The sequence below is a fragment of the Lissotriton vulgaris genome, chromosome 2_1 (assembly GCF_964263255.1).
Source record: "Lissotriton vulgaris chromosome 2_1, aLisVul1.2, whole genome shotgun sequence".
Taxonomy (NCBI): Eukaryota; Metazoa; Chordata; class Amphibia; order Caudata; family Salamandridae; genus Lissotriton; species Lissotriton vulgaris.
In genome coordinates this window covers 677,806,873-677,878,961 of record NC_141687.1, presented here as the reverse complement: position 1 = coordinate 677,878,961, position 72,089 = coordinate 677,806,873, and positions in this window count along the sequence as shown.

Here is a 72,089-nt window from a genome sequence, read left to right as displayed (position 1 = left end):
CACCTTGATGAGTGGCAGCCACAGGGTCGCTGTTTACCAGAGTGCTGGAAGTAAGGACGCAGGAGGTGCTACAGTGCCCTAAAGGAGGAGGGGGATAATGAGCAATAAAGATGCTTTTACATATTGAGTTTCTCATGTTGGATTTTTCTGTGCGTTCGAAGACAGACGTTAAAATTTCGGCAAAGTCTTCTGAGTCATTGTTGCATATTCTTTTCACATGGAAATCTGGGTTTACATTTCTTTGCTCTAAATGTAAAGTGAGGGAAAGTTCTTACGCGAGCAAAGCAAAAAACTTGCTGGATGGAGTACAGTGAGCGTGAAAGGAGAAACGGTTGGATGGAAAAGGTTTTTTAGTATGCAACAAAACATAAAAAGAGGCATTTTGTGATTATTTGTAATTTTGAAGTGTGATGGAAACAAAGCATTTCATAAAATCAAAAGAGATCAAGACACTTTATTTGCGTGATGCACAAATCTCAAATATGCGGTGAAACCTGTCTTCCACACTTTGTTTGTGCACCATATATTCTCTGCACTAAACCTCATGTGTGACATTGAGTTAACGGTTATTTCAAGAGGCCATTTCAGTTGGAATTTTGACCTTTGTAAATGGCACTACTCTATCACACCACTGTTTAATCATATGTTCAGGATGTGCCCCAAAATGCACTTCCGGCCACATACTGATCCCCTACCACTCTCATGCTGAATGGGCAGGGATGATTTGCTGCACTTGTTCTTTGTGTAATACAGATTTTCCACTATCCCTATGAATTGAGTGATGTAACATTTATGGTAGAATGCCCCACTTTGAAAATTGTTATAGGACCATTGCTGTAGGCAAGGACAGCCCTGCTCTAGCCACTTGAAGAGTGCAATAGGCAGTGCATTTTGCCATCCTGCCCAGAGAGCTCCAAAATTGGGAGACAAAAGTCAGGATCTTCACAGTGTGATGTAGCTGTAGGAAGTGGTAAAGTCCTCTGTTGATCATCTAGTCTGTCCGTGCTTTGGTGCGCCTTTTCTTCTGGGGGCAAATCTGTGCTCAATGAATCTGGAGTAGTGACACCTTCTCTCAAGGACACGTCCTACACCAGGTCCAGACTGGATGTAATGTGCATCGGGAATTAGCCTGAGAGGCTGGAAGGGTGGGGGCTGGTTTTGGAGTGGTGCGGGTGTGGTATTGGGTTCTCCAGGCCTACATATTCCGCAAAACCCGCTACACCATAAAACAGACGTTGGCACGGAAACTGGAAAATGCAAAAGACAAGTTTATTAAGACCCCATGGGATGGTGGTACATTCCTACAGCACCCTTCGGCAATGCAAGAAGTATCACACCGAACATCGGTGCGAGACATCTTTTATACAGTTTTACAGTAATAAAAAGAGTAGGCGGAACACATTTGCTCAGTTTAGGTACATATAAGGTCATTTTTGGAACACAGCCAACTCATGGGAGGAGTTATACCACTACTGGTCAGTTTGGAGAACATTCCTAAGTGGTGACTGTCCACTAATACAGAGAGTTTAACTACGCATGTGCGAGCTTGACCAGTACTAAAAATAGCCTGTTGCTGGGCAAGTTAGGTGGTCAGTGGTACAGAGAAAGGACGAAAAGGGCATGCTGACCACAAGGCAGCGTGTTCATATAAAATGGACGCCAGTGTTCTCAAAATGGCCTCCGAACACTGTAGTCAAGATAAGGGGAAATTCGTGTAGCAAAGCTTAACGCTAACCTGATCACCGTCAAATTACGACACGGGGCAGTTTTGTTACTGGGAGTCGGTTTTGTACCAATGCTGAAATATCAGTCCTCAGTAACAAAAGCAGCAGTGCTGGGGGCCGGTTTTGTTAAGCAGCAGTGCTTCAATCCTGGCTTCCCCCACCGGTCAAACAAAAGTGCCAGGGCTGCTTTGGATCCCCAGTCCAGGTCTGTCCTACACTGTTATTGCACAGGCTGCTAGGTTGAACTGCCCTCCTATGCTCTCCAGACATGATACACTATATTACCAGTGCTACAACTTGGCAGAGGTGGGACTTGTGGGGGCTCATAGGCCTACTCTAGCTCTGATTGCTCACAACCCGAGTATTTCCATAAGGCATTATTTTATGCTCTTTTCAGCTAGTCCCATCCCTAAAAGTGAGTGTTGTCAACCCTGACTCACTAGACTGGACCCAGGGGAGATCTGCCAGATAGGCAGTGGAGCCAGGACAAGGGCCTCAGAGCAAAGCATAGGCTGTTCTACAGCCACGTTGCTTCCATTTGGACTCATGCTTCATTGCAAAAATGAGTATTGGAAGAGTCCTCAGGTTCTGACATGAAGATAGTAAAGCTTTAAGACTCAAATGCACTTGTTGATGGTTCTTGGGAAGGAGGCACAAGAGCATACAGTTTTGGAAACAGAGACTGATACCCTTCATTGGACCCCAGTGACATTGCTATCTGACCTGCAATGTGTACTCCTCATAAATGCTGCTTAGCAATCATATTTTAATTTTTTTCTTTCCTTTTGCCAGATCATGCCTGTGCTGTTCACTCTGAGCATTGCATTAGATTGTTTGAAATGCATCCCATTAATTTAATTTTCCTGATGTTTGCAACCTAGCTGCTTAAGGGATTGTTTTGTGTCTCTCTGACCTACTGTGCTCACTGAGACTGTGTCCCTCTTACCTACTGTGCTCACTGAGATATGTAAAATATCCGCAATGGCGCTACAGTGTAACACTGAAATTCATAGCCTTTAGTTCCCTTTCTGCTCTATTTTTTGCACTTGTCACTTTCCCCTATCTGCTAAAAACTTGTTTCTACCTTCAACTGCAGGTTGAAGAATATTTGTGTAAGCACTCTGCACACACCAGCTGCTATTGCCTTTTGTATTCTCGGCCTTGTAGTCACATCTATTCTCACTTCTTCTCATGGGGTGAGCCTTAACCTTTGACTACTGAGTGTTGACAACCATCTACTCTCCCGGTGACAAGACTCAAGGCCATCTGCCACTGCAGGACACATCATTCATATCAGTGTTCCTACAATCTGTGGTGTCCCAGCTCTATTTAGATGAAAGATACAGTGACTGCTCAATGATCTAAGAAGATGCGCTCATCACCACATTATGGCACTTCTGCTCAAATCATCTAGGCTAGAGTCACATCTTGATAAGAAGAAGCAGAAATGACTGTATCTACTTAAAGTGACCTCTGATCTTTTGGTTTCTTTGAAGAATTGTGACATTTTATGCGTGCTGAAATCATGCAGTAACTGGGCACCAGCAAGTTGGATCTCTTTAATCAATTGTAAACCTTGTGCCTTCCATCAAAATTTGGGCTGAGTGGCCTAAAGTTTTTTCAGTAGAACAGAACCTTCACCAGGCTTGTGGATATGTGACACAATTTCCTATTGAACAGATAGGAGGAGAACAAGATCTACTCCAGAAGAAAAAACTGTTGGATTATGTTTGGTCCTTTAGAGGTTTAAATTATGTCAAGACCCTCTTTACTGAAGTTACGGGAGGACCTACAACTCCTGAAGTTGAATAAGAACATGCGCCTCAGTCTTCTCTGACGTCCTGATTAAGAAAATTGCCACTGTTTATGATCGTATAAGCCCCCACCACTTTAATATCAAAGAAGATGGCTTGGTATTAGATTGGGACTTTTGCCTACTCTAAATGGGTATCTTGCTGGTACAAAACAACAACTAAAGAGTGTAGCCCAAGCAAAAATGAGCAAGCAAGAGGAGTCACTCTTGTTCAGAAGGACCCACAATCACCAACCTAGTTGGTGACATGCTTCATCATAGGGTCCCCACCAGACAGGCTGAGTTCTTCTCCCGTGTGCTACAACGCCTGGTTACAGCAGAGAGGGTTTTTTCTTGTGTATGACGTGAATACAATGGTGCAAGTGAAGAAATGTGATTTTAAAAGATTCCTGAGTTTTAGCCAAAAATCTTTAATGGTGGAAAACTAGGCAACAGTAAAAACAGGTGCGTCGGTGTTAGATTTGGGGGTCTCTAGTTGGCACAGGTAGGTACTTGTGACAAATAGGAACCCTTGCATCTAGTCAGGATAAGTGGATTACACTCCTAAAATAACCCCTGCTCACCCCCTTGGTAGCTTGGCACGAGCAGACAGGCTTATCTGAGAGGCAGTGTGTTGAGCATTTGTGACCACATACAGTAACACAGTGACAACACTACAGATGGACACCACACAAGGTTTTCTATAAAAAATAAGTATACTTTATATAGATTTACCACAAGACCATAAACGACAAAAATACACAATACTGTTACTTTAAGATGGTAGATTTAGCTTAGTTCAGTTCAGTTCTTAAGATGCAACACTTTGCGTCAATATAACTTAGGTTGCATTGCTCTTCCACAACAAGCAATGTCGCAGCGAGGGAAATGCAGCAAAGTTCAGGTGCAAAGAAAGAAAGACGTGAAGATCTTCCAGATGCGGCACGCTTCTCCGGGGATGCGAGAAGTTCTCGGTTCGATGCGTGGACTGCATCGGCGACACCCTTATTCAGCGATGCAACGGCAACAGCTCCAACTGCGACACTCTTCTCCCACGATACATGAAGCTTCCATGCAATGCGGCAACTACAGCGGCGACGTCCACAATGCGACGGCAGCAGCTACGATGCGGCGCACTTTTCAGGTATGCAAGGCGCTTTTCTTCGATGCGGTGCAGTGCGACAGTTCCAGTTGCGACACCATCCTTCGGAGTTGCGACGGCAGGTACAGCGACGGTGACACGCTCTGGCCTCGTTGCAAGACTCTTCTCTTGATGCGGTGCAATGCGACAGCTACAGCGGCAACACCCTCCTTCGGAGTTAGGACGGCAGCAGCAGCGACCGGCAACACGCTTCCTCTTCATTGCGATAAGCTTCTCTTGATGCGGTGCAGTGAGACAGTTCCAGCAGCGACACCCTCCTTCGGAGTTGCGACGGCAGGCACAGCGAAGGCGACATGCTTCTTCTTGGATGAGTCATGCTTCCAGCTCCTTGCGACACGCAGTCCCTCAGAAGGCTAAAAACAGCAGCAGGCACTTCAAAAGAACTCTGGGGAGCTGGGGGTTGAAGTCTGTTGTCCGTGCGACTTCAGCAGGAGGTAAGCTCTTTTCCAAGCCCTTGGTGATCCTTCACAAGTTGGAAGCAAAGTACACAAAGTTCCTTTCTCCTTCATTTGGAAGTGAGGCAACCACTGCAGGCCAATCTCCCAAGTAGCACTTCAGCTTGGGAATAATCTCTCCTCAGTTTCTTCAGGTTCCTCTCCTCAGTAAAAGTTTCTTCTTGTAGTCCAAAAGTAATCTAATTTCATGGGATCAGGGTCCCAATATTTATACCCCAAAATCCTTTGTTCTCTGAGGGAAGAGGGGCCTTTGCCCAGTCCAAACCAGTTCTGAAGCACTCTGTTTACCAGACTTCTCCTTTTTCCTTTCACAGTGCAGGGCAGGCACATCAGACGCCCCACAGAAGGTGGAGCCAACATTGTGGAAGGTAAGTACAGTCCTGAGCACTTTGTTTACAGGACTCCTTCTCTTCTTTCAGTGTGCAGGGCAGAGACATCAGCCGCTCCCCAGAAGGAGGAGCCGCAGTGTGGAAGGCAGGCACAGCCCTATTCAAGGTTCAGGTGCAACTCCTTCCTCCCATCTAGATGCAGATCTCTCTATTCACCACTGGGCTGACTCATCCTGTCTCTTGGAATCCCCCAGCCCTGTCACTCACAAAACCAGACAAAGGAATACACAACCTAGCAGAGGCAGGCTTGAAAGGTTAGGCAAGCAAATACCTACTTTCTAAAAGTGGTATTTGCAAACACAGAATGTTAAAACCAACTTCACTAAAAGATGCATTTTAGCATTCTGAGTCCAGGCATACCATGTTCTCTGAATCAGCTAGGATTATAAAATGTAATAATTCTAAAAAACGACAATGGCTGTAATTCACTATTAGGACATGCTGCACACATCAGGGCTTGTCCTACCTTATACTTACAATACACCCTGCCCTTGGGCCTACCATAGTGGTGACTGGTATGAAGAAAAAGGGAAGGTTTAGGGACTGGCAAGTGGGTGCACTTACCCAGTCAGCATGACAGTACCAGACTGCATGCAGGCTCTGCAATGGCAGACCTTAGACACATTTTACAAGGCTGCTTTTGTGGGTGGCACAACCAGTGCTGCAAGCCCACCAGCAGCATTTGGATTTACACGCCCTGGGCACATTCCGTGCACTAGACTAGGGTCTGACAAGTAAACCAAATAGCCAAACATGGAACCACTGATTAATACATCAATTTACAATAGGGAGCACTAGCACTGTGGCACTGGACAGCAGTGGCACAGTGCCCAAAGCATCTAACACCAGCAAATATACATGAGGCAACAGCAAAAATGGAAGGGAGACCCACGCCAATGGTGCCATGTCTAACAGTTGGATGTTTGATAACTTGCTAAATTGACCAGGCACATCCTATTGTGTGAAGAATCAAAAATAGTCGACATGTTTCTGCTTCAAAATGTAATTAGCAAAGCATTCATCAGGACCAACTCACCACAGTGGTATGCGCACGCTAAGGCGCACCCTGACCATTGGTGGAGTGAACCTAAAACTCAGGGTTTTTTAGTTGAACCTTCAGGACTTCTGAAAGTTGATAATGTATGTTGAAATACACAGACAAACATTCAAAACAAGTCACATGGCATAATAGTAATTCATAGCTCGAATGCTTATCCATGATGCCAAAGTGTCTCGACTCGTGCTGCAGTTTAGTGCTTATTGGAGTGCAGCCATATGGCTAGCAAATTCATGTGATGCATCCGTGTCAGTGACAAGTGAATTAGCACTAACATGTTATGCTATACATGTGTTTACGAGACGTGCTCTGTTATTGTATTGCATTAAAACATTAAATGGAGGAGGCGCACTAACTTTTATGCACACTTTACGTAGAAATTACCGGTAAATATTTAGGTTTAAGAGGACACCTGACTATCCTGCTGTTGCAAAAGTGATTGCAGGACTCAGGCTGACAGCAGACGTGGCAGTTTATTAAGCATGGGTTTTAAAATTCGTGGTCACAAGATTAAAGTTGAAGGTAGGGCTTACGTAAGGAAATTATTGACCTCACGAAATGGGTCCCGGTGAGGGGTGGTGACTCGTAGTCCCACACTGCAGGGATTAAGAAAAGCAGTAATCCTGCATTAAATAATCAATCACCACTTGGTTACCTTTAGTCGTGGTAGAGCTCTCAAATCCACTTACTTCGTCTTGCTAGTACACCTGATGCCTCTCATTCAAATTCCCTATACTCATCACATTGCAAACTTATCACTGACATTGTCCTGACTGCAAAAACTAAATTTACTTTAATAAACAAGATGCAATTACGAATACGGTAAATAATCTTACAGATGAGGTGACATACCCAAATTGCTATACATTTCACTTATAGGGGTTCTTATTTATTGTTACAAATATTGTGAGGTCACAAGGATTGCATTTGATGTGACAGTTTTTATTTACATGGCTGTTAGTTATAGATCGCAACTTACAAATTTCACTAGTTTTCATGTTTAAAATTCTAACCACAGCTGCACTTTTACTTTGGCTTTTTCAGTGCATTTGTGAGTTTTTATTAAACATATATTGAGGAGTCATAATTAGGATTGGGTGAAACATGGGACCAATGAGAAAAACAGAACACAGGAGTCTGTTTTTTGCGGTCCTTTTATTTCTTTGTGCAATTGTTCTCATGAAAAGCATCCTAGAATGCAAAGTCGAATGCGAGGACACATTTCACGCTAAAATAAAGCACCAAATCTCAGTTTTGATTTTCGAACTTATGTGCAATTTGGCATACTTTTTCCGAAATTACAAGACTCGCATACCACTAGTTATAGCCAATGATAAATTCATTTGAACTTTTTTTCATTTATTTTTGGGATGTTTTTAATAGTGTGGTACATCCAAGAGTTCTTGAGGCCCAACCCTCCGCAGGAGACCTTGGATTGGCAGCGCCCTCAATCAAAAGCCAATTCCATCTGCACAAAGCCTTCTGCCTTGTGCAACATGGGAATGGCTGCAGTGCGTTGCCTTTGGCCGGGCTCTGTGCACAACCCTATGTGACCCACCACCCTCTACTGTGCATGGCCAAAGAGCAGTTGGGTGCATGGCCTGGGCTCCCAACACGTGGTCAACTTGCATGTGTGACCATCGGTCAAGGGCAGCAGTATTGCACTTACTTTATTTTCCCATATTTTTATATGTGTGCACCAAATGCAAGATTCACAAATCTTTAGGTCTGGGAGGCAGGATCTGTGGACAAAACAGGATTCAGAAATACAGAAAAGTTTTGTGCATTCTGTAATCAACATCATTTTTGTTGAATTATTTTATTCATTGAAGAGTTTCTATTGGTCCAAAAAAATCACCTTCGGGTCAAGGTATGACAGCCTGGTCCCTCATTCTCTTTTTCCTATTCTTTTTACCAACACGGTGCTTGATTCCCCATGATGAAAAATGGTGGCCAAAACAGAAAGTTTTCAGTAACAGCCAGCGAATCAGAGGGCTGCAGATTCCCAATCCACAATGGAAGTCTTCAGAAAAAGCTTCCTCATCCAATGTGCTCCCTATTTGCAATTGTATTCAAGACTCTTCAATGGATTCATGAATCCTTGGTGAATCTGCAAATTACCTGTTCAGATATGTAAAATGTAAACTATTCTTGTCCAGACCAGAGCACTTATCGAATGCAAATTTTTGATTTACACCAAACCAAGCAGAGGGAGTTACTTAAAGTTCAATTTTACATGTGAAGTTTGTTGTAATCTGGTTTTACTATATTTTATGTTTCGAAGAGCAATGAATCCAATAAGACTTAAAATGGGAAGTTATACTTCTGCCCCTTCCACCCAGTTATCAGGTCTGCATTTGACAGATCAACACAAACATTACCATGAAGAAGCCAAAGTGGGTGCACTTTTTTGTAACATTTTATGTAGATTTGGGCTGATTTATTGAGCAACGCAAATTTTATTATGAGAGCAAAAAATGCCTTTTCAATGTAACTGCTATTGTTACCACCATTATCGATGTATGTAAAAATATACTCTGAGAAAAAACATAGGTTAATGACATCACTGATGACATCTCACGTGGCATCATTGATAGCATCACACATTCATTGCGACACCATCCTCTAGGGTTTGTGGTCTTAAAGTAATTCAACACACCACACCTGTGGATATTTTTCCATTCACCTTAATAAGATTAACCGCTTAAGGATTTCACATGACCCACAATTTCCTGGTATACATTTGCCACTGAAATATATCATACCCTATGGATAAACCTCTATAATTTAATAAAATAAACTACACACATTCCGGAGATAGACACAATGGCATACAACCTTAGAACTTACAACACCAGTATGAGATAAGCAATCCCTAAGTGGACACTCAACAATTTGCAATGCCTCAAAATCTTCTGTAAAGTTCTGGAAATAAACCTACATACCTTATTAATATCCTTGCCACATACAATTTGTCTATACCACTGAATTACAACTATTTAATAGGGTCACTTGTCAAGATATCGACTTGTGGATAATTTATTGTCAACAGCGGGTATGGCATTTCCAACAGATTTTTTGGAACAGACTTTAAGTTTAGCCTGAACCTACTTTCAAACATCTTTCAAACTAGTGCTGTCACTAAAAGGGTTAACCACCTCTTTCCAGCAAATGTTGGTTTACAATCCTACCCATGTGGGCTCATGAAAAATAAGACACGTCTATTTTCTGTAAAATTCTTCTATAGTGAAACGTATTTCTGTACAAGTTTTTCATGTGTAATAGAACTAAAATGTCTTCACTCTTATGGGATCTAATAGATTCCTTTGTGTTTTTTTACTATGATGTAATGTCTACAAAGGAGACAAAACATCTCTTAAATACATATACTGTGCAAAACCTATTTTAAAATGCTGTAAGGCGTATCACAAAAAGGGTGTATCAGAAAAAACACATATTCCTTCAATTCTTGTATGTGTTCATTCATTTCTTTTTGAATATTTGAACTGTGTGAGAATTTGATTTCCAAGTAAATGTGAAATGTAGACTCCAGGCATTTGAGGACTGGTTCTCTATTCCCCCTCTGTTGCTTAACAAAGCTTTGTCGAATGCAGAGTATGTAACTTGCTCTCTACTGTCCCCATGCATTTCACTGTAATGTCTAGAAGTGGGATAATGTTTATCACTGTATTTAATCGCCATCATATGTTTTAAAATGTGTTTCCGTAAAGGTGGGTTGGCCTTTCAATATACTTCTTGTAGCATAGAAAGATCAGCATGTATTGCACACCATCTAAGCTACAGGTAATACATGTATTGATGGTTCTCTTTATGCTAGTGTGTAGTACTTTATAGGTGTCAGTGATTTCCCTGAATTTACAAGCTTTACATTTCACAACCAAAAAAGCTTTTAATTTCGCTTTTTTTTAAAGAAACTAAGAAGTGTTTTTCTCTCACAGGCAAACCTTTTCTATACGTAATCTTGGTATACATACTCCAATTTTATAGTCATTGTATATGATTTAATAATCTCCCAATTACTCAAAATAATTTTTTATGATCTGCTTCTCATACTTGATCTATGCTGTAATTATTCTGATATATCCAAAGCTGTTTGATCAGTTTCCTTGATTGAAAATGAGATCTTCCCTAGATTTCCTCCTGATTAGTTTGACAGCTTTTTTCTGTACCACGAGGATATCTGGCTCCTTGAATCTAAGCAACATGGTTTTGGTGCTTCTCAAAAATCTATACAATTAATGCAATACATTTTAGCTTGAAGTAATTTCTCTTAGGAGATACTCCATTTTGATATTAGGTGACTATTGGTACCATGGTGCAAAATGCAGTCCGCAGTTGATTTGTGAAAAAAGTAAGTTGTTAGTTTTCATTCTTTGTTAGCTAGTCTTATGTTAAGACATTTGGAACTGATTTTACTGATGTTTGCCTTGAATTGTATATAGAGTATATTTCTGTTTAAGCTCTTTAGTGCTGATGCCCAGACTACCTCCTGAGAGACATAAATATGGTTTACCTCATTTTGGCCCCCTGGGGAGCAGAAAGCCCACAAGACACCAGCAATTTCAAAATGGTGTCAAACAAGATGGGGTCAGTTCACTTTGGCACTTCACCCTAAAAGGAGCAATACCATGTTTCTGTCCCCCCCGGGTCAGATAGGTTTAAAACAATTTGGGATTAGCCCTTAATGTTAATAGAAAGCCCACTGGGCACCAGAGAACAAACTGTCTAAATATAGAAGGTTTGGGTACCGCATGCCCAGGCATCAGGCTGTACCCCCACCTGAGAATAAACCCAGCATTCTTTCCCTGGTGCCTTTTTTAGGTAGAAAGCATATTTTATTGTCTGGCAGTTTATTCCCAGTTTTCCCAATAAAAACTAAAGGGACCGATATTTTGGCTATTTTCTTTGTTGCCCTCCAGGGGAATCCTCAATCCATTGGCACCTTTAAAATCCCCAGCATGTTGTAAAATAGTTCTTGAAGTTTGTTTTTGAGGATGCCCAACCCTTGCTCTCCTAATAATGGGTTTTATTTTAAAAATTGTAAAAGTACTCCCATTCATTACGGTGAACAAGATTCCTGTTGGAACTGATATGCGTTGATGTTTTTGGATACCTGTATAACAATGAAGAACTTTGGCAGAGGAGTGCAAGTTTAACTTTTCATTCCGTCAGAAGAGTTGGCCTAAATATGATAAAAAATTAAGTAGAAATTCACTGAAAAAACAAAGGTTAAAGTGACATATTTACTTTTGGTGCTAAGATCTTCCTTAACGTTAAAAACCCCCAGTAGGGGCACCTTTCAGATAACATGGTAAATTTTCCATAGATGCAATACAAATGTCATAAAGTGTGACCTGTTTGCAAATTAGAGAATGACAATTTTATATTTGTTTCCACTGAGAACTACTTCAGTTTCTCCATTCCAACATCTACAATCAAAAGCCAGGATCCATGCCTCATGTGTGCATCCATGCCTCATGTGTACAAGCCTCGTATCTGCCTACTTGAAAATGTTTCAAACATGATGTGAAATGAAATGTAGAAATTGGCAGTGAAATAAACCTGTGTATTAACCATTTGACAGATGGTGTTTCGGCTACTGTAATGTAAATGGCAATTTCTCTAAATGCTCTACATTTAATATTTTGAAAATTGCATCCTCCTTCACCATTATTTTTTGTGAGTATGTTAAATTATAATGCAAATATAAGTCAGTCACATTTGGCTATTTCTAAGGCACATATAAATGTCCAACTTAATCACATAATTAGTCTAAACTGACTTTGCCCGTGTTGTAAGGGGAACATGTCACTTTGTATGATGTCAATTGCTGAGGACACAATTATTCAGAGAATACATCTTAGTTGATAAGGTGGTCATGTTGTTATCGGCAAAAGCCAATGCCTTTTCCAAATTAGCCTGGTCAATTTCTCAGAGGAGCTCAGCAGGTTCCTGCTGAGAAACTTTACAAAGCTCGTTATATATGGAATACTAAAAGCGTTTAGGACGTGGTGCTCCAAGACCTAACAAAAATCCTGTAAATCCATGTCATTAGAAAGGAGAGTCAAGTTTTCTTTCACCTTATCTAAAGTTGTGTTGTGTCTGCACATGACATGGGCCTGGGCTATTTGTTTTGAAACCATTTGCGTTGTTTAAAAAACGTGCAGGAAAACCATAAGTATTTAATGGCCACACTAACCACCCACCTGAGCTGGAATGTGAAGAATTGTATGTGACACTCTGTATCATGTTGTTGAGCTGTTCTACACTGTTATTTGTAAACTGTTGGCAAGTATCCAAATATGCAAATGCAGAAGTGTTTGGTGTATTTATTCCATTACTTTAGCCTAGCCTAGGCCTGATATTTGCTGTTCTGTTTGTTTTTCTCAGAAAAGTCATTGGTCTTGGTATCAGACAAGCTTTAAACAAAGCCTCATTGATATGGACTTGCCGGTCTTTGTTCTTCAAACTGATTTTAAATAAATATTGCCTTTCCAATAATAGTACTAGGCCTCGGCGTAGTTCACAGAGTTTTGCTATGCGGAACTCTGGGAAGTTACAAAAAAACCTCTGCGAAGTTCCATTAATGGCGGAGTGCAGTGCGAACTGCAGTTTGTGCTGGTATTCATGTCGCTCGGGTAAAAATTCTACCCGAACGGCAGCTCATGCTCGTGAACTTACAGTTTGCAAACTTACTGTTAGCATGCAGGGATAAAACTCCGCAGCACATCGCAAAGCGGAGTTTTCTGCATTCCGCGAGCTCCGCAGAGTGCGGAGTGCAGGAACCTCTGCAAACTCTGCAAATGGAGCAAAGTTCACTGCCCAGGCCTACGTAGTACCCCAGATGGACAAATGAGAAATAAAGGAAGCCAAAGAATATAATTTAGTTTCAGTCAGCATATTTTGTTTTTCTTTGCAGAGGATTGGGAAGGATGGAAATAATAAGTCACTGGGTCTTCGGAATAGTTGCTAGAAATATATGCAAACTTTTGCAGGTATGTTTTTGAGCTACTCTCTGGTTCCATTGTATTTGATTAAAAATGCATGTGGAGTGCTAGCACTGTGTCCATAATGGTGTGCAGAGTGATGCCAACAGAACATTTCACCATAATTAGTTATTTCACTATATATATTGCAGCATCTGCCCCATCCTCGGTACATGTAAATAATTACACCACACACAGCGCTTGGTTTTACATGTCTTTATTTCTGAGCGTATAACTGTGATGTCAACATTCTAAATCATTAATTCTATTAGCCACAACTGAACACTTACGTCACACTTCTATGTTGTCTGTCAGAAACCAAAAGGTTCTCGTCATTCCTAACTCACACGACACTACACACATCTTTACGTTTCTAACACAGTATCATGTACTAGCTCACAAAGCATAGAAATTACATTATTTATATCCCAATTATCAGATGAGCTGCCAGGAGTTATAATACCACTGAATGGAATTTTAAAACCATAAGGTATCTGTAAAGTCTCTGTAGGACCAAAAATATCAAATGGGACCTTATCCCAAACAATGCAATCCAGTACAGGAACTGCAAACATTTTCACAAAAGGCAGATCTCTTCACACTATATGTAATGAATAATGAGGCTTCAATATCTTAGTTAGAAGTTCAACAGCAGAGTATTCTGGAAGATAATATCCATTTAGGAGCTGAAACGAAACTGTCACAAATCCAATCCAATCCAAATAGAAAGGAAAAGCAATGAAATGGCAATCCATATATAAATCCAAGATTGAACAAGGTAAATCCGTTTTAGCCAAAATTTAAATGTGCAAAACCCATGCAATAGTGTATCTGACAAATCTGAGGAAAGTCATCAACATCCGCAAAACAGCCAGAGGCACTCTGTTAGAAACAAGGATCTCAGAGTGCAGTATAGATCTGGTAGACACCTCTAAAGGTGGATCATAATAACCAACTTGGATGCTTGGAGTGGCAATCATAGACTATGAATTCACATAAGGTGTGTATATTGTGTTGGCAGTTGTAAATAGAAGTAATACAACTTTAGTGCCTGATATCCCCCACCAGATAGTAAATATTTCTGTATTATTCATTGATTGTTAAGGACTTTCCTGTACGTAGGTGAGAGGAGATAGGTAACAACCCAGGAGCCCTCATGGCTTACTTTGTAGGACTTGGCACATGGTGTGGTTTATAAGATGTAGGAAGACAAATCGCTTGTCTTTACAACCAGCAAGGGGTGACAAAAGTACTACTCTGGTACCTTAAACTGCTAGGACTGGCACTGGTGCTCTGTAGGATGGTCCAAATTCCTTCCTGTGACAATCTTCTCTTGAACTAGATTCCTAATAATTGGAATCCTGACAAGAGTTGCTGATTACTACTTCACTTCCTCAGTGGCAGAATGTTTTATGTTTTCATTCGAGCAGTCATCTTGTTATGGGCGTGGCCAAGACACAGACCAAGATGGCCACATGGCTCTGAAGCTCCATCAGGCTGCCCCGGTTAACAGCATCTGTCTCCCCAAAAATTGACTGCTATGGCATCTTAGTTTGCCCTACTGAATCCTCATGCAATGGTGCAGCCGTGATGCTTTTCTGATTCTCCGTAGCAACCCGAAGTAATCGGCTCTGTGCCGGTGACCCAACATGCCTGGAAATGGTCTCTCCAGCCAGAGTCTGAATCTTCGTCATCTCGAAAGAGGTAGCGGAACCAATTTTGACCACCCCTCTGCGGTGAGTGCCTTACCCCCTTCCCTTTTGGACCCAATATTGATATTGCCGTTGCCACACATCCTCCTCCCTGGTTTCACTTGGGGCACACGCATAACACCATTAATTCTCCTGTAGGCCCTGAGGTGAGAGGGTCCTCGGGAGAGCCTGGGAGCAGCCACCCAGTTGCGCTTTTGGGTCTCATGGGTATGGGATGTGGTCTTTGCGCTGGGCAATTATCATGTCATTACGCCCGGATTCGTCGGCCAGCTATCCAAGACAAGCCTCACTTCGCATCACCTGGCTCCTTGGTGACGCAGGTGGCCCACACATGGGAAGCTCACGAAGTACTCCGTCCCTGATACATAGACGCCCACGTTATAATCATTCCCTAGGACTATTGCACAGATTGGCACCTGGTGACTTCATTAGGCCAGTTGAGCACCTACAGTTCTTCCCTGTTGCCTGCCCCCACGCTGCGACCCCACAATGCCCTCGCTGGGACACACGTAGCACTTTACCTTTGCTCTGCCTGTCTGCTCTGGGTAATTCTACAGTCGCAAGCTGCATACCTCCTCAGCTGCCCACATGCAATGCAGTATGTGCAAAAAAATAACAAATCAGAGGGTATTACCATTTAGCAAAGCAGCGGATAAGGTTCAGTAATCCAGTAGCACCATGGCAGAGGGAGGCCGGGAGGCGACCAACAATACGGACTCAGATGCCACCCAGGCTGCCTTGTTGGTGGAGTTGAGAACTGGCTTTAAGTCTCTGGATAGTAGGTTTGACACATTAGGCAAATGTTTAGATTCTATGGGGGCAAAACCGGACATAAACGATCGAAGTCTGGACACAGTGGAAGTAAGCATGGGCGGAAAATCCGTTTCGCTCGCGGATTTTGCGGATTTTCCGTAAATTCGCAATCCGCGAGATTCGCGAATCTCCCGCAAAATCCGCAAATCCGCGAGCAGCGGATTTTATGGCTTGCTCGCACTGTTCGCGTGAGTTCGCGGCTTCCCAGTACAACTTCGCCCCCCGGGAATAAGCGCTAAATTGCAGAAATACAATCTTAGCAAAACTGAAACTACTTACCAGGTTCAAAACTTCAGGCTCATCATTAGTAGCCATTTCCTGTAGTGCTTCCTGAGGGGCCCCTCCAGAGTTCAGTTGCCTACTTGCAACTATTATGTGACCCTGCTCTGAACCTCAGAATAGTTACACATATGCCACAAAGGTCCTGAATTACAGCTAAGGGAGACAAGCAGGAGCCAGGCAGGAAGTTCAAATCTATTAATCAGCCCCTAATTCATTATTGTCAGTTGGGGCAGGGCAGGTGTTGTAACTAATTTTGCAACAATGAAAGCACTTAGCAAGTGCAAAAGATCACTAATCAGGAAGCACTAAGGAAGCAGGTGCCAGCTAAAAAAATATTCTGTGACACATTAATCAGCCCCAAATTAATTCAGGTCACTTGAGGCAGGGAAGGTGTGCTTTGCTTTGCCACAATAATGTACACTAACTGGAAAACCAGAGGGTGCTGTGATGAAACAGAGGGTGGCATGGGTGGGCCAGAGGGTGGCATGAGTAGTCAGAAAGTGGCAGTGGTGACAGAGAGTGGCAGTGATGAAGAAGAGTGTCCCAAACAGGCTGGACACGTAGAAACAACAAGTTCGCAAAACTTGCGACCCGACAGGTAAGTTCGCGTTTGCGAAATTGTACAAAACCCTCGCGAACTGGCAGAAACCCGCGCGAACACAAAAAAAAATCCGCAAATTCGCGAGAATTCGTGGATTTTGTGAATTGCGAGTTCGCAAATCCGCAAAATTCGCGAACGCGAGATTCGCAAAATTCACCCATGCTTAAGTGGAAGGTTGAATTTCTGATCACGAAGATGGGGCAGCTCAGTCCACCAAACGTCTGGAACGCATGGATAAAATCCTGAAAAATGTCACAATAAAGAACAAGGATTTAAAAGCACGCAGTTGGCGCAATAACCTTCGAATCCTTGTGGTCCTGGAGTCTACGAATGCGGGAAGGATGGATCTTTTTGTGAAATCAATGCTTACTGACATTTTTGGGAAGGAGGCCTTCACCCCCGGCTTTGTAGTCAAAGTGCTCATCGGTCATTGGGCCACCGCCCTAACCCAGGTTGCCCGCCAAGACCCATCATTGCGCGTATAATTAACTTTTGGGACAGAGACACTGCATTCTGCCTAGCCAGGGAGTGTGGAACACTTACATTGCAGGACTCCACAGTTGGACTATTTCCTGACTTTACTATGATGGTTCCGAAAGCGAGACGTAAATATTCAGGCGTTAAATATACTCTACGCAATCTTGGTCTGCGATATGGCATGTTGTATCCTGCTACACTACGAGTAGACATAAATGGGCGTTCCCGCATTTTTGACTCTCCCACCGCAGTCCAGGAATTCTGCAGATCCTACAAAACTTGAGCAGCCAGCCAAACGATGCTGGTTCTGGATCCCCACCCCTCCTACCACAGCAGATCCGTTGCCAGTGTGGACATTTTTTCACGGCAATACTGATTCATAAGAAACTCCCTTTCTCACTGCACAAAAGCCACTCAGATGGCGAAGGCCGATACACTATAGTAGTGGGTACTTTGATGGGACATGCTGTGACACTTGTCTGTCTGTACGCCCCCAATGTCGACTGCCCTGACTTTTTTCAGGATCTACATGCCAAGATTTTATGCGTGGGCACTGACAGTATTCTAATGGGGGGTACTTCAACCTACTCCTAAACCGGACACCTCACCGGACACCAAACCTCACTCACGGCGGGCACTGCTGTCCTTGTGCGAATCACTGCATTTCTCTGACAAGGTGCAAACCCAAAGCCTCAGGGTACACTCAATATTCGGCTCAACATGACATGTGGATGAGATTTCATTATTGGTTAATCGCCCCACAACCAACTACATGGTACAAGACTACTATGACGCTTCCTTGAACATACTCAGACAACTCCCCAATGATACTTAAACTATCTATACTCAGGCCGAAATGTCACGAGCGCCAGTGGAGGTTCCCTGACAGGGCGCTGGAGGACACCTTCTTCCACTCAGAACTCAGGAAAGCAATCGAAGAGTATTTCAAACTGAACACGGGTTCTGTGGACACCTGGGCGGTTCTAGCATGAGAGGAACTGAAAACAACCGTATGCTGCAGAAGTGTGGAGACCCAGTCCTAATAGTTTGTCCACCACCTGGTTAGATTCAAGAGTCCATCGGCCCACCCTTACTGGCGGAACATCGTCATCTGGAACTCACGGAGATACAGGTCTAGGACCACATCCCTGAGCCATCTTGCCCTGCTGGGTACCTGGCCTCATGCTCCTAAACGACTCATGCCAAGGTGAATGTTCAAACCGTATGTACTCTGGTGCGGTGCAGTGCTTAAAGTGTGTGAAGATTAAAAATAGCTACTTGGACAAAAAAATATTTATTAAGGATTATCCAAGTGCCATATTTAAAATAACCTGATAGTATGAGAAATAATCACTATCTCCTGGCTACAAACTAATGCGGTCGACATGTTTCAGCCGTCATGGTCAAACTGACCTGGCTTTCTTGAGGACCTAGATATTTAAGTGATATCAGCTACTGCAGGAAACAATTTATGACAAGTGCAAAAAGGTGTAAGAAACAAAAATATTAAGGTAAAATTGTGGCCCTCGCCACCCTACCCGACATGCAAATTGTATTTTGCTGATAAGAGCACCGCACCAGAGTACCTACGGTTTGAACATTCACCTTGGCATGAGTCGTTTAGGAGCATGAGGCCAGGTACCCAGCAGGGCAAGATGGCTCAGGGCTGTGGTCCTAGACCTGTATCTCCGTGAGTTCCAGATGACGATGTTCCGCCAGTAAGGGTGGGCCGATGGACTCTTGAATCTAACCAGGTGGTGGACAAACTATTAGGACTGGGTCTCCGCACTTCTGCAGCATTCGATTGTTTTCAGTTCCTCTCATGCTAGACTGGGCATCTCCTCATTAGTTGTGTTAACTGTGATTGGGGAGCGGAGGTGCTCTCAGTCTTTAATCAATTTCCCTTGGACCCTTATTTACCCTATTTTTCGTCCCTGAACAGTCGCCACAAGCAGATTCACTTTAAATTTCTGCGCAGAATCTACATTACCCCCATGATCCCACTGCTGTTTAAAATGTAAATCCTCATCCAATGATTTTGCCCATCTCTCTTGGAATTGTAGCAAAGTTAAAGTCTTTTGGACCACAACTTTTCAGACATTAGGGGAAATGACAGATTTGGACATCGAACATAACACACCGGAGGTCGCACTGCTGGGATATGTAAGAAATATCCCGAAGCCTGTCCGCAAATTTACCGCAATAGGGTTACTGCTGGATAAGAGGGAAATAGCACTCAAATGGGGGTGAAAAACTGCTCTGAGACTAAAGGGCTGGCTAAACAGTCTCACGTATTGCAACACCAACTGTGATCTTTACTCCACTACACCTCCCAGAACATCCCGCCCTAGGAACATTTGGGGCCCGTTGAAACAACAGCTGCGGAGTCACAACCTGCCACACAAATTGAACATGGCCTGGTAGCCACTTGGCTGAGCGGGGGAGGGAGCATTGTTCATTGGGATTGGAAACAAAATTATTAATCATGTTTAAATGTTAATTTATTCTGCTGAATCCATGTAGGTTTACAAAAAGGGGGTGGTGATGAACAGAGTGTCTGAGTGAAACAGACCACTCTTACCCAGTCCAAAGATCAGGGCTTGATCCATCACCGTTATTTATCTCACTGCCCCATCCCAGCTCAGAACCTGGCTATATGCAAATCAGTCTGTCCCTGGCCCAGTGCATCATGGGAACAGGGCAGACTAAACTACCAAGCCAATTCTTCACCAGAAAGGAGACAAGCTACCGGGGACCGGTTTCTGGCATTTCAGCCTTCTTCGGCCCGGCTTGCTTGAATCCTGATGGAGCAGTGAGAAAGGGACTCATGTCTGAGTATACCCTGCCACACCTATAGTGGCCAAAAACGATTTACAAAAAGGGGGTGGTGATGAACAGAGTGTCTGAGTGAAACAGACCACTCTTACCCAGTCCAAAGATCAGGGCTTGATCCATCACCGTTATTTATCTCACTGCCCCATCCCAGCTCAGAACCTGGCTATATGCAAATCAGTCTGTCCCTGGCCCAGTGCATCATGGGAACAGGGCAGACTAAACTACCAAGCCAATTCTTCACCAGAAAGGAGACAAGCTACCGGGGACCGGTTTCTGGCATTTCAGCCTTCTTCGGCCCGGCTTGCTTGAATCCTGATGGAGCAGTGAGAAAGGGACTCATGTCTGAGTATACCCTGCCACACCTATAGTGGCCAAAAACGATTTACAAAAAGGGGGTGGTGATGAACAGAGTGTCTGAGTGAAACAGACCACTCTTACCCAGTCCAAAGATCAGGGCTTGATCCATCACCGTTATTTATCTCACTGCCCCATCCCAGCTCAGAACCTGGCTATATGCAAATCAGTCTGTCCCTGGCCCAGTGCATCATGGGAACAGGGCAGACTAAACTACCAAGCCAATTCTTCACCAGAAAGGAGACAAGCTACCGGGGACCGGTTTCTGGCATTTCAGCCTTCTTCGGCCCGGCTTGCTTGAATCCTGATGGAGCAGTGAGAAAGGGACTCATGTCTGAGTATACCCTGCCACACCTATAGTGGCCAAAAACGATTTACAAAAAGGGGGTGGTGATGAACAGAGTGTCTGAGTGAAACAGACCACTCTTACCCAGTCCAAAGATCAGGGCTTGATCCATCACCGTTATTTATCTCACTGCCCCATCCCAGCTCAGAACCTGGCTATATGCAAATCAGTCTGTCCCTGGCCCAGTGCATCATGGGAACAGGGCAGACTAAACTACCAAGCCAATTCTTCACCAGAAAGGAGACAAGCTACCGGGGACCGGTTTCTGGCATTTCAGCCTTCTTCGGCCCGGCTTGCTTGAATCCTGATGGAGCAGTGAGAAAGGGACTCATGTCTGAGTATACCCTGCCACACCTATAGTGGCCAAAAACGATTTACAAAAAGGGGGTGGTGATGAACAGAGTGTCTGAGTGAAACAGACCACTCTTACCCAGTCCAAAGATCAGGGCTTGATCCATCACCGTTATTTATCTCACTGCCCCATCCCAGCTCAGAACCTGGCTATATGCAAATCAGTCTGTCCCTGGCCCAGTGCATCATGGGAACAGGGCAGACTAAACTACCAAGCCAATTCTTCACCAGAAAGGAGACAAGCTACCGGGGACCGGTTTCTGGCATTTCAGCCTTCTTCGGCCCGGCTTGCTTGAATCCTGATGGAGCAGTGAGAAAGAGACTCATGTCTGAGTATACCCTGCCACACCTATAGTGGCCAAAAACGATTTACAAAAAGGGGGTGGTGATGAACAGAGTGTCTGAGTGAAACAGACCACTCTTACCCAGTCCAAAGATCAGGGCTTGATCCATCACCGTTATTTATCTCACTGCCCCATCCCAGCTCAGAACCTGGCTATATGCAAATCAGTCTGTCCCTGGCCCAGTGCATCATGGGAACAGGGCAGACTAAACTACCAAGCCAATTCTTCACCAGAAAGGAGACAAGCTACCGGGGACCGGTTTCTGGCATTTCAGCCTTCTTCGGCCCGGCTTGCTTGAATCCTGATGGAGCAGTGAGAAAGGGACTCATGTCTGAGTATACCCTGCCACACCTATAGTGGCCAAAAACGATTTACAAAAAGGGGGTGGTGATGAACAGAGTGTCTGAGTGAAACAGACCACTCTTACCCAGTCCAAAGATCAGGGCTTGATCCATCACCGTTATTTATCTCACTGCCCCATCCCAGCTCAGAACCTGGCTATATGCAAATCAGTCTGTCCCTGGCCCAGTGCATCATGGGAACAGGGCAGACTAAACTACCAAGCCAATTCTTCACCAGAAAGGAGACAAGCTACCGGGGACCGGTTTCTGGCATTTCAGCCTTCTTCGGCCCGGCTTGCTTGAATCCTGATGGAGCAGTGAGAAAGGGACTCATGTCTGAGTATACCCTGCCACACCTATAGTGGCCAAAAACGATTTACAAAAAGGGGGTGGTGATGAACAGAGTGTCTGAGTGAAACAGACCACTCTTACCCAGTCCAAAGATCAGGGCTTGATCCATCACCGTTATTTATCTCACTGCCCCATCCCAGCTCAGAACCTGGCTATATGCAAATCAGTCTGTCCCTGGCCCAGTGCATCATGGGAACAGGGCAGACTAAACTACCAAGCCAATTCTTCACCAGAAAGGAGACAAGCTACCGGGGACCGGTTTCTGGCATTTCAGCCTTCTTCGGCCCGGCTTGCTTGAATCCTGATGGAGCAGTGAGAAAGGGACTCATGTCTGAGTATACCCTGCCACACCTATAGTGGCCAAAAACGATTTACAAAAAGGGGGTGGTGATGAACAGAGTGTCTGAGTGAAACAGACCACTCTTACCCAGTCCAAAGATCAGGGCTTGATCCATCACCGTTATTTATCTCACTGCCCCATCCCAGCTCAGAACCTGGCTATATGCAAATCAGTCTGTCCCTGGCCCAGTGCATCATGGGAACAGGGCAGACTAAACTACCAAGCCAATTCTTCACCAGAAAGGAGACAAGCTACCGGGGACCGGTTTCTGGCATTTCAGCCTTCTTCGGCCCGGCTTGCTTGAATCCTGATGGAGCAGTGAGAAAGGGACTCATGTCTGAGTATACCCTGCCACACCTATAGTGGCCAAAAACGATTTACAAAAAGGGGGTGGTGATGAACAGAGTGTCTGAGTGAAACAGACCACTCTTACCCAGTCCAAAGATCAGGGCTTGATCCATCACCGTTATTTATCTCACTGCCCCATCCCAGCTCAGAACCTGGCTATATGCAAATCAGTCTGTCCCTGGCCCAGTGCATCATGGGAACAGGGCAGACTAAACTACCAAGCCAATTCTTCACCAGAAAGGAGACAAGCTACCGGGGACCGGTTTCTGGCATTTCAGCCTTCTTCGGCCCGGCTTGCTTGAATCCTGATGGAGCAGTGAGAAAGGGACTCATGTCTGAGTATACCCTGCCACACCTATAGTGGCCAAAAACGATTTACAAAAAGGGGGTGGTGATGAACAGAGTGTCTGAGTGAAACAGACCACTCTTACCCAGTCCAAAGATCAGGGCTTGATCCATCACCGTTATTTATCTCACTGCCCCATCCCAGCTCAGAACCTGGCTATATGCAAATCAGTCTGTCCCTGGCCCAGTGCATCATGGGAACAGGGCAGACTAAACTACCAAGCCAATTCTTCACCAGAAAGGAGACAAGCTACCGGGGACGGGTTTCTGGCATTTCAGCCTTCTTCGGCCCGGCTTGCTTGAATCCTGATGGAGCAGTGAGAAAGGGACTCATGTCTGAGTATACCCTGCCACACCTATAGTGGCCAAAAACGATTTACAAAAAGGGGGTGGTGATGAACAGAGTGTCTGAGTGAAACAGACCACTCTTACCCAGTCCAAAGATCAGGGCTTGATCCATCACCGTTATTTATCTCACTGCCCCATCCCAGCTCAGAACCTGGCTATATGCAAATCAGTCTGTCCCTGGCCCAGTGCATCATGGGAACAGGGCAGACTAAACTACCAAGCCAATTCTTCACCAGAAAGGAGACAAGCTACCGGGGACCGGTTTCTGGCATTTCAGCCTTCTTCGGCCCGGCTTGCTTGAATCCTGATGGAGCAGTGAGAAAGGGACTCATGTCTGAGTATACCCTGCCACACCTATAGTGGCCAAAAACGATTTACAAAAAGGGGGTGGTGATGAACAGAGTGTCTGAGTGAAACAGACCACTCTTACCCAGTCCAAAGAAGAGGGCTTGATCCATCACCGTTATTTATCTCACTGCCCCATCCCAGCTCAGAACCTGGCTATATGCAAATCAGTCTGTCCCTGGCCCAGTGCATCATGGGAACAGGGCAGACTAAACTACCAAGCCAATTCTTCACCAGAAAGGAGACAAGCTACCGGGGACCGGTTTCTGGCATTTCAGCCTTCTTCGGCCCGGCTTGCTTGAATCCTGATGGAGCAGTGAGAAAGGGACTCATGTCTGAGTATACCCTGCCACACCTATAGTGGCCAAAAACGATTTACAAAAAGGGGGTGGTGATGAACAGAGTGTCTGAGTGAAACAGACCACTCTTACCCAGTCCAAAGATCAGGGCTTGATCCATCACCGTTATTTATCTCACTGCCCCATCCCAGCTCAGAACCTGGCTATATGCAAATCAGTCTGTCCCTGGCCCAGTGCATCATGGGAACAGGGCAGACTAAACTACCAAGCCAATTCTTCACCAGAAAGGAGACAAGCTACCGGGGACCGGTTTCTGGCATTTCAGCCTTCTTCGGCCCGGCTTGCTTGAATCCTGATGGAGCAGTGAGAAAGGGACTCATGTCTGAGTATACCCTGCCACACCTATAGTGGCCAAAAACGATTTACAAAAAGGGCCGAAGAGGCTGAAATGCCAGAAACCGGTCCCCGGTAGCTTGTTTCCTTCCCAGTGTAAGAATTGGCTTTTGTAGTTTGGTTTGCCCTGTTCCCATCATGCACTGGGACAGGAACAGACTAATTTGCATACAGCCAGGTTCTGAAACTGGGATGGTGCAGTGAGCTAAAAAACGGTGTTGGATCTAGCCCTGATCTCTTGACTGGGTGAGAGTATTCTGTTTAATTCAGAGACTCTGTCCCTCACCACCCCTTGTTGTTAATATTTTTGTCCACCCTAAGCGTGGAAGGGTATACTCAGATGTGAGTCCCTTGCTCATTGCACCATCAGGATTCAAGCAAGCCGGGCCGAAGAGGCTGAAATGCCAGAAACCGGTCCCCGGTAGCTTGTTTCCTTCCCAGTGTAAGAATTGGCTTTTGTAGTTTGGTTTGCCCTGTTCCCATCATGCACTGGGACAGGAACAGACTAATTTGCATACAGCCAGGTTCTGAAACTGGGATGGTGCAGTGAGCTAAAAAACGGTGTTGGATCTAGCCCTGATCTCTTGACTGGGTGAGAGTATTCTGTTTAATTCAGAGACTCTGTCCCTCACCACCCCTTGTTGTTAATATTTTTGTCCACCCTAAGCGTGGAAGGGTATACTCAGATGTGAGTCCCTTGCTCATTGCACCATCAGGATTCAAGCAAGCCGGGCCGAAGAGGCTGAAATGCCAGAAACCGGTCCCCGGTAGCTTGTTTCCTTCCCAGTGTAAGAATTGGCTTTTGTAGTTTGGTTTGCCCTGTTCCCATCATGCACTGGGACAGGAACAGACTAATTTGCATACAGCCAGGTTCTGAAACTGGGATGGTGCAGTGAGCTAAAAAACGGTGTTGGATCTAGCCCTGATCTCTTGACTGGGTGAGAGTATTCTGTTTAATTCAGAGACTCTGTCCCTCACCACCCCTTGTTGTTAATATTTTTGTCCACCCTAAGCGTGGAAGGGTATACTCAGATGTGAGTCCCTTGCTCATTGCACCATCAGGATTCAAGCAAGCCGGGCCGAAGAGGCTGAAATGCCAGAAACCGGTCCCCGGTAGCTTGTTTCCTTCCCAGTGTAAGAATTGGCTTTTGTAGTTTGGTTTGCCCTGTTCCCATCATGCACTGGGACAGGAACAGACTAATTTGCATACAGCCAGGTTCTGAAACTGGGATGGTGCAGTGAGCTAAAAAACGGTGTTGGATCTAGCCCTGATCTCTTGACTGGGTGAGAGTATTCTGTTTAATTCAGAGACTCTGTCCCTCACCACCCCTTGTTGTTAATATTTTTGTCCACCCTAAGCGTGGAAGGGTATACTCAGATGTGAGTCCCTTGCTCATTGCACCATCAGGATTCAAGCAAGCCGGGCCGAAGAGGCTGAAATGCCAGAAACCGGTCCCCGGTAGCTTGTTTCCTTCCCAGTGTAAGAATTGGCTTTTGTAGTTTGGTTTGCCCTGTTCCCATCATGCACTGGGACAGGAACAGACTAATTTGCATACAGCCAGGTTCTGAAACTGGGATGGTGCAGTGAGCTAAAAAACGGTGTTGGATCTAGCCCTGATCTCTTGACTGGGTGAGAGTATTCTGTTTAATTCAGAGACTCTGTCCCTCACCACCCCTTGTTGTTAATATTTTTGTCCACCCTAAGCGTGGAAGGGTATACTCAGATGTGAGTCCCTTGCTCATTGCACCATCAGGATTCAAGCAAGCCGGGCCGAAGAGGCTGAAATGCCAGAAACCGGTCCCCGGTAGCTTGTTTCCTTCCCAGTGTAAGAATTGGCTTTTGTAGTTTGGTTTGCCCTGTTCCCATCATGCACTGGGACAGGAACAGACTAATTTGCATACAGCCAGGTTCTGAAACTGGGATGGTGCAGTGAGCTAAAAAACGGTGTTGGATCTAGCCCTGATCTCTTGACTGGGTGAGAGTATTCTGTTTAATTCAGAGACTCTGTCCCTCACCACCCCTTGTTGTTAATATTTTTGTCCACCCTAAGCGTGGAAGGGTATACTCAGATGTGAGTCCCTTGCTCATTGCACCATCAGGATTCAAGCAAGCCGGGCCGAAGAGGCTGAAATGCCAGAAACCGGTCCCCGGTAGCTTGTTTCCTTCCCAGTGTAAGAATTGGCTTTTGTAGTTTGGTTTGCCCTGTTCCCATCATGCACTGGGACAGGAACAGACTAATTTGCATACAGCCAGGTTCTGAAACTGGGATGGTGCAGTGAGCTAAAAAACGGTGTTGGATCTAGCCCTGATCTCTTGACTGGGTGAGAGTATTCTGTTTAATTCAGAGACTCTGTCCCTCACCACCCCTTGTTGTTAATATTTTTGTCCACCCTAAGCGTGGAAGGGTATACTCAGATGTGAGTCCCTTGCTCATTGCACCATCAGGATTCAAGCAAGCCGGGCCGAAGAGGCTGAAATGCCAGAAACCGGTCCCCGGTAGCTTGTTTCCTTCCCAGTGTAAGAATTGGCTTTTGTAGTTTGGTTTGCCCTGTTCCCATCATGCACTGGGACAGGAACAGACTAATTTGCATACAGCCAGGTTCTGAAACTGGGATGGTGCAGTGAGCTAAAAAACGGTGTTGGATCTAGCCCTGATCTCTTGACTGGGTGAGAGTATTCTGTTTAATTCAGAGACTCTGTCCCTCACCACCCCTTGTTGTTAATATTTTTGTCCACCCTAAGCGTGGAAGGGTATACTCAGATGTGAGTCCCTTGCTCATTGCACCATCAGGATTCAAGCAAGCCGGGCCGAAGAGGCTGAAATGCCAGAAACCGGTCCCCGGTAGCTTGTTTCCTTCCCAGTGTAAGAATTGGCTTTTGTAGTTTGGTTTGCCCTGTTCCCATCATGCACTGGGACAGGAACAGACTAATTTGCATACAGCCAGGTTCTGAAACTGGGATGGTGCAGTGAGCTAAAAAACGGTGTTGGATCTAGCCCTGATCTCTTGACTGGGTGAGAGTATTCTGTTTAATTCAGAGACTCTGTCCCTCACCACCCCTTGTTGTTAATATTTTTGTCCACCCTAAGCGTGGAAGGGTATACTCAGATGTGAGTCCCTTGCTCATTGCACCATCAGGATTCAAGCAAGCCGGGCCGAAGAGGCTGAAATGCCAGAAACCGGTCCCCGGTAGCTTGTTTCCTTCCCAGTGTAAGAATTGGCTTTTGTAGTTTGGTTTGCCCTGTTCCCATCATGCACTGGGACAGGAACAGACTAATTTGCATACAGCCAGGTTCTGAAACTGGGATGGTGCAGTGAGCTAAAAAACGGTGTTGGATCTAGCCCTGATCTCTTGACTGGGTGAGAGTATTCTGTTTAATTCAGAGACTCTGTCCCTCACCACCCCTTGTTGTTAATATTTTTGTCCACCCTAAGCGTGGAAGGGTATACTCAGATGTGAGTCCCTTGCTCATTGCACCATCAGGATTCAAGCAAGCCGGGCCGAAGAGGCTGAAATGCCAGAAACCGGTCCCCGGTAGCTTGTTTCCTTCCCAGTGTAAGAATTGGCTTTTGTAGTTTGGTTTGCCCTGTTCCCATCATGCACTGGGACAGGAACAGACTAATTTGCATACAGCCAGGTTCTGAAACTGGGATGGTGCAGTGAGCTAAAAAACGGTGTTGGATCTAGCCCTGATCTCTTGACTGGGTGAGAGTATTCTGTTTAATTCAGAGACTCTGTCCCTCACCACCCCTTGTTGTTAATATTTTTGTCCACCCTAAGCGTGGAAGGGTATACTCAGATGTGAGTCCCTTGCTCATTGCACCATCAGGATTCAAGCAAGCCGGGCCGAAGAGGCTGAAATGCCAGAAACCGGTCCCCGGTAGCTTGTTTCCTTCCCAGTGTAAGAATTGGCTTTTGTAGTTTGGTTTGCCCTGTTCCCATCATGCACTGGGACAGGAACAGACTAATTTGCATACAGCCAGGTTCTGAAACTGGGATGGTGCAGTGAGCTAAAAAACGGTGTTGGATCTAGCCCTGATCTCTTGACTGGGTGAGAGTATTCTGTTTAATTCAGAGACTCTGTCCCTCACCACCCCTTGTTGTTAATATATTTGAATCCATGTAGGTGGCATGTACTGTTTACAAGCTGGAGAGGTGTTCATGAGATTGCTGACTTAATTGTTCACTTTGCGTTGAATAATGGTATGATTGTTATTTTGGGTGGAGCGGGCGAATTACTTTGTCTTCGGCTATATAGACTCTGCCATGCATAACTGTACAAGATATTGATATGTGATGTTATATTTCAAAATTGGTAAATACATTTTAAAATAAATAAATATACAGTCATCTAGGAAGTCTTTGAGTTTGTGTAAGTCAACCAAACATTCATTGATGTTAAAAGCCATATCCACCTCCACTGTACCAGGATTTTCAAGGTCTTGAACCCACATCTGGAAACTGAACTGGACCTCACACTGTATCTGGATGCTTAATGATCTTCAAGTAAGAATATTTCATCCTATGTGGACTCCATAGAGTTGATGGATCCAACTGTCACTTGAAGCTAATACTTAGCTGTTAAAGACTGCTTTAAGTCATGGTTTTTCCTCTCCACTATTGAATTTCCCTCAGGATGTTATAGGGAGGAATAATGCACAACCTGCACAGGGTGCCAATGTTATCCCGGTAAGCTCTAGAGACAAACGATGGGCGCTGGTTTGAGTGGAATGCAGCTATTGCATATGTCCTGATGAAGACTTGCAGATCTTTTACAGCAGTTTGAGCGACAGACGATCGCTGTGGTCATACTGATACGAATCTAAAACACAAATCCACTGCCAATAGGATGTATGTAAAATGTCTGTGGCGTGCATGTTGCAAGGGGACCTATTATTTGTTAACAAATGTCACAGCTAAGGACACATTGCTTTTTCTGTTTGTATATACCTGGCTACCAACAGCATTACTGTAGTAGTGAAACTGTACAACCACGCTTGCATGGGTAGATGCTAACCCCTCATGAGCATCTATGATTAATTCTCATCTGTGGTCTGATTTGGGGATCACTTGACCACAAACTCCAGGTATACAAGCAAATTGTATGTTTTGCACACTCAGAAGGTAGGAATATTTTGATGTATATTTTTTGGGTTATGGAGTGCTACAGCATGAAGTTGTAGCAGCTATCATGATGTCTCCGTCCACTCTCGTTATTGTAGCTACAACAGCAGTCTGAACGTCTGTCTTTGTGGCTTCAGCAGGAAGGGAATTCCCAGAAACCTGTATTCCAACATGTTGTTGACCCAATATATGAAATAGATGAGAGCATTGCAAAAATGCTTTAAGATGTGCCACCTTTCCCTAAAGCAACTTGTGCTTGATAGTATTCCCTTCAAAGTCTCTGAATCCCTAATAGTGTAAGTGCTCATTGAAAGATTCCTCATATTAATATAAATCGCACAGTATGAGTGTAGGGAATTCAGGATCTGTAATCTATTGCCAGAATTTGAGTTTGAGTTCAGCCAGCTGTGCAGTGCAATCACCTAAGGATTATTCACATATTTTAAGAGGCTGGAAGCCTCCATCCCTCACCTTTCCCATTACCACTGCAGAGTATTGTTGTTTAGCTCCAACTGCGGGCTGGACAGAAGCATCACTATGGATAATGAAGTCACACTGGTCAAGAGGCAAAATGCAATTGGGCACAGAGTATTCTTGTCCATAATGTAGATATCGTTCTATTTGTAGTGTAGAGTCAAAAACATTGGGGCAGATTTACTAGTTAATAGGCACTTTACTCCCCTCTCCCTAGCACCGTTGCAGAAATGCTGTGCATCACGGCCACGCCTTTGCACTACAGTGCATGGGTCTAGCATAGGGTTTTTTCTAGAAGGGAACCCTTCCAGTATAAAATACAATTTTCAGACTAACTTAAAGCTTTTCCGACTTTGTATGAGTGCTGTGCAATGCAACACACATACAAAGTCAGAAAAGAAAGGATAAATGAAAGCATTTCTCCTTCGTAGCCTATTTGAAATGGGAGCTAATTTTTCATGCATCAGAAATCGTGGGTGGTTGCATGCACCACCCATTGTACCCCCACTTAGCTCTTAGCAAAATGCACTATTTTTGAGTGTTTTCCAGAAAAAGGGTTTTAGCATTGTTTACTTTGTCACTTTTGTGATGCAAACACATTGTTGAATGTTAATAAATAGACACCTTCTTCTACGCCAGTAACTATTAAGGAGGTAACCCACTGTATCCTTCTAGGATGTGAGGCTTTTGCGTTTGGAATGCTGCCCTTTGTGACAGCCTCGGAGGCTGGGATGGGAGTCACAACATTTATGCTTTTCCCCGAGCCAATGATCTTTCCTTTACAACTGCCATCTGAACCGCAGTCAGTATTTTTTCTGTAGGTGCTAAACACATTTCTGCATTGGAATATAAATGTAATCTATTTGCAATTGATACAGCATCATCTTTTTGAAATTGACACATGTGTAGCCTTTTGCCCCCACAATTACGTGGACCATCAGATTGGTGGTATTAACACATTTATGTAAGTGTTTTGAGTTACAAACAACAAAAGAGTGCCCACACAGGGGTAGTAGTGTCCAGCACAGAGACAGAAAAGTCAAATCATCCTGAATAGGAATTTCCCAGGGATTTTTTGTAAGCCCTCACTCACCACCCTGGGTGGTGACATGCTTCATCATCGATCCACGGGGTCTGGTTCGAGGAGAGCGTTAGGTGCCTAGCGGGTGTTTGGCGTTGCGGGCGGTGTGCCATTGTCGCCACCACCCCCCTCCCGAGACCCATGAAGTGTGGATCTTTTAATACACAAACCACAGGTTCACTAATTTTGTTCAAATCCCATTTTTTCTGGTTTGTTCTTTTGCACCTTTTTTTGACACATAACTGTTTTTTAACTTTCACTTCCTCTGGCTAGGGTGGGCCTTAGCGCGCCTACACCACCGAGGTACACAATTACATGGTCCTGACGAATGCCCAGTAATATCCATACACCTAAAGGGCAGAAACATGTTGACCCCGTTGTAATTTAAAAGGGGAAAACACCCAACACATTAGTTGGTATATTTCCCTGCACATATCTTTTCATCAATACCCAGCTAATCACGGAATAAAGTTTTTTGTTTGGCAAAGCTGTTTGGTATTTTTTAGACTCACTTTTTTGAATACTTTGTCACAAAAAATCCCGCTCCGCAGTAACCTGGCGTTGCAGCACACCAGGGAGGCATTCAGCTTCTCCTGGTGGGCCCGATGATGAAGCATGTCACCACCCAGGGTGGTGAGTGAGGGCTTACAAAAAATCCCTGGGAAATTCCTATTCAGGTTGATTTGACTTTTCTGTCTCTGTGCTGGACACTACTACCCCTGTGTGGGCACTCTTTTGTTGTTTGTAACTACTTCCCGGGGGACCGAGAGTGCCCCTTCCCTCTCTCTCTCGTTGTTGTTATTGTAAGTGTTTTGAACCAAGCATGTCAGTTTGCACTGATCACAGAGTATATGTATGTTTTGGAGTCCAATGTGCGCTTGAGAAGTGTGAACAATGTGTGCCGCACTGCCAGCAGGTGAAAGATAAAGTGATATAAAAACAGTTTTATTAGCATTTTATTTGTCACTTACTGAGCAGCTGGACTGGGCCCTGGAGTCGTAGGTGGGGCAGTGCCAGGCATTGGCAGGGAGGAGGAATGGGGGGCACTTTTAAGTGAGCATGTCAGTTTGTCTAGCTGTCTTAGGCCACCAAACAGACATGTGCACTTATATTTCTCCAACCGAGCTGTGTTGCATAGCCGGCTTGGAGAAAAGCCCGGTGCCTGAGTGAGCATCAGATCAGCTTGCTTATGCCAATATACGTGTTTCTTTAATTCTAGGATAATATGAGAGCATTGTCTGGATTGGGTGGGGAGCCTGTGCTGTGGCCCATAGACTTTCAGGAAGAGAGCTGAAGAGGAGCACCAAGGTGGCCAGCAGCAACAGCGACCGCAATGTCTTTTTATTAAATTACTATTATTATTCAAGGACCCCCCCCCCCCCCCCCCCGGCTCCCTCCCGCTGCCATCCTTCCACTTTAGGTTGGGGGTGACTACTGTAAAATAGTTTTACCCACTGTGCATAATTTGGTATGTATGTTCTACCAATTTGAGAAAATCAAAAAGTGATTTTAGCTTTTTTATTGTACTGGGTGGTTTTAAGAGTCCGTATTTCACTAGGAATTGTGGTGCTAAGCTTTTGCCTTCATTTGATACTAGAGTAGGTAGTGATACAATAAGGTAGGAATGCATGACTGATATATATATATATATATGTATCAGTGAGCAAGGGCACGGACGTGCCCGAAACGCGTCTGACGACATGCACCTTTTGATGCACTAAATAAAGCATCACGAAATTGAAGTCCGACTCTGGCGTATTTTTGCTGTCTACGTACCTGTCTGTGCTTGAGGCACGTTTGGAGACAAGTTGGATTTTATATATATATATAAGTCTATATATATATATATATATATATATATATATATATATATATTCACTGAAAAAACCATAGGTTTCACACCAGTTATAGTTAGGAATTAGCATTTAAAAAACCTATTAAATTCACTTAAAAAACCATAGGTTTCACACCAGTTATAGTTACCAGAAACTTTTACTGACATAAAACCATTGAAATTCCCACCTTATAGTTAGTTGGACTCACTATAACTTGCGCGCCTGCAATGCACTGCTGATGATGTCACATATTACATCACTCATGACACGGGCAGTGACATCACTCATGACATCACTCATGACACCATCCTTTTTTTTTTTTTTTTTTTTTATTGAGATGGATCAGAGTATCAAAACAAATTTACAAATATCAACTGGATAAAATATGATAGAATCAGACATTACAATTAATATATACATCTTATATATCTTCCAGATCTTAACAATCGACCAATACTTGACGCCAGACCAGCTTCATGACAAAATGTTACATTCCAAATGATGTAGGAGAATCAATCCTGATCGGCTCTAGGACTGCTTAATGTATTCATCTCATTTCCCTCCAATTACTAAGAGGAGCCCATATCTTTTTACCATAGTCTTTCCTCCTTTTTCCTTTAAAGCTATATAGGCATTCCTCTATATTATGAATCCCCAGCAGCCTAGTTAACCACATCTGAAAAGTGGGCGCTATCGGATCTTTCCAGGCCGCCGCAATTAAGATTCTAAAAACAGCCACAGACAGAAAGATAAAAGCTTCGGCTTCTTGTTCAATTCTAAGGTTTTCATCCCTGCCGATTAAAACAGTAGTAGGGGATAGAGAAATTTGATGCTCTAGCAGCCCCGATAAAAACTTTTCCATTTCTGTTAAAACTGGCGTAAGATTCTGACAAGAATAGAACATATGCAATAAATCCGCCGGGCCTTGATTGCACCTTGGACACCTATCATTATCTCTCTTACCCCATTGAAACAGCTTAGCGGGGGTATAGTACAGGTTAAAAACCATCTTGTAATGCTGCGCTTTTAAATTAGTTGCTCTTAGTACTTTCTTATTCAGTGCAAGAACATAATCTACGTCTATATCTGGATCCCCAATTCTTTGAGCCCAGGCAGATTCTATTTGTCCAATGTCATCTCCCAAGCCCTGTAGAAGATAGCTATACCCTATTTTAATCTTCTTGACACCTTTCATTACATACTTCATAATCGGATTTAACTCCTGAATTGATACCCTCGGTCTAAGTGATTTCACTGTTTGCTCTAATTGTTTATATAAGAACCAGTGGCTAGTAGGAATACCAAATTTTTGTTGCAACAAGTCAAACCCTAATAGATCATCCTTACACATGACATCACCCAGACATCTAATACCTAACATCTTCCATGTATTACTATTTCTGTTCTGTCCAAGATGAGAGAAAGGATTTGAGCTCCAAAGGTCTACCGTACCATTGATCTTCGGAATCTTCAAAAATTTCAATATTGCCTTCCATGTACCCCACGCACTTAACATTACTTTGCTTTTGCTCCTTTTAAAATACAAGACATTAATTTCTCATGTTAAAAGCCCCAGAGCCCTTTCTCCGACTATTAATTCATATATTGTGGGGATTCTGTAAGAGCCAGGCGGCATCTCTAGATCATCATATTTCAGTAAATAATTCATTTGCAACATTAAACAAACCCAATGGTACAACCTCAGATTAGGTGCAGATAACCCTCCTCCCTCCAATGGTGCAGAAAGTCGAGCTAGTGATCTCCGGATTTTTCCATATTGCCACACAAATTGTGAAAAAACAGCTTCCATTTTTTTCATCAAGCCCTCTTCAACAAGTAGCGGTATGGCACGGAATAGGTACAGTAATTTCGGAAACATTGACATTTTCAATACATTCACCCTTCCGATCAAAGATAGGTGTAAAACATCTATTCTTCTCAATTCTTTATCTATTGATGTAAGCAAGGGCAGGTAATTTTCCTGTATAATTTTCCCCACATTTGCATTGATTCTCACCCCAAGATAAACCGCAGAGTCCACATACCTTTGGTCCCTTTTATGAATATTTTTTGTACCAATTATTATTGTTTTTTCCGTATTAAGCTTATACCCAGAGCGCAATCCAAACTCATGTGCCAGATGGCTTAATTCCAGTATTTCCGTTTGTGGATTAGTGGTAACAATTGCCAGATCATCCGCATACGCCAATAATTTGGTAGTGTGTCCATTAGTTATAACGGGGGATATTTTATCAGAGGCAAGAATTTTCCTAATTAAAGGGTCAATATAGAGCGAAAAGAGTATCGGAGAACAGGGGCATCCCTGGCGGGTTCCTCTTCTAATCACCACCTCTTCCGACTGCAGGCCCATTGTAGTAATTCTGGCTACAGGATCCATATACATAGCTTTAATTGCTTTCCTGCATTTCTCTCCAAAGCCCCTTCTAGCCAAGACATCCCACATAAAATCCCAGACCACGCGGTCGAAAGCCTTTTCGGCATCTAAAAGGATCATGGCCATATCTCCCCCCGTAGCAGCCATAGCATCAAATAGCGAGATTGCCCGCGCCGTGTGTTCCGTGGTACCTCTCCCTGGGACAAACCCATGCTGCCAGGGTGAGACAAGTTGACCAATAATCCTCCCTAACCTTTTAGCCCATACTTTTGAATAGAGTTTAGCATCCGCATTTATCAACGAAATCGGCCGATATGAGCCGGGATTCTCCTCAGGTTTTCCCTTCTTATGGAATATTACGATGTTAGTTTGTTTCCATGTATCAGGGATCTTCCCAGAGCAAATTATTCTGTTAAATAGGTCTTTGAGCAGAGGAAGAATTTCCTCTCCTAGAACCCTATAAACTTCTATTGGTAAGCCATCTGGGCCTGCAGCTTTACCTACTGCTAGTTCATGCAGTGCAATCTTTATCTCCTCTGCTGTTATATCTAAGTCCAACTGCTCCTTATCCTCCTCCTCCACCTTTGGGCATGGTAGTCCGTGTTCTTGCGAGGGTGGTAACATCCCAGGCTCCTGATCATACAGTTTCTGATAACATTTCTGGAATACATCCATTATTGCTTTTGGGTCTGTATATTCTACACCGTTATACTTGATCTTACCAATTTTATTTTTATTAGTTTCTTGCCTAATGCGTAGAGCTAATGCTCTTCCAGCTTGTTCGCCTGTCTCATAACGCCTCGCTCTATGTGTTTGATATTCACAAATCTCCTTCTGCGTAATTATTTTTAAAATATCGCCCTTAATCAGAGCCATATTTCTAGCAGTTTCCCTACTATCCTTGCCTGAGAATATTTCCTCTATATGACATTTCTCAGCCTCTGCTAAGTCTGAAGTGAGTTTTTCCACTTTGCTTTTATCCTCTTTCCTTAGTTTGGCTGCACAACTAATCGTCTCCCCCCCTTAATGAAGCCTTAAAGGATTCCCATACTCCGTTTCTGGATGCGCTACATCTATTGAGCTCAAAAAATTATTTCGCCCACTGTTTAATATGTTTTACGAACCTTTCATCATTTAAAAGTTTCCTTTCAAAAGTCCATTTTGTTACTTTCCTCTGCATATTAGGGACCTTATATGTCAATATCAAAGGGTTGTGGTCCAAGACTATTCTTGGTAATTTAGCGATTTTAACTTTGCAGATTTCCCCCATTGTCACAAAAAATAGTCCAATTTAGAATATTTCTGTGCCGGGTGTGAAAAATATGTAAACCCTAGATCCCCGGGCACTTTTTCTCCCCATACATCCACCAAGCCATGAGACTGTATTAAAGAGCCGAGAGCTCTATTTACCTTACGTTTGCGCCCTATGTATCTGCTTCCCTGTTTCCAATCAGCTGAAATATTCATGTCCCCACACACTATCATAGGGGTAGCCAATTAGCCAATTCTTCTTCCAATTTATCATAAACCATTGGCTCGTCTTCATTTGGGCCATAAATCACACACAGTGTAATCCCCAAATTCAGTTCCACTAGGACCCATCTACCAGACCCATCAGTTTTACTGCGTTTCACCCCCCCAGATTATTTTTGCTAAAATAGCCACGCCTCTAATCATAGATGATTGCGATGAACATCCTATCATAGTATACCCATGCATATCCAGCAACTTCCTTTTAGCCCAGGGTATATGGGTTTCCTGAATACACAGTATGTCAATATTATTAGATTTAACCAAGTGACTCAATCTTTGCCGTTTCTTCCAGTCGTTTAGACCCCCTACATTAATAGTGCATATCCTAATGTCTGACATTATTGACACGTTTACTTTCCCTACATTGTCTGTTATCCATGAATCTAATACTAACCAAAGTCATACTCATTTCCATCTCATAGTTTTTCACACCATCCTTGTGACAGAGTGACAGACCTCCTTTCAGTGTAATGTAACCCTTGGAGATACCCATACCAGTTACAACAACCAATTCAGTAATTCCGCCATCTATATACACATCCACTCATTCACCAACAGTTCTATATAGTCACTCATACATATACTCACTCATCATATGTAGTGATACACCTATACATCCTGTTACACACCGACAGTCATCCAAAAGTTACTCACACACATACTCACACATGCAAATAAACTATTGAACATCCATTTATTTGCATATACAGCTATACACACACTACCACCATACTTCTAAGGAAACTTACACATACTTACTCTCTTAAACAATCACTTATAGAAACACATACTTATTTAAACAGGAACTCTTACAATCTCTCACTCTCACATTTACTCAATTATATACATCAATACTCCATATACTAGATTAAAACATATGTAGTTACTGATAAAGACACTAGTGAGACAGTCATTCACTCACTAACACACACATATACACACTCATCCACCCATACAGTCCTGCACATAAGCTGTCTTCAAAACACATACAGTGAGTCAGTCATTGATGCATCTATGTGCTAAGTAATACCCCCACCAAACCATACAGACACTCATACTGATACTAAAAGAAAACATCAAATAACCCATATACACACACATGTAGCTACTCACCAACCCATGCAGCCACTTATACACAAAGTGAAACACTGATACAAACATTTAAATATTTAAACATTACTCGCTAATATATGTATTCACTAAGATAAACTTAATAAGCCAGCTAATCAATCAATTTTTTTTAAAAAAAACATCCATTTAGACACGTATTTAAACATTTATTCTTCCATCCACCTTTACAAATACATATATAAAACATATTTATTTTTCAGAAAGACACACATTCACTGGATGGTGTCATCAGTGATGTCATGAGTGATGTCACTGACCATGTCATGAGTGATGTAATATGTGACATCATCAGCAGTGCATTGCAGGCGCGCAAGTTATAGTGAGTCCAACTAACTATAACGTGGGAATTTGAATGGTTTTATGTCAGTAAAATTTCCAGGTAACTATAACTGGTGTGAAACCTATGTTTTTTTCAGTGAATATATATATATATATATATATATATATATATATATATATATATATATATATATATATATATATATATATATATATATATATATATATATATATATATATATATATATATATATATTCACTGAAAAAACCATAGGTTATAGACCATATATAGTTAGGAATTCGCATTTACAAAACCTTATTTTACTCACACAAAACCATTGAAATTCCATATATAGTTAGTTGCACTAACTATATATCGCGCACCCGCAATCCACTGCTGATGATGTCACATATTACATCATTCATGACATGGTCAGTGACATCACTGATGACATCACTGATGACATCTCAAATGACATCACTGATGACATCTCAAATGACATCACTGATGACATCACTGATGACATCTCATTTGACATTACTGATCACATCACTGATGATATCATTCATGTGATAATACGATGAACCTCTTCAGACTCTAATATAACCTTAGATACAATCAGTGTAAACAGACACTCACAGACTGTCACTCATCCATGGAGTTACTCACACACCTAGTCAGTCATGCAAAGAATCAATCACACCTCCATTTCCTCAACTATACAGTTATACAAACTTTACTTATTCAAACATATACTAACACATATTTACTCTCTTATACAATCCCTGATACAAGTTCACAATGATCCATACAGCCACTCACACATTCACTGGCTCTTATGCACAGTTATTTATATATGTCAACTCTCACATGTACTGTGTTTTACATATGTACTTACTTTGACATGTAGCACTGAGATATCCATTCACTCACCAATACACTCATGCACACAGTCAACCGCCCATACAGCTGTTTCCACATGCACTTTTGAAACCATACATCTAGTGAATCAACTGCTCACACATCTATGCACAGAGTCATACACCTCCCAGCCACCCACACACACACTCAGTCTCCCATACAAATACTTGGGCAACCAATCAATAACCCATATAGTTACTCATATAGCTACTTATCAACACATGCAACAGTTTACAGAACAACAAATTAAGACAGTTTAGTCACTAACCCATGCACTCAGTGAGACACATTTAATCACTCACTCATACAGTCAGTCATGCACCTACTAAATCCTTCATCCAGACACTTATACATCCACTCATTCTTCAATATGTAAGACATATTTTAACTTTACAGAAACATACAGTCACTGGATGTTGTCATCAGTGATGTCATCAGTGATGTCATTTGAGATGTCATCAGTGATGTCATCAGTGATGTCACTGACCATGTCATGAATGATGTAATATGTGACATCATCAGCAGTGGATTGCGGGTGCGCCATATATAGTTAGTGCAACTAACTATATATGGAATTTCAATGGTTTTGTGTGAGTAAAATAAGGTTTTGTAAATGCGAATTCCTAACTATATATGGTCTATAACCTATGGTTTTTTCAGTGAATTTTCAAGGTTTTGTAAATGCTAATTCCTAACTATATATGGTCTATAACCTATGGTTTTTTCAGTGAATTTTCAAGGTTTTGTAAATGCTAATTCCTAACTATATATGATCTATAGCCTATGGTTTTTTCAGTGAATATATATATATATACATACATATATAAACATATATCATCTGTATATCTATATAAATACAAACATAAATGCATGCATACATATACTTATATGCATTTTAGGGTTGTTAGGGCGTTTTCGTGTGTATTATGTTGCTTTTTTAGGGCTTTTGGGTCAATTAAGTAGGGTTCCCGGAGCCTAGGGCTGAGGGGCCGGTTCAGTTTCGTGCGTATTGGTGTTGGCAAGGTTTTGAGGGATTTTGGCGGTTTTTGGTCGAGATTTGGCCGTTTTATGGCTTTTTTTGTGTTTGCAGGGGGCGCGTATTCGGGTTGAAATTCGTCCCCGTTCCAGTGGATGGATTGGGCTGATGTTTGGAGAGATGTTAGGGAATTGCTGGAACTAGTGTCCAGCCAAGTTTGAAGCGGATCGGAGCAGTGGAAGTGCTTTAAAGAGCACTTTTTGTGCGGAGTAGCGAATTGCCATGTTATTCAATGGGAGTTTTTGGTGCGCATGGAGAAGGTGAATTTGGGGTGTTCCAGTTGCGCTAGAGGGACGGGGCTTGGGTGAGCTGTAGGGAGAGTGGATCGGCAGGTGTGCCAAATTTTTGGGATTTGTTGGCCGAAGGGAAGGGTGTGCTTGGGCAAAGTCGATTTGGTGAAAACGGTGCGTTATTTACATGAAAGTTGAAAAAACACTAATAAAAGCAAAGCTAAAAAGCCACCTCATTACAAACAGAATGGCTTTAATTTAAACGAGGGCGAGATCTATTGCATTTTCAATGCTTGTTTACTTTGGTTCCATCAAGAAGGCATTCAGATGTGTCACACATTTGCCATAAATTCTGAATGTTAGCACTCTAGTTGCACATTAGATCACTGTAGTAAAGCTACTGCTCACCAGGGACGTCTGCTGCTGGTATTCAAAGTGCATGTTTCAGTCTGCATGTCAGAATTTTTTTAATGAAATAGAAGAGAATTTGAGAAGTCACTCAAAATGATCCCTAATTTTTCTTTCTGAAGCACTAATCATACTTTCTATGGCAAAATTAACCCCCTCATGTTGTTCCTTTTTAAATTGAGTGTTTTCAGACTTACCACTTCATTCCAATCAAGATGGCTTCTGGTGTGCCATACTTTTGTCATAAGTAAGACTGTTAGCGCTCTAGTTGTTCTTTAGAACACTCTGGGACATTCTGTCATTGGGCTATACTTGGGGTACATCTGGGTGATATTTGGGCTACATTTAGGCTCTTTTGTCTCTGGTGGCCATCTTGGGAGACTATGTCAGAATTTTTTAATGAAATTGAAGAGGGTTTGAGAAGTCACTCAAAATGTGCCCTAATTTTTCTTTCTGCAGCACTAATCATAATTCATATGGCAAAATATACCCCCTCATTTTGTTCCTTTTTAAATTAAATGTTTTAAGAGTTACCACTTTATTCCAATCAAGATGGCTTCAGGTGTGCCATACCTTTGTAATAAGTAGGACTGTTAGCGCTCTAGTTGTTCTTTAGAACACTCTGGGACATTCTGTCATTGGGCTATACTTGGGCTACATCTGGGTGATATTTGGGCTACATTTGGGCTCTTTTGTCTCTGGTGGCCATTTTGGGAGACTGCATGTCAGAATTTTTTAATGAAATAGAAGAGGATTTGAAAAGTCACTCAAAATGTGCCCTAATTTTTCTTTCTGCAGCACTAATAATACCTTCTATTGCATAATATACCCCCTCATTTTGTTCCTTTTTAAATTAAATGTCTTAAGAGTTACCACTTTATTCCCATCACGATGGCTCCAGGTGTGCTATACCTTTGTAATAAGTAGGACTGTTAGCGCTCTAGTTGTTCTTTAGAACACTCTGGGACATTCTGTCATTGGGCTATACTTGGGCTACATCTGGGTGATATTTCGGCTACATTTGGGCTCTTTTGTCTCTGGTGGCCATTTTGGGAGACTGCATGTCAGAATGTTTTAATGAAATAGAAAAGGATTTGAGAAGTCACTCAAAATGTGCCCTAATTTTTCATTCTGCAGCACTAATCATACTTTCTATGGCAAAATATACCCCCTCATGTTGTTTCTTTTTAAATTAAAATGTTTTAAGAGTTACCACTTTATTCCAATCAAGATGGCTTCAGGTGTGCCATACCTTTGTAATAAGTAGGACTGTTAGCGCTCTAGTTGTTCTTTAGAACACTCTGGGACATTCTGTCATTGGGCTATACTTGGGCTACATCTGGGTGATATTTGGGCTACATTTGGGCTCTTTTGTCTCTGGTGGCCATTTTGGGAGACTGCATGTCAGAATGTTTTAATGAAATAGAAAAGGATTTGAGAAGTCACTCAAAATGTGCCCTAATTTTTCATTCTGCAGCACTAATCATACTTTCTATGGCAAAATATACCCCCTCATGTTGTTTCTTTTTAAATTAAATGTTTTAAGAGTTACCACTTTATTCCAATCAAGATGGCTTCAGGTGTGCCATACCTTTGTAATAAGTAGGACTGTTAGCGCTCTAGTTGTTCTTTAGAACACTCTAGGAGGCTGCAGTAGAACACAAAGGAATCAACTGACAGTCTCTGTCCTTGTTGGATGTACATGTTTTACTGAGAATGTCAGACTTCATTTTCACATGACTGAGAAAGATAATGTGAATTTACAGAAAATATGCTTTCAGTTTAGCTTATAGATCCCCTTCCAAACCACTGTGGGAAAATCATGAGATATTAGTTTTCTTTCAAACAATATTCATGATATCACAGCAGAAGGTTTTTTCACATGGTAAAATCACCTTAGAACCCACCACAATTCCTAAAACGAGTATGGTACCATCAACAAATGATTTATAATGTAACTAAAGTCCTAAAACCCTCTATTAACTACAATGCTTTTTAATGAGGTGCTATCATGTATATTGGTCCCAAGATGGCTGCCAACACTTCTTGGATGAAGTGCTGACAGCCAATCAGATCAGATGTGTGGTTAGGCTCCGCCCAGATATATATCTTGTTTTGAACCTAAATTACTCAAAATCCACTGGAGCACATATATTGAGACCTAGCAAAGGCACATCGGGCTAACAGTCCCTACAATTTTGCCAAGTTTCGTGCAAATCCATTCAGCCGTTCGAGCTAAAAGTGAGGCCAACCGCCCTATGGAAATTAACATGGGAAAAACGCGTTTTGGGACCCCCCTTTTTTCTCGGCCCCTCCTTGATGAAACCCCCCCAAATTTTCAGGGGCTGCTCAGAAACAAAATGTTCCATTTTCCTGAAACTTTCAGCCAATTCCGTCCACAAACGCCAAAGTTATTAGACATAGAATTTTCAAAAATCCCATAGAGAAAAAATCCTAACTATATATACCTACTGGCGACCGCCAGTAGGTAATATATATATATATATATATATATATATTTATATATATATAATTTCTATGGCAAAATGAAACCCCTCATTTTGTTCCTTTTCAAATTAAATGTATTAAGTGTTACCACTTTATTCCAATCAAGATGACTTCAGGTGTGCCATACTTTTGTCATAAGTAAGTCTGTTAGCGTTCTAGTTGTTGTTTAGAACACTCTGGGACATTCTGTCATTGGGCTATAGTTGGGCTACATCTGGCTGATATTTGGGCTACATTTGGGCTCTTTTGTCTCTGGTGGCCATCTTGGGAGACTGCATATCAGAATTCTTTTAATGAAATATAAGTGGATTTGAGAAATCACTCAAAATATGCCCTAATTTTTCTTTCTTCAGCACTAATCATAATTTCTATGGCAAAATGAACCCTCTCATTTTGTTCCTTTGCAAATTAAATGTTTTAAGTGTTAACACTTTATTCCAATCAAGATGACTTCAGGTGTGCCATACTTTTGTCATAAGTAAGACTGTTAGCGCTCTAGTTGTTCTTTAGAACACTCTGGGACATTCTGTCATTTGGCCATAGTTGGGCTACATCTGGCTGATATTTGGGCTACATTTGTTTTTTTTTGTCTCTGGTGGCCATCTTTGGGCTACATTGGGCTACATTGGGCTACATTTGGGCTCTAACATATATATAGCCCAATGTAGCCCAATATATATTTTTAATTTTCGTAAAAACCACTGGAGCATATATCTTGAGACATAGCAAAGGCACATCGGGGTACCAGTCCCTACAATTTTGCCAAGTTTGGTGGAAATCCATTCAGCCGTTCAGGCTAAAAGTGAGGTCGACTGCCCTATGGAAATTAACATGGGGAAAACACGTTTTGGGACCCCCCTTTTATCTCGGCCCCCGCTTGATAAATCCCCCCCCAAACTTTCAGGGAAGGACCGGGGCGCCGCGAGGCAGATTTGAGGAAATTTTCAGGCAGATTCCTCAACCGGCGCCAAAGTTATTCACAATAGAATGTTGAGATTTTGCATTGAAAATAATCCTAACTATAACTACCTACTGGCGACCGCCAGTAGGTAATATATATTTATATATTACATGTATATATTACATATTACCTACTGGCGGTCACCAGTAGGTAGTTATAGTTAGGACCTAGTTTCCATAGAAAATCCACAACATTCTATTGGGAATAACTTTGGCGCCAATTGATGAATCTTCACAAATTTCTCAAAGAAGATGGCCTGCTCCGCTCCGCTCCTTCCCTGAAAGTTTTGGAGGGATTCGTCAAGTCGGGGCTGAGAAAAAAGGGGGTCCCAAAACTTGTTTTCCCCCGTGTTATTTTTTATAGGACGATTAGACACAGCTACAGCCCGAACGGCTGAACGGAATTTATTTATTTATTTATATAGTTGCTTGTATCGCGCCAGAATCGACCCATGGGGTATCTCCGCGCTTTGCTCGCCTTAAATACAGAAATGCGGTGCCTCTGTAGGATACCACAGGGTGAGTTATACTTCCTGAAACAGGTGCGTTTTTAGGGCTTTCCTAAAGCACAGGTGGTTGGTATTGTGTCTTAGGTAGGTTGGAAGTTTATTCCACAGGGTCGGTCCCACAAATGATAGGGCACGACCACCTTGCCTGACCTTTTTGATGGTTGGAGTTTCCAGTAAACACTGGTTGCTGGAGCGTAGAAGACGTTCAGGTTTATATAACTGAAATTTTTGAGATAAGTATCTGGGGCCTTGTCCATAAAGACATTTGTGCACTGAGCAGCAGATTTTAAAATTAACGCGTTGCTGTATGGGCAGCCAATGAAGGTCATTTAATAAGGGTTTAGACGGAGTTCTTGCAGGAGCATTTAAGATTAATCTGGCCGCCGTATTTTGGACCACCTGCAAACGGTTAAGCGCCTCCTCATTTGCTGATATAAGGAGACCGTTGCAATAATCCAAGCGGCTTATCACCAGGGCTTGTACAAGAGTCTTTCTATGGGTGTCAGGCAGAAGAGGAAAGACTCGCCTTAACAGGCCGATTGTTCTAAAACAAACTCCTGTGACAAAATTGGCATGCTCCTTTAAGCTCAGGTTTTGATCGAGCTTCAATCCCAAGTTCTTAACAGTTGGCTTTGGGCATGGGACAGGTCCAAGATCTAAGGGCCACCAGTCGGGAGACCAGAGCATGCTAGCTTTCCCAAAAGCATTACCTCGGTCTTCCCGACATTACACTGGAGGCAGTTGGTAGCCATCCAGTTGGACACTGCTCTCATGCCCTCGGCAAAATTGTTCTTCACATCAGATGTGAGGGAGTGGAAGGGAAAGAGCAGTTGGGTGTCATCAGCGTATGACACTGGGGTGAACCCAAACCTTCTCACAATGTCAGCAAGGGGGGTCACATACACATTAAATAATTTGGGGCTTAGGCATGAGCCCTGTGGCACCCCCTTGGTAAGCACCCTAGAGGTGGAACAATAGGGTCCCACGCTGACAGCTTGTGAGCGGCCGGAGAGAAAGCTCTCCAACCAGGACAGTGCCACTCCTCCAATACCCACTCTCTGCAAACGGCTGAGAAGAATGTCATGAGACACAGTATCAAAAGCGGCCGACAGGTCTCACAGCACCAGAATCATCGAGCCTCCTCTATCCTGAGACATCTTGATATTGTCAGTCACGGAGAGGAGTGCCGATTCGGTGCTGTAGTTGGGCCTGAACCCAGATTGTGAAGGGTCCAGGCCCCCTGTCGCCTCTATGAACCTGGAGACATGGGTGTTTACATGCTTCTCACCAAAGTTGGCAGAGAGGTAGAGTTCGGTTCGCAGATTACCCTTTTGCTTAAATGGTTTAAATCCCTCCAGTAGTTCCTGAGAAAATAAAAAGAAAAAAATATATATATCTATAAGCGCGACCGTACGCGTACCGTGCACGCACGGTATGCGTACGTGTGCAAACCTTAGCATGCACAAGCTGCATGCTGATTGGCTGCCAATGTCTATCAACAATCCAAAACAGAAATTGTTGGCAGCCATCTTGTGCCTCGGTAGACTGAGGCACAAGAAAGCAGAAAAACAAACGTGTAGAACTCAAAAAGGGGCCAGGGTGGAAGCACTCTGACCCCCTAGGTCTGCTCAGGGGGTCCCACAAGGACCCCAAGGCAAAAAAAAAATCTTTTTTCGAAAAATCGCGGGGTGCGCGTACCCTGCCTGCACGGGTCCGCGTACGTATGCGTACGGTACGCGTGCGGTGCGCCTACCTTTTCGAGAAAGCTGAATGCTCATTGGCTGTCAACACTCCAAACCAGGAAGTGTTGGCAGCCATCTTGTGCTCAGTGGACCGAGGCACAAGAAAGCAGAAAAACAAACGTGTAGAACACAAAAAGGGGGCAGGGTAGAAACACCCTGACCCCCTAGGCCTGACAAGGTGGTCCCACAAGGACCTCCAAGACCCAATTTTCTTTTTTTTAAACCCGGTATGTTTTTTTGTAAATTACCCCCCAAGGGGGACCAAATTGCGGGGTCATAGTGATAAAGAAGTGTGGGGGTTCCCAATTCCCCCCACACTGCCCCGGGGACTGCCACCCTCTGGGGCAAAGCAATGCAGCCCCCTGGCGCATACTGGAGGCTCTTGGTGGGCTAGTTGACCCCCAGGAACCCCCAGTATGCAAGGGGATTTAGTTCCCCCTCTGCAAACACGCCCGGGGGCTGCGTTGCTGAGAGGTGTAAAAAGGGTGTGGCCTCATTACACCTCTCTGCAATGCAGCCCCCTGGCGCACACTAGAGGTTCCAGGTGGGCAGGTTGGCCCCCAGGGACCCCCAGTATGCAAGGGGAATTAGTTCCCCCTCTGCAAACACGCCCGGGGGCTGCGTTGCAGAGAGGTGTAAAAAAGGGTGTGGCCTCATTACACCTCTCTGCAATGCAGCCCCTTGGCGCGTACTGGAGGTTCCAGGTGGGCTTGTTGGCCCCCAGGGACCCCCAGTAATCTAGGGGAATTAGTACCCCCTCTGCAAACGCGCCAGGAGGCTGCGTTGCAGAGACATGTAAAAAGGGGCATAGCCTCATTACACCTCTCTGCGGTGTAAAAAAGGGTGTGGCCTCATTACACCTCTCTGCAATGCAGCCCCCTGTCGCATACTGGAGGTTACAGGTGGGCTAGTTGGCCCCCAGGGACCCCTAGTATGCAAAGGGAATTAGTTCCCCCTCTGCAAACACGCCAGGGGGCTGCGTTGGAGAGAGGTGTGAAAACATTTTTTTTCCAATTTATATTAAAAATATGTAATGTAATTTAACAAATATTATATCCGAAACTAAATAATTTATAATAATGTAGTAAATCAGTATAAAAAATATAACAATTATTACATTTAAAAATTATCTTTTACAAAACCATTGAAATTCACTGAACAAAACATAGGTTTCAGCCACGTTATAGTTAGGAATTACCATTTCAAAAACCTTTGAAATTAACTGAAAAAACCATAGGTTTCAGCCACGTTATAGTTAGGAATTAGTATTTAAACAACCTTGCAAATTCACTGAAAAAAACATAGGTTTCACACACGTTATAGTTAGGAATTAGCATTTTAAAAACCTTTGAAATTCACTGAAAAAACATAGGTTTCACACCAGTTATAGTAGTCTGGTCATTTTACTCATACAAAACCTTTGAAATTCCCCCGTTATAAGTAGTTCAGCTAACTATAACTCGCGCGCCTGCAATGCACTGCTGATGACGTCACATATTACATCACTCATGACATGGTCAGTGACATCACTCATGACATCACTGATGACATCTCAAATGACATCACTGATGACCTTGTGAAAAGAGTGGCAGACCTCCTCTCACTCTAATATAACCTTTGATACACACATTCAAAAATAGAAACAAAAATTTACAAGAAAATGGAGATACCAATACCAGTTACAACAACCAATTCCAACATCTTCTTCCACATCCACTCATTCACCAACAGTTCTATATAGTCTCTCATACATGTACTCAATCATCATATGTACTCATACACCTATACATCCTGTTACACACCGATACTCATCCATAGAGTTACTTACACATATACTCACACATGCAAACATCCATTTACTTGCATATACAGCTATACACACAAACATACACATACTGACTCCCTTAAATGATCACTTATAGAAACACATACTTAGTTATACAGGAACTCTTCAAATCTCTAACTCACATATATACTCACTTATATACACCAATACTCACATATAGTAGTTTATAACATATATACTTAGTCATAAAGACAGTATTGAGACAGTCATTCACTCACTAACACACCTATACACACACTCATCCACCGATACAGTCCTGCACACATGCTGTTTTCAAAACACATATAAACAGTGAGTCACTCATTAATGCATCTATGTGCTAAGTAATATCCCCCACCAAACCATATAAACACTCAGACACTCATAATGATACTCACAAAACCAACTAATACCCTATATAGACACTCATGTAGCTACTCACCAACCCATGCAGCCACTTATTCAAAAAATGTGTGAGACTGATACAGATATTTGCATATTTAAACATTACTCACTAACGGCAAAGCAAAGCAGTACCTGATACAGCGCCGACTTCCAGGAGGTGGCTGGGACTCAAAGGAGAGCGAGTGGACCGGAGAAAGACGCCAAAACCGCCACCAGCCGCGCCGCCGCCTCGGGACTGCATATCCCGACAGCCTCAGCGGCGGCGCGTTCCCCGACGCGTCACACGCGCCGGGAGGGGCCATTAAAGCAGACAGCCCTCGGTGGAGCGGGGGGAGCCTTCCTAACGGCAAAGCAAAGCAGTACCTGATACAGCGCCGACTTCCAGGAGGTGGCTGGGACTCAAAGGAGAGCGAGTGGACCGGAGAAGGACGCCAAAACCGCCACCAGCCGCGCCGCCGCCTCGGGACTGCATATCCCGACAGCCTCAGCGGCGGCGCGTTCCCCGACGCGTCACACGCGCCGGGAGGGGTCATTAAAGCAGACAGCCCTCGGTGGAGCGGGGGGAGCCTTCCTAACGGCAAAGCAAAGCAGTACCTGATACAGCGCCGACTTCCAGGAGGTGGCTGGGACTCAAAGGAGAGCGAGTGGACCGGAGAAGGACGCCAAAACCGCCACCAGCTGCGCCGCCGCCTCGGGACTGCATATCCCGACAGCCTCAGCGGCGGCGCGTTCCCCGACGCGTCACACGCGCCGGGAGGGGCCATTAAAGCAGACAGCCCCCAGCGTCGCGGGACGCGAGCGGGACGCCCGGGGCTAAGCCCGGGCAAAGGGCGGGCCCTCTACGGCCCTCAAAGGCCTGACAAGGCCGGGCTGGGCCAACTCCATTAAGTGTCCTTCATTGTAATACTTCTTTCCGGCTTGTGACAATGCCTAAATCGGGTACTGAAGGCCACAAAACTGTAGAAGGGAGCTCAATCCTGGGTCCATTGGATAAATTATTTTCTAAAGCAATTGGCAAAAAAGATCGAGATCTGGCCCTGGCTGAGCGCCGCATCGCACGGCGACAATCCATAGAGCAACTTAAAAACACCATTCTAGATCCTTGTCTGACACCTACCCCTGAGCCTCTCCCTTTAAATTCGACCCTGGAAAACACAGACGGGGACCTATTGAATACAGATAACGTTCCATTATTGTTTCAATCTTATTTCTCCCCGAAAAATGGTACATCTACTCCATCCCCTTTACAATTGGCTAATAATACAACCACTGCATCTACTGATCTTATTGACCTGGTCACTCAAAACTTGCCAAAGATTGCAGAGTTTGCTTCACCGGATATAATAGTAGTTCCGTACCCCCCTGGACACACAAAAGTTAACTATGTTTCAACCTTTACCCGTTGCATTAAGGCCAGACAAATCCTTACCTGCCACAAATTTATCCAAAAAGAAACAGGCTATCATCCGATCTCCACCTAAAAAACGACGAAAAAGAGCCCCAGTAAAAGGGATTCCTAAAACTCACATATCGGCTAAGGATAAATTAACTAAAGAATTGTTACAAATTGTAGAGGGAACATCCATTTTACCGCGGGAAACACTTACTTCTTGTGTCCCCCCTACAATTAAAGACTTTGTGGACGCAATGGAACACCTTATCAAGGCACTATTAATACCAATCCTCGAGAGAGTGAAGAGAATAGGCACTCAGCTGGACACCCTTTCAGGAACCCAGACCCAAAATCAGGCTGGTAAAAGGGCCTAGGAAGCTCCTCCGAGCTTCAATAATGGAGATAAAACCCAGAGCACAGTAAAAACCTCCATGCCCATAATAAAGCCCACTTCTTTGATAGCTGGAGAAAAAAAGACTAATAAAGAACAAAAGACCGTGGTTCAAAATTCCAAGAATGACATGACCCCTTCTAATCAACAAAAAACCCAACCATCAGACCCAACTAATAAGATGGCATTAAAACAAAATCCAGTTCCCCTCCCAAAAGCGCCTCCTAATACTCAGGCGCAAACGCTTCAAATAAACTCCCTTATGGCTTCGGCAAAAATGGGCAATACCCAGCCCACACTAGAAAAAAATAAATCTGCCGTACAATATGAAAAACGTTCACGTGAAAGGTATGCTGACCTACCCCCGCGGCATCACAAAACGTTATAGTATTAACGGGGGTCTTACCATTATCCGCTACAGGAGGTTACGAAAATCACCATAGCCTAAAAAACAAGGTGATTTTCTGGCTCAGTGAGAACAGACCCCTACCTCCCCACATAAACGGCGATATAATAATGGTAAGAAGAACAAATTGGGTCGGAATTCGCCCTAAAAATATTGATGGGGACGTAGTAATTGTCACATTTAAAGATCCAAGGGTCATTACACATATCACAGATTAGTTTTCTGGGTTTAGCAGGGGTCCAATATCGCCTAAACCTCTGGCTTACTTTTACCCTGAATCTCTAATGCCGCCTAAGCCACATCAATCAAAAATTTATTATGACAATTCCTCATTGGCAAAGCCTAGAAGACCACTTTATGACAAATATCCCACAAGGTACCGAGTAAGGGATCAGACATCTTTCCCTTTTACTGACTATAGGCAATTGCCGACACCACGATATAACCTTGTGGGATATGCTCAACCTTCGCCTTTCTTAAATCCGTCCTGGAACTTTCCCTGCCATAACTTTTATGAGCCACTCTACGGTCTTGATGATGTAGAGTGACTCTTTCAAGGCAAAGAAGAAAACCAGGGTAGTATGTATGCTGTAAGATCTACTGACCATCTCTACGCCACTCAGGATGATCCGGTTGATGGGCTTTACAAAAACCTTTCAGTTAATGGGGCTAGAAATAGAGAAAAATCCATTGAAAGTGGCAAAGTTAAAAGTGCACCATGTTTAGGCCCAAAACCCACTGACAACATTCCCTCGTCACAAATGGGATTTAGGAATAAAACTTCCTATTTGCATTTCCTCTCTTGGAACCTGGCGGGACTTTCCTCAAAAATTACCTTACCAGACTGGATAAAGGTGGTTAATCAGTATTCCATCCTGTGCTTTCAGGAAACTTGGGTGATTTCTCCTATCCACCTACAGGGTTTTCAAACATTTCACTCACCAGCGTCTGTGAGTAAGCAGGGCAGACACAAAGGGGGACTTTGTACGTATATTAGTGTAGCAGTTGCCCACAGGATCAGAAAAACGTTACTTAGGGACTCATTCCAAGTAATTGTCATGGATATTGCCCCGTCTCTCTCACTGTTAATTGTTAACTTTTACAACAACTTGACCGTGGAACAGTTGGAGAAAGCAGTGGACAACCTACAACAAGCCCTCTTAACGATCAAAGCAACCTCTGGAGGAGAGTGTGCAATACTTTTCATGGGCGATTTTAATTGTCACATCTGCCCTAACACAACGAGAGATGCCTGTGATATCTATGAGTCATATGAACTGGACTCTGCCGATGCTATTTTCAATCATTTCCAACACACAAAATCAGGGGATCTGCTTAATAATTTCGTGACCTCTCTCAATTTACATTTAGCTAATGAGCTTCTTCACACCCCAAGATCTCTTAAAACAACCTTTCATGGCAGAGGAACGAACTCTATCATAGACTTTATACTCTTCTCAAAACATCATGCTTCACTAATATCAGGCTGGGACACCCTCAACCAAAACAATCAGGGAAGTGCAGAGGAGTTGATAGAATCACCCTCCAAAGCAATATATCTAAACAAAGAGATTCTATCAATGTGTGGACATGTATTTTATTTGTTAGTTTTTCAGTGATGAAAAGATAGTGAAAGTACTCTCTCTTAGGGTGATAAAGATGAGAGCACAATGTGCTTTTTAAAATACCCCTCACACACTAAAAAAATCCAGTAGTGTCATGCTTCATCATTGGGGTCTTCCCGTCCCTCTACGGGGCGGGGCGTGCTACGACCTGACCGACTACGCGGGAGCACTAAAGTGGTGACAGGACTATGTGATGGTGCAAGGTGTCAGTGAAAGTGTAGGGACCTAACAATGTGTGTGAGCCCCCACTCTCTAAGGCACCCCCAACCGTGGCAAAGATAATAACAGAGGTCCTCTACTGGTATGTGGAACCCACCCCCCTTGGAATACAGTACTAGGGGTGTATGACTACTGTGCTTAACCTTAGCACAGGGGTCAACTCTCAACCCACCTAACAATTATGATTTTCATAAAGATATTCCACAGCGAATTTCGCTGTTTAATTAATTTTTACACCTTTAATAACTCAAGGTAGAGAACTGCGTAAAAACACGAAGCTAAATTTTATTACTCTTCATACATGTTTCCAGAACTTCAATACCTCCCAATCTAGGTCCACCACTAGTGACCCTTTTATAATATTATGATTTCCGCTTTATTTTTTAGTTGAATAATTTCCTCTGTCATTATTTATGAATAGTGATCTGTCCTGCATTAAGATTGTCATGTGCAGTATAATTACGAAATTCCCTGCCATAATTCATGAACAGCTATCAAATTAACTTCATCGTGGGTAACGATAGACATAGAAGGGAGACTTCCGCATTTTGACCCTCCAATGTCCCATCACGGGTAGCCATTTTGGGTTAGCGCGCTAGTGTTTAGACACACCCGGCACCAGCGCGCATTGACGCTTAAATGATCCAGTGCTCCTAACACGCGAGCATTCAGCAGAGCGGCAGGATCGGTAGAAGTAAGACTTAGTGATTATGCGGACAAAGTAAGTTATAGACCCTTACCCCAGGTCTCAAAACGAGTGGGTTTTGAGACACTTTTTTCCACTTCCCAAGCAGTTCGACCAAAACGCTAAGGGCGTGGCTCTCTTTCTTGCAGAGCGCCGCGGTGAAATCCTACCGATTGTCAGCTCATGGGGCACCACGTACTTGCCACAACAGTATGTATAGTTACCATTCTAACGCAGGGGTACGCCCTGGTCTGTGGGGACTTTCATTGTTTGTTTTTTTGTCTCATTGACCGCAACCTTATGACTAATATGAAAGATCGGGTTCCTCTTCTTTTTTAATTCTTTTTTAATCCTGTGAAATGTTGTTGTATGCATTGAGTCGCTTTGATGTGTGTGTGTGGAGATAGAACCAGCCCAAATTACAGTGGGCGCGTACAAGTTCGGGAATTTACTCGGACAGGCAGGGGATGGAAGATTGAATCATCACTCTGTCCATAAAGTCTTGTATTAGGGCTTTAGGCAATGGTCTAATGAAATTTGAAATGAAGAATTGTGGCGCAGATAATTATGTAAGCGCAGTGACAAACCACAGTTCCTACTATGAACATCTGTGTGTTTTTTGTCCACTGTTAGGTATCACCTACGTACAGCCAGGGGATGGCAGATTGAACCATCACTCTGTCCATAAAAGTTCAAAAGTCATTCTCTGTATAATGGGTGAATGGATTTGATGAGTGAAATTGTGGCGCAAACAAGAATGAAAGCGCATAATTCACAGCTATAAATGTAAATATCTGTGTCCTTTTTTTCCCTTTTTCTTTACAGGGACCATATTTGGGTCACCTATTTTTGACAATTTTTGCTTCCTAGGGGGCCAGCTCATGCCCTGAAGCATAAAACTAGCAGTGGAATTTTACTGTTAGTTTTTAGGAAGACAGGCTGACAATACTTAGCAACTGAGCTTATTCCCGTAGGGACCAGTAGAAGGTCCTGATGAGTAGGCAGTAGGGGACTGCCTACGAAACATGTAGACCAGGTTGTAGCGATCGGCTCAACCCCAAAACCCCCTTCTTAATGTCCCCAGCTAGAGAAGCTAATAAATTGTTTTTTTCTACTAGCCAGAGGATTTTTAATTTTTGTACTCACACACATTGTTAGGTCCCTACACTTTCACTGACACCTTGCACCATCACATAGTCCTGTCACCACTTTAGTGCTCCCGCGTAGTCGGTCAGGTCGTAGCACGCCCCGCCCCGTAGAGGGACGGGAAGACCCCAATGATGAAGCATGACACTACTGGATTTTTTTAGTGTGTGAGGGGTATTTTAAAAAGCACATTGTGCTCTCATCTTTATCACCCTAAGAGAGAGTACTTTCACTATCTTTTCATCACTGAAAAACTAACAAATAAAATACATGTCCACACATTGATAGAATCTCTTTGTTTAGATACACCCTCAACCACCCTTACAGTGATCACTATCCTTTGTCTATATCTCTTGAGTTTCCCTCTCTAACTACGGGTCAAAAAAGCTTAGAGGTAAGATATGATCAACCAATTCAAATTGGAGCCATAAACGGTTATACTGTTAAATGGAAAAAAATTAATCCAATTAATCTTCTCAAAAACCTAGTCACCAAGAGGAGGGAGGAGATTCATATCTGTCTTTCTAACAACGATAACCCCAATGACATCTGTAAAGCTTTCATCAAAATTCAGGCTACACTGAAAGAATTATTGACGCGTCAGTTCAAATCCGGACCTATTGTACACAAAGGGTGGTTTGATAAGAAATGTTCCATGGCCTTAAAGTCTTTAAAGAATTTGCTGCGTGTCACACCCAAACCACTTCCAGAAATACGACAGGCCAGAACCCATTATCGCCTAGCTATTAAAAATAGAAAAAGGGCACTGAAAACGGAAGCATGGCAGAATTTGGTGACAACATCTGAAACCGGGGACATGTCAGCCTTTTGGAAACTTATCAATACTCCCCTGCCGTGGGTAGTAATGCCTGAGAGGTGTTTGGACATGGCAATAAATGGCGAGACGTGGGCGGCCCATTTTCAAAAACTATATAGCAAACCCACTTGCTCAAATAACTCTATATCAGATTGCATTTCATCACCAATCTTAAATTCATCTCCGGAGAGCCCTTGTAAAATTGTATTCTCGTACAAGGAGGTTGAACTGGCCATTAGGGAAACCCCCCCTGGGAAGGCACCTGGACCGGATGGCATTCCGGCAGATGTGTACAAGGCAGAAATATAATTTTGGGCCCCCCTATTGACTTCTGTTTTAAATTCCATAAATACTTTTGATCTTCTTCCATCATGGGCCGAGGCAATAGTAATACCAATCTTTAAAAAAGGAGATAGGCACTTGCCATCGTGCTATAGACCAATATCCCTGCTCGATACCCTAATGAAAATTGTTGGACGTATCATCCTGAAACGAATAACTAATTGGACAGAAGATAAGAACATACTGTCGAACTTGCAATATGGTTTTCGGTCAGGCAGAGGAACAATAGAACAGACCCTTAATTTACACCTCATCATGTCCAAATACGTCGATACTAAAAAGCGAAGCCTGTACATAACGTACATAGATTTAACTTCAGCATTCGACTGCGTCCTTCATGACCAATTATGGGACATTTTAAAACAACTGGGGATAGATCTATCAATTCTCCTTTTCATTAAGGCTTTGTACAGAGATGCCGGTGCCAGAGTCAGATTTGGCCTGAAGGGAGAGTGTTCGCCACGCTTCAACATCAATAGAGGGGTTAGGCAGGGGTGCATTTTAGCCCCCCTGCTTTTCTCCCTCTATATAAACGCCATCGGCGAACATCTCAAAAACATTGAATGTGACTTCCCAAAAGTAGGTGGTCAATCCATCCCAATTCTGCTATATGCAGACGACGCGGCTATTCTCTCTCAGACCAGAGTGGGCCTACAAAAAGCTGTTTCTGCATTCACAGTGTTCATGAACGATAGGGGCCTGAAAGTGAACATAGGAAAAACCCACACAATGCTATGTAACAAAAGGCATAAAAAAATCCCTTGCCCCGTGTTCATTGAGGGCCAAAGACTCGAGACTGTGGAGGCATTCACATACCTGGGCATTTGTTTACACAAAAAACTATCATGGAAATCGGCAATAGAGAAGAGGAAACTTGCTTTTGTTTGAGCCATTGGTGGACTCCGAGATTTTGCAGGAAAAATAGGGGGGAGGCCTGTGAAACAACTAATAACCATATACAAAGCAAAATGCGCCTCTACTGCCACCTATGGGGCTGGTCTTTGGGGAATAGATAAAAACATCTTATTGTTACAGATAGTGGAAAATCAATTTGTAAGATATCTTCTGGCCACCACAAAAGCAACCTCCGTGTATATGATGCACATTGAATTGGATCTACCGTACATATCAGACATTATAAAATCTGAGCCTCTTCTTCTCTGGCACAAAATCTGGACTACCCCCGAGACCGCCTTGAATAGAGAAGTGATACTAGACATTTTAAAATTGGAAGGGGCCAAAACCGTCAACCAATCCAAATGGCTGACCTATGTCAAAAATTTCTTTGCGGACATTGGGCATCCAGAGTGGTTTACAGATCCTTCGCTATTGGAAGACATCTCAAGAAAAACCCTAAGAAAGACCCTAATGGCCCACCTGGAAACAACTAGATGGAGTAAGCAAAAACATCTTAATAATATCCAGGCATATCGAAGGGTGACATCCCATAAGGGACTACAATTATACCTCTCTTCGGATTTCTCATGTTACTCGAGGATGTTGCTTACCAGATTTAGACTGGGTTCATTCTACCGACTTGTAACTTTCCCTACACGTAACGATTGGACTCAGATTCTCTGCCCCTGTCCCTGTGATGAAATGTCAATCCAAACTAACATCCACACTATTCTTTTCTGTAAATATTATGTGTCTCTGAGGAAAGCCCTTTTGTTACCCCTGTTAAAGAGATGGGGTATTAGGTCCTGTAAAATTGCCTTCGAGAGTCTGCAAGAACTTGAAGACCGGGAGGTGATCTCTACAATGGAACAGTTTTTAAAACTATTGATCAAATTTAGGAAATCCCTAGAATGATATCGGTGATAACAATTGTCGTTTTTAAATGCTGCTTTTAAATGCTGTTTTTAATTGTTTCCTTAACAGTGTGTTTTAACCATTTCCTAAGTTATTGATGAATTTTAAATTGAAATTCTATGTCTTCTTTTTTTCATCATCTTGTTTTTAAAATACTGTATAATAATGTTCGCTTATATGATATTTCTTTGCTGAATATCGAATAAAGCTTATTTTGAACCCTTTGAACCACTAACCCATGTATTCACTAAGATACAATTAATCAGTCAGTTATACAATCAATTTAAAAAAAAGTTATCCATTTAGACACTTACTTGCCCATTTATTTTTCCATCGACCTTTAGATATACATATCAAAAAAAATTTATTTTTCAGAAAGACACACATCCACTGGATGATGTCATCAGTGATGTCATCAGTGATGTCATTTGAGATGTCATCAGTGATGTCATGAGTGATGTCACTGACCATGTCATGAATGATGTAATATGTGACGTCATCAGCAGTGCTTTGCGGGCGCGCGAGTTATAGTTGTTAGCTGAACTAACTATAACAGGGTTATTCAAAGGTTGTGTATGAGTAAAATGACCAGCTAACTATAACTGGTGTGAAACCTATGGTTTTTTCAGTGAATTTCAAAGGTTTTTAAAATGCTAATTCCTAACTATAATGTGTGAAACCTATGGTTTTTTGCAGTGAATATATATATATATATATATATATATATATATATATATATATATATATATATATATATATATATATATATATATATATGGAAATACTGCACGAGGGTTGATTCCTGGGATCCAGTTCCCAACATCAGGTGGCGTGTTAAGCCCGGCGGCCCCCACCGCCGAGAATTGTCAATAAACTTGCAGATTTTACCGTAGTAAGTAATACACGCACTCAAAAGGGCACAGCTGGTGAAGGTTTATTCCCAAAGTCATGCTACGCATTTCAGCACCGAAATGCCTTGTTCACACGATTAACCTTTTCCGAATGAGGCGCAGTTTTTAAGTACAAACCAAACAATCACCAAGTATAGTAAACATAAAGGAAGTAAACTGTGTTCAAGGAACTTTGGCGGCCATTGTTAAATGTACATGTTTACATGGTTTCTTAATAGACACGAATTTTATGTCATTTGAACAGTATAAAACAAACATAATCACGATTGGAGAACTGTGAATAAGACTGTTTTGACTCCACAAGGCTTGCTCTATATTTGATTGCATGGTGATCTCACATACATCGACATAAGCCAAGAAAATAAACGCCATTTTGAAACGGGAAAGCATATGAGATTCAGTCATCTTTGTACACCCCTTCAAATTTATCAATGATTGTGTGGGGGAACATTAAATACACATCTGTCTTGTGTAATACCTTAAGAATTGATATATTATAATACCATCGGTCTAGTGCCAATTTACCAAATCATACACAAATAATATAAAAATTGTCATGGCATAACATTGCACGCGGTCTATATCAATTCATATAGATTATACTATCCACAGTGATTTGTGACAGTCCACATAGTGCAAATTATAATATGTTGTAAACCTCTCGAGATCAAGTCCATGCTCAAGTTAGAGGTGCGATCAGTCTGTTTAACAGTAACCCAGTCTATTCAAAGGTGGTCATTGGTGATTGTACCCCATACTACCCTCATAATGGAACTGAGTGCAAAAAACCAAACAATTCAGGGAATAAAATACAAGTGAAGGTGAGAGTCTTAACTTTAACGTGGTGAAGTGATAATCTTCAATTCGCGGAGGCCATGAGGGATTCAGTGCAGTGCTCAATTTTAATTATAGTGTCCCACGTACACTCCTACAAAACAAAATTACAAAATGTATTAAAATTGGTTAAAATCAAGAATTATACTGGCTACTTTCATAAATATTGCAGGAAAACAAGACACACAGATTGTATCAATTTAAAGAAAATTACTCATTTCCCAGGACTATGTACAAGGTGCTATGATGAGGCTTAAGGAAACATTAGTCCATATGGAGAAAACAACTAAGAGGTCTTTTGGTTTCCAGAGAAAGGTGGGCGCACTTCCTGAGTATCCGCAAAGTGCTATTCTGAATTTTTTAGGGAGTCTAGACAATGAGGCGGGCGGTATTACCTCTAAACCGCTCAAAACATTGACCGGGAAGGTGATCAACTCAAATTATACAATAACAACTATGCCCCTGCACTTAGACATTTATGTGATGACAGGTAGTAATTGTAAGAGGCATTTCACAGTTGACAGTTATTATATTTTTATACAAATCCAAACATGTAATACATCTTCGAGAAAGAGTTCATTTTCCTGAGTGTGGGTAATATCAGTAGAAACACAGTTCTTTCATAGTGTGGATACTTCAGTTCATTTGTGCCAATTCGTAAGCCAACACGTGTTTCATCGCAGGGAACAAGCTGCGAATCTTCAGGGCTGAATGAGAAAAAGCTTTGAAGACTACAAAGAACCCGTATAGATCTCTAGTCATTTGTCATTAGGAATTTGGGTTGTTGAAGGTACACGTCTTTGTTCTATGTCCTCGTAGAAAATATTTACGGGATGATCAGTCACAAGAAAGATGTATTACATGTTTGGATTTGTATAAAAATATAATAACTGTCAACTGTGAAATACCTCTTACAATTACTACCTGTCATCACATAAATGTCTAAGTGCAGGGGCATAGTTGTTATTGTATTAGTCCATATGGAGATGGGTTGCAAGCTCCTCATCCTGGTTGTGTCCGCCAAGGTATTTAGTTTTTAATTCCAATATCCATTTTGATTCTTTTTTTCTTAGGGCAAGTTCCCGGTTCCCGCCCCTTTTGCTGATGTTAACCTGTTCTATTGCAAAATATCTTAACAGTTCATTGTTCGATTGGTGCATTTCCTGGAAATGTCTGGCAATTGGGTATTTTTGGTCTTTGTTGGTGATTGCCCTTAAGTGTTCCTGGACCCTTTTCTTTGCCATGCAGGAACTACTGCCTACATACCTTTTCTGGCATGGACACTCCAAGATATAAATGACGAAGGTGGAACTGCAAGTTAAGAATTGCTTGATCTGTCTTTTATTTGGTGTACCTGGTACTTCAAAGTCTTTGACCATGACACTGGTATGGCAGGCCCTGCAATGTCCGCAGGGATAGAATCCCTTTAATCCTTGTATGTATTGGCCAGTTACGTTCGTTATGTCACTTTTGACCAACATATCTCTTAAGTTGCGGCCTCTTCTGTATGTTATCAATGGTCTCTTAGTCAATTTGGGGCCTATGATGGTATCTGCTTTGAGGATTTTCCAATTGTCAGCCATGATTTTTTGAACCTGTTTGGACTTATGGTTGTACGTAGTGATTAGTCTGGGAAATTCAACTGGCTCAAGCGACTTAGGTTTAGGGATAAGAGTGTCTGATCTTGGCACAATAGATGTCTTATTAACTGCCTTAACAAGTACCCATTCTGGGTAGCCTCTTTCTCTAAACCGTTTGAGAATGGTGTTCATTTCCTGTTTATAATCCTCTTCTCTGGTGCAATTTCTTTTAGCCCTAAGGAGTTCACCGTAGGGAATGCTCCATTTAAGGGGATCAGGGTGGGCACTTAGAGCATGGAGTAGGCTGTTCCCTGCAGTATCCTTCCTGTGCAATTTGGATATCAGTTTGCCATCCTGGACCTCAATACTAGTGTCCAAGAATTCAATCCGACTCCCACTTATATTATAGGTGAGTTGGATATTGAGGTTGTTCTGATTGAGTTTGGCAATAAAGTTAACTGCTTCTATTTCTGTGCCTTGCCAGATGATAAAAAGATCGTCTATATACCTGATCCAAGTATGTACCATCTTAAAGTCCTCTCTTAATCTTTCATCTGCTCTAATTTCTTCTTCCCACTTGCCCAAAAAGAGATTAGCAAAGTTAGGAGAAAAAGCTGAGCCCATAGCTGCGCCGCGAATTTGTTTGAATAGGGCCCCATCAAACATAAATATGTTGTTTCGCAGGCAAAGTTTCATCATTTTGATGAGCATGACAGTGTGGTTACTAAATCCTAATGCACGACTTTTCAAAAAATAGTAACAGGCCTCCATACCATGGATGTGGTCAATGATGGTATACAGTGCGCTCACATCCATGGTTATGAGTTTAGATCCTTCTGACCATACCACGGTGTCTATTTTGGTAAGGAAATCTGTGGTATCTTTTATATAGGAAGGAAGTTTAGTGACATATTCCCGAAGGAAGTGATCAATGTAAACCGAGAGGTTTTCATTGACACTTCCTATCGAGGAAATGATAGGTCTCCGTGGAGGTTTTGGGTTAGGTAAAATATAGGTAACTTGCAGTAATCACGTTTGAGAAAGCAAAATTCATGCCAAGAAAGTAGTCCCTCTATTTGCCAATCATGTAGTTTGTTCCAAGTCTCATGAATGCTATTATGATATTCAGTGGAGTTGGATTTAGTGTAGAAAGTATTGCCCTCAAGTTGTCTCAGAGCTTCCTTGACATATAGATCGCTACCCCATAAAAACAATATTACCTCCCTTATCTGAGGGTCTTAACACTATTGATTTATCCTCAGATAAGGACAAAATAAATTCTTGTTCTAGTTTGGATAAGTTTCTATTGGAGTGGTCTTTGTTGTGCTGATTATGTTTAAGTTTAACAAGTTTTTTGCTGACCACTTCCTGGAACGTATCAATGGGCTCATGTGGCATGATGGGGTAAAACACTGATTTGGGTTTGAAGCTAGTACATGCTGCTTTGCTCGTGTTAGTCTCCCTCACCCCCACAATTTGATTATCCTGTTGGCTCTCAGTAGTGAGATCGCTCAGAGCATATACATCCTGTATCAGATCACAATCATTAATAGTAAGTTCAGGTGGGCTCATCTCTACTGCAGGCACTTCACTACATTGTTTAGGTTTTAGTGTGTGCCATTTCTGTAGTTTAAGTTTTCTAACAAAGTTATAAATGTCTATCCTAGTGTCAGAATAGCTAAACCATTCGTTAGGGCAAAAAGTTAGTCCTAAGCAGAGAATTCGTTTCTCTTTGAGGGTAAGAGTTCTAGAAGATAAGTTAATTATGGTTTTATTTACCGTTTCGTCATCCTATAGTTAACGTCTTCTTCTGTAGCCTCCCCTTTTGGATCCCATTGGCTTTGTGTTCTTTCCGTCTTCTCTGCTGGAACTTGAGTCGTCTCTTCTGTGATCGGCTCTTCCTCTTGCTTGTCCTCTCGGTCTGCCCCGCATTGGTGTTTTCTGTTGTTCTTCTGCCTCCTTTTTCCTTCTTGTTCTCAGGACCCTAAACTCCTCTAAAAAAGTCGCCGGTTTCTTTCTGTGTCTGAGACCGTGCTGGTAGATTGTCTTGACGCATCTGAGTCAGGTTCGCTTGCGATTATTGTGGGTGTGCTTTCTCCTCTTGCTTCATGATGTTCAGATGTATCCATGGCTGTGTTACTTTGTTTATATAAGTAATCGTATTTAGGGCTGTAAGTTAGTATATGGCCACTGTCATAGTCCCCACAGTCCCTATGTACGAATACGATTGTGATCAAGGGGCTGAGGTCCCGAAACGCGTCATGGGGGCGTGTTTTTCTGCACGAGGATGAAAATAAAATAAATATGCAACTTTCCATCTGGGTCCGGTTTTCGTTTTTGTTCTGAAGCTGCATTTGGGGCATTACGGAGTTCGTCTCATTACCTACTGGCTATCGCCAGTAGGTATATATAGTTAGGAGCTCTTCTCAAAGAGTTTAACAGGGGCTCTTCTCAAAGAGTTTAACAACTCAACTAAACATTGTGTTGCCCCTCTACTTGATATTTACAAAGCTCGTGCGGTCCCTGGGTCACTGTATGGAGCCGAATTATGGGGGCTGGGTAAAGTGGATCTACTGTGCAAGGCGGAAAACAAATTCATCAAAGATCTCCTTGCCATACCATCAAGTAGCCCGACTATCCCAGTGCTCATGGATGCTGGTTGTAAAGCAATAGGGGACCAGGCTCGCCTTCGACCCCTCTTGCTCTGGGCCCGTCTGTGGAGGGTACCGGAGCTAAAACCCTCCGCTGACGGCCTTGCTGAGGTGATGCACTCCGACGGCTGGCACAGAATCAAATGGCTGAAGAACATCAAACACCTTCTAGGGGATCTAGGTTTGGACTTTTGTTGGGATAGTCACTCCGCTCCCCCGAAGGAGACCCTAAAAAGACTGTTCTGGGAGTGGGTCCGCATGAAGCGCAACAGTAATCAGCACCACTGCAAAGCCACCGCAGCTTTTCTGCTGATAAAAGATGTTGTTGCCTATGAGCCATACATGGACCTAATAACAATTGCCATGGACCGGTCCCTGTATATCAAATTTCGGCTGGGGCTGTTACCCTTGGCTGATCTTTGTTCCAGGTGGAATAACTCCCAGCCCTCTTCACGATACTGTGCTCTCTGTCCCGACAAACCAGAGACTGTGCCACATTTTCTCTTTGAATGCCCTGATTACGGCCGACCAAGAACACGATGGCTCGGCCCTATCTGCAGAGAATTGGGTACTCGCCAGCACTCTGTTGCCCTTCGGATTCTTTTAACTGACACAGCCCCCCCGATTGTTTGTGCCGTTGCCAAGTTTTTAAAATGGGCCTGGTTGATTAGACTTAGAAGACTGTCCATATCAATTTAATCTCCTTTTAACTAATTTATGATGGTCTAATGTGTTTTAATGTTTTTACCTATTGTACAGTCATACTCTTTTCGACATGCTGTTTTAACTTTTTGTTTTGCTTTTATGATATATGCATATCGAAATAAAGCAATCAACCAACCAACATATAGTTAGGATTTATTCCCTATGGGATTTTTGAAAATTCTATGTCTAATAACTTTGGCGTTTGTGGACGGAATCGGCTGAAATTTTCAGGAAAATGGCACATTTTGTTTCTGAGCAGCACTTGAAAATTTGGGGGGGTTTCATCAAGGGGGGGCCGAGAAAAAAGGGGGGTCCCAAAACGCGTTTTTCCCATGTTAATTTCCATAGGGCGGTTGGGCTCACTTTTAGCTCGAACGGCTGAATGGATTTGCACGAAACTTGGCAAAATTGTAGGGACTGTTAGCTCGATGTGCCTTTGCTAGGTCTCAATATATGTGCTCCAGTAGTTTTTGAGAAATTAACGTTCAAAACAAGATATATATCTGTAACAGCGCTCCAGGCTGCGCACCGGTTCGCTTACTTTTCGCGAAACGGAACTTTGCGTGCAGAAAGCTGATTGGCTCTCCGGTGTCTGTCAACATTCTAAACAGTCCGGAGCGGCCGCCATCTTATCTCTCGGTAGGATCGAGAGAGAAGAAGAGGTGAAAAACGAAGGGGGAATTTAATGAAAGGGGGCAAGGTATACCCTTCTTGACCCCCTAGGAATGTTGTTGGGGTTATTAAAGGGTCCCGTGGGGAAAAAAAAAAAAAAAATGATTTTTCACGGTAGAAGCGCTTCACGGGCCGCGAACTGGGCCGCAAACTGGTAGCGAAACGGGAATTCGCCATTTTGTGCTTCGTTAATTAAATTACTAGGTATAAGGGGGTGCGGGAGACGTATCCTAATCCCCTATGTTTCCTGAGGGTGGCTGAGGAGGCTCATATATGTTGATACATGTCTTCCAGCGGCTGCGCCATCTTGCCTTTTTTCCAATGCCACAATTTTGTCGTGCACGGCAGCCATTTTAGATGCCAGGCTGGTCCCAGGCTATCACCTACCCCTGCGGATGTAGTTTATGGCCCCAGCTGTAGAGAATCCAGACATGCCAACCCTCCCGATTCAGGCGTGAGACTACTGATTTCAGTGCTAGTCTCCCGCCTCCCGATTTCTGCAAGCAAAAACCCGGGGGCATATTACGAACAACTAGCGATAATTTTTGTCTCTAACTTGTTTAGAGACAAAAATTATCGCCGCACATCGGCGATTTTTATCGCAGATAAACCTTGCTATTATCGCAGAAAAGTCAGCGATATTCATGTATTATCGAGCAAATGCTCTTAGCCATGTTATCCACCTCCCATTGGATAACATGGCTAAGAACTGCTCAGGGCAGGTGTTAGCTTTTGGAGATATTTGCGCTTAGCGCGAATATCTCCAAAAGTTGGTAATAGGAGATAGCGATGTTAGGGACTGTTTCCAGTCGCTAACATCTTGGCACGCCCACTTTGCATGTCATTAGTGATAAGTATCACTGACATGCAAAGCGGGGCCCAAGATGGTCGCTATCTCCTTTTAGCTGTCACTAACTGGTGTTAGCGACAGCTTGGTAATAGGGAGATAATTTTATCTCCGCTTTCATGGCTTTTAAAGCCAAAAAAGCGGAGATAAACCCCCTTGATAATATGCCCCACGATTCCTCGGGGGTTTCAGCTGACAGGGCTTGGTATTGTGTTACGTGGTAATTTTTCCAGGAAACGTCAGAGGGTCGATGCAGGGGTTCTAGAAGAGGTGATAAACCATTTAAGCCTCATGAACAAGCGCATGGTCTTTTAAAGATTTGTGAAGTACTCGGGGCGGCGGTGTGTGTGTGTCCTCTTTCAGGAGCGGGCGGGGGGGCACTGCCAGCAACTTGCCAGGTCAGGTAGTGTTCAACACGTGCATCACCCTTTCTCTGCCTGCTATTGCGCTCCATGCTTCGGAAAGGTAAGAAAAAGAACGTGCATTTGAGTTTGAAATGTCCGATCCTGCAGCAGCACACTTCCAAAGCCCACACATGACAATAACCCGATTCAAGGCCCCATTCACCCGTTTTTAAAAAAAATATATAACACTCCAACAAAGTAAGATTATAAAACTTTATTAACATTTAAATATAATGAACGGAACAAAAACTGTAAAAACATTTAAACATTTTTCACCCAAAAAAGCAACAATGGTCAGAAGCTGTCTTTTGTGCGAATAGTCCCAAGGCAGCACAACGTGCAGAGTTCTGGACGGCACCCAGGTGATGTCGCCTGGGTGCCGCACTGGTTTTGGGATCCTACAATGCTGCTCCGAAAATTGGTGTGGGGCGTCCCGGGTGGTGCGGGGGGAGGCCTCGTCAGTAGCGGTCTGTTGTGCGAATAGTCCCAAGGCAGCAGAACGCGCTGAGATGTTGATGGCACCCAGGTGGCACCCAGGTGATGTCCAGTAAACTGCCGCACTGGTTTTGGTATCCTACAATGCTGCTCCGAAAATTGGCGTGGGGCGGCCCGGGGGGGGAGGGGCGTGGGGGAGGCGGCGTGAACGGGCCTCCCCAGGTTGCGGCCATCCAGCTGAGTTGCGCCCGCTCTTGCGGCTACAGCGTCTCGCTCACCATGTTGTTGAGTTGCTCCCACTCTTGCAGTGCAGCGATAGGCAGCTGCCACATGACTCTTAAAATGGCGGACGGCTCTTCGGTTTTGGGCCTGGTCCACTGAAATGGCCCTGGGACACCTTGGAACTCGGACGCTTGCCTGCTAGGGCTTGGGCTCCATTCTCGAAAAGCGTCCCCTCAGCCGTGAAGATTCTACAAAAGTCTTGGGGGCCCCCGACTCCCGCTGGGGAGCGGCTGCCATGATTGCTCGCGGAATGACCACGACGGAGCCACGAGATGGTGGTGCTCTCATGCTGACGCCAGCTTCAGTCTGAATGATCGAGAAACAAGGTGGGGCTTTCATCGTTTGGGAAAAAAAAATGTTCTAAACCAATGAAAAGTGTTATTTTTAGGTCATATGACCAAGCCTTCCATCTTTAGGAAACGAAAAGTAAAATGAACCAATGAAAAGTTTTATAAACAAGTCACATGACCTGTTATGCGGCATAGGGCTACAAAAAGCGTAGAAAATCCGTTGGCACGTGAGGCGGCGTCAGTAGCGGACCGATGTGCGAATAGGCCGAAGGCAGCACAACGCGTTGAGATCCGGATGGCACCGAGGTGGTGTCCAGCAAATTCCCGCACTGGTGTGGCCATCCTACAATGCTGCGCCGAAAGACGGCGTGTCCAGCTGAGTTGCGGTCACTCTTGCGGTACAGTGACTCGAACGCGCCGAGATCCGGATGGCACCGAGGTGGTGTCCAGCAAGTTGCCGCACTGGTATGGCCATCCTACAATGCTGCGCCGAAAGACGGCGTGTCCAGCTGAGTTCCGGTCAGTTTTGCGGTACAGTGACTCGAACGCGCCGAGATCCGGATGGCACCGAGGTGGTGTCCAGCAAGTTGCCGCACTGGTGTGGCCATCCTACAATGCTGCGCCGAAAGTCGGCGTGGGGTGCCCCGTTGGCTTATGAGGTGATGTCAGTAGTGGACCGATGTGTGAATAGGTCGGAACCAGCACAAGGCGCCCTGCACTGTTGAGATTTTTTCAATGCCTGTTTTTTGTTGTTTCCCCTCCATCAAAAACAAAAAAAATATATAAAACTGTGCAAAAATACAAAAAAATGTTTAGAAAAGCAGTGCTTGTAAGACTGTCTGAAGCTCTTTTGCACCTGCTGCAGCTTCACTATTGCCCTGGTGTGGCCAAAGATCGCCCATGACATAGGCGGCCGGCTTCCGAGGTCCGGCGGAACTTTTTTCCTTTTCATTTCTGCTTCTTGTCCCACAATCCGTTTCACCTGAAGACACGACCAGGTTCCTGAATGTGTGCAGGGGGACGCTATTGATTGAATGAAAATGGCGGCTTGACACAAAGCTGACTCAAGCGTTGCTGTTGATGCTATACAGACAAAAATTGGTTTTCAGTTTGTACATTCTTCAGGATTTTTTTTTCCATCCAAGGCTGATTGAGAGTTTGTAGAAAAATGGCTTCAGATTTTCCACATATTACTCTTCAACATTCTTCCTAAATGTAACAATGTGAGACTCACTAGGAGAACGGCTGTTTATCTTTCCTTTCAAAATGCTGCCAACAATATTTTCTGAATGGAAGACACCATCTTGTAGCATAAAGGGCCGAAAGGGGTTCTGGTCTGGCCGATTGTTGGTGGAGACATTTTGACTATATCTTGGACCTGCCCGGCCTCACCCAAAATGGCGCCGGTATAAATGGGACTCGTAACTCCTTGCCCGCAAATGTATATCTAGAAAATTTTATTGTAAGTGGTCCTGTATTATTTTAATTACAAAATGTACGTCCACCGATTCCGCAACTGTTAGACACCTTAGTTCTTGCAACCTAATGGCCCGCTCGTTGCGTTCCTCTACAGTGTAAATGTCTCCTCATCATATATGATTCCATTTTGCTCCGTGGCCGGCCCACGTGGTTATAGGCCCGTATTTGTATACTGACATTTTCACAATAAAGGTTTTTAAAACAAAACATGGTAGTAGTATTTACATTGGTAAAGTTTTTACGTTTAGTCACTGTTTTCGAATCAGTAAAAGGCAAGTGAAATAAAGTAGTCCAATTACATGACGGATGAAAGGTATAATATGTAGGAACGCAGTAAAGATAAATGGTCAAGGGCAGTTGTGTTTTCCACTCCTGCAACATAAAGTGATCGATAAGAATCTGATAATCAGGCGTATCGGCGACTAAGACAGCAGGCCGAGCCTCTTTTACTCAACGGCTCCGTCAAGAAGATCGAAATCAATAAAAAGCGTATTTTTTAGGTCATATGACCAAGCTTTTCATCATTAAAATAACAAAAGTAAAATGAACCAATGAAAAGTTTTATTAACAAGTCACATGACCTGTTATGCTTACGTTACGCGCTGCGCGCCGCGCCTCGGATCACTTCCGGGTGCGCTAACGCGGCGTGTCATATAACGCATTACGCGACAACGTAGGTCAAGAATATAGACAAAATGTCTCCACCAACCAGCGTTCGGAACACAACCCCTTTCAGCAGTCGAAAAAGTTCTGTTAAATGACAACAGAGGGGACAGGCAACAAGAACCATCAGTCAAAGAGGGGAGGGCAAGTTCTTCTCTTCCGGGTCATGTTGGGGCGCTACCGGAACTGATCGAATTGGTAGTCTACAGTGTTTCTGGATGTTTCAGACTAAAGCTGGCGTCAGCATGAGAGCACTACCATCTCGTAGCTCCGTCGTGGCCATTCCACGAGCAGACATGGCAGCCGCTCCCCACCAGAAGCCTGCGGGAGTCGGGGGCCCTCAAGACTTTTGTAGAATCTTCACGGCTGAGGGGACGCTTTCGAGAATGGGACCCAAGCCCTATCAGGGAAGCGTCCGAGTTCAAAGGTGTCCCAGGGCCATTTTAGTGGACCAGGCCCAAAACCGAAGAGCCGGCCGCCATTTTGAGAGTCCTGTGGCAGCCGCCTATCGCTGCACCGCAAGAGCGGGAGCAACTCAACTACATGATGAGCGAGACGCTGTAGTCGCAAGAGCGGGCGGTAAACAGCTGAATGGCGGAAGAGGCACAGTGTAGCAAAAGCGGGCGGAATGGCAACTGAAACGGTAAAGGGGCGCCCCACTACAGCGTGTCTTCAGGTCAAACGGATTGTGGGACAAGGTCCAGAATTGAAGAGTCATCAAAAGGCAAAAAGTTCCGCCGGACCCCGGGAGCCGGCCGCCTATGTCGGGGGCGATCTCAGGCTACACCAGTGCTATAAGACTTGGGGAGGGTGTCGGAGCCAAGCGTCTTCTCCGAGTCCATGGCCATCACACCGCCCCTCAGGGGCCTCCGTCAAGCTGTTTAGGAAGGTAACATATCACATTGTTTTCAAATGCAGTCAGGTCCACAAACGACACTCACTTACTTTGAGAATAGTGAAGCTGCAGTAGGTGGAAATAAGCTTCAGACAGTGTTACAAGCACTGCTCAGAACTCTGAACTATGGCACCCAACATCCAGAACTTATGCCATTTGAGAATGGCAGTGACATTGAAGCAACTCAGGGACCAAAACCATTAACGTACTTTCACGTATGAAAATCTTACTTGGGGAGGGGGCAGGAGCGAAGCGCTCCCTCCCAGTCCGCGCCACCACACCGTATGTTGAAAATCTGAAGCCATCGTTCTACAAAGTCAACCAACCTTGGATGGAAAAATCTAGAAAAATGTACAAACTGAAAACCAGTTTTGGTCTGCATAGCATCAGTAGCAACGCTTGCTATCAGAGTGCATGAGTTTCATGCTCGATCGATTGAGCTAGCCGGATCGGGCAATAAAAAGTATAAAATAGTTATGTAAATAGTTATTTAATAAAATGTTTTACCCTGTTTCTTTGCTGGTGTGTTGTCTATATTTTTAATATTTGCATAGGGTTTGTCGTTATTCTGGGCGGGGTGGGTGACGGAGTCGAGCTGTCTTGCAGCCCTCATGGTGTGGAGCTCAGTTCATCTCACTATTTTCGTATTTCTCATGAAGGGTTGTTCCTAATATTTCTATTTTAGCGAGGTCAAAAAGAGATCCAATTAGTGGCCTACTGATTTTGCTTGATTACTTTTATTTTTTTACACGATTTTTCACTATCTGCAAAAACTAAACAGAGTATTGCGACTTTGTGCTTGTTTGTAAATAGAGAATGATCCAAAGAGAACCAATTCTAAAACAGTAAATGCTTGGATAACAATCAATCAAATGGAGAGACAAGCAGGCACGACGGATTACAACGGGGGTAAAGGTCTGCGTTAACTACCGTTCACTATCTGCAAAGAGAGAGTACTACTAAGAGAAAAGAGGGGAGGGGGGGGTGCAGCGTTCAAAGCACATCAGCGTGCATAAATACGAAAATGTTTTCATCTATCACGTACTTGACATTTTAAAGCTTTTCATATTTGCTATTAAAAAACCATTGAAATTCACTGAAAAAACCATAGGTTATAGTGGATATATAGTTAGGAATTTGCATTTACAAAACCTTGAAAATTCAATGAAAAAACCATTGGTTTTAGGCCATATATAGTTAGGGATTTGCATTTACAAAACCTTATTTTACTCGCATAAAACCATTGAAATTCCATATATAGTTAGATGCGCTAACTATATATCGCGCACCCGCAATCCACTGCTGATGATGTCACATATTACATCATTCATGACATGGTCAGTGACATCACTGATGACATCACTGATGACAACTCAAATGACATCACTGATGACAT